At 41.9% G+C, this 72,089-nt stretch overlaps 2 protein-coding genes across 2 annotated transcripts; both read right to left on the bottom strand.

Moving 5' to 3' along the window:
• Positions 1 to 10,927: 10,927 nt before the first annotated feature.
• LOC115400865 (interferon-induced very large GTPase 1-like) lies at positions 10,928 to 19,531 on the bottom strand. Its single transcript, XM_030108919.1, has 4 exons — positions 19,388 to 19,531; positions 17,766 to 17,901; positions 11,772 to 16,740; positions 10,928 to 11,648 (listed from the first exon to the last, which is right to left on the bottom strand). Exons 2-4 carry the CDS (start codon positions 17,806 to 17,808, stop codon positions 11,531 to 11,533), a joined length of 5,130 nt encoding a protein of 1,709 aa, XP_029964779.1. The 5' UTR covers positions 17,809 to 17,901; positions 19,388 to 19,531; the 3' UTR covers positions 10,928 to 11,530.
• A 13,875-nt stretch (positions 19,532 to 33,406) lies between these two features.
• On the bottom strand, positions 33,407 to 70,627 carry LOC115400203 (Down syndrome cell adhesion molecule-like protein 1 homolog). The gene is given in 33 exon segments (XM_030107925.1): positions 33,407 to 33,623; positions 33,625 to 33,710; positions 34,110 to 34,418; positions 34,540 to 34,734; positions 34,958 to 35,110; positions 35,214 to 35,332; positions 35,444 to 35,474; positions 35,640 to 35,795; positions 35,895 to 36,053; positions 36,207 to 36,335; positions 36,925 to 37,113; positions 38,559 to 38,657; positions 39,179 to 39,342; positions 39,605 to 39,722; positions 41,907 to 42,060; positions 45,592 to 45,731; positions 47,523 to 47,678; positions 47,786 to 47,932; positions 52,225 to 52,465; positions 53,156 to 53,226; positions 53,466 to 53,633; positions 54,029 to 54,157; positions 54,334 to 54,430; positions 55,263 to 55,468; positions 56,895 to 57,074; positions 57,210 to 57,338; positions 59,574 to 59,852; positions 61,555 to 61,684; positions 62,800 to 62,942; positions 68,250 to 68,549; positions 68,881 to 69,156; positions 70,140 to 70,418; positions 70,501 to 70,627. Coding segments are annotated over 33 exon segments (5,334 nt in total). The 5' UTR covers positions 70,505 to 70,627; the 3' UTR covers positions 33,407 to 33,425.
• Between the last annotated feature and the right edge of the window lie 1,462 nt (positions 70,628 to 72,089).

Raw genomic sequence — 72,089 nt, 5'->3', positions numbered from 1 at the left:
TGTTTTATGCTAATAAGCATGTATTTTTCTTACGACATCTTTTCAGAAGAGACAAATCACGAATCTACTGTGTGGAAGATGGAGTTGTGCTGCATTTTACCACACAAAGGAAATAATTACTGTGAATCTGCACATTTTGTGTCACCAGTGCTCCTGCTGCATGGCTGTTGACTGACGCCCTATACAAGACCAACATGTCAATGTTCTCACTGCCAGACCTCCTTCAGAGCTGCAAGTCTTTATTTAGATTAATTCTATATCATAATTTATAATTACCACTTTCTCACTGAGATGCAATATGACTCTGTCCAGCCTGTGTGTGGAAGCAGATTTCCACTATATTTAAAAGGGATTATCCAGAAGCATTGTTCGGATGCAGGAGGTGATGGCTAACAAAACTTCACATTTGAAAGTATGACAATTTCACTAATTGTTCTTTTCAATTATGAGCAATTATATTGTGGCACAAGCACTGAGGTAAACTGAGGCAGTGGGATTGCTTGTGTCTTTTCCTCCAGAAGTGCATCTCTATAAATGTCACTGTATGCATGGATTAAAGGACAGCAGAAGGATGAGAGCATCTTACCTGAGCAATCTGACAATCCACAGAAGATCCAGAGAAAATGACTCAGGTTCTTATTCACTTCTGCAAAATGAACTTCTGTTTCTTCTTCTCGTCTCTGTCGCCTCTTGTCTTCACCTCATGTGATTTCAGTTACAGATGATAGATCTTCAAGTCTCCAGTGATGTTCTGCAAACTGCATAGAATCCAGACAGGAGTGAGGAGTCAGGCAGGGAGATGGTGTTTCTCATCCAGCTCCCAATGAGAGAGAGAGAGAGAGAGAGAGAGAGAGAGAGAGAGAGAGAGAGAGAGAGAGAGAGAGAGAGAGAGAGAGAGAGAAAGAGGGAGAGAGAGAGAGGACCCACATAACCTAGCTGCCTCAAAATCTTCACAAACTGTGCCCTCCCACTTATTTTTCTTTATTTTGTCTGCATCCGCACACCTCACACGCACACAGGCGCTGTTGACTTGTATAGCCAACCTGTTATTTGGCCTCCGGTGAGAGGACAGAGACAATTTCTTGATTTGCTGTATGAAAGCAGTTGATTGCCTGCAGATAGTCACACACCTGAGAGGGAATTAGGTAAAAAAAAAAAAACTGAGCAATGGTATGAGAAGGACAAAATAATGATTTTGGTCCCAGTGTTGGAAATAAATGCAGCACAAAAGGTGCACAGAAAGAACAACCAAAACAGACAGGTAATATGGAAATCTAAAACATCTTAAAATCGAAGTTAGATTTATGCCTTGAATATGAAAGGGACAGGTGAATCTATGGGCAGAGCATGTATTGTCGTGCACTGTGCCTCCTCGACCAATTTGTGTGCAGTCTGTACTTTAAAGCGGTCTGACAAACCCCTGCTGAAACATCGACAGCATCAAATGTGACATTCAGAGTGTTTTTCTATTCTCACCCACACCCTCCATGCCCTCTCTGCTCCTTCACCCAACACCTCCCTCCTTCACTCTCAGGTGAAGGGGAGCCCCTTATCAATATTGCAGATCGAGTGAAGATCTGACTCTGTAGGTCAGAAATCTTCTCCGCAGGCTCTTCCTGACCATTTCCCAGCTGAGCGGGCCGATTCAGAACAGGACAGACCATTCAACAGAACAAACTGTCTGTCTGGCAAATCCCAGAGAGCTTTGGGGGAGAAAAAGAAAGCCTGAAAAGAGACAGAGAGGACGGAGCAGAGCAATAGATATGGATTGCTGTACTTCAGAGGATTGTTGCTGCCGATCTTTTCGTTGGCGCCTTTTGAGAAAACTGAAAGTTTGATTTGGGTTAGTGCAGCGAAAGGCTTGAGGAAGAAATGGCAGAGATTGAAAAGAAAGATTCTCAGCTGCTACTCAGAACAGTATTCCATAAACACACACACACTCTCTCTCACACACACACACACACACACACACACACACACACACACACACACACATACAAATGAACAACTTTGTCAAGCAAGTTGTTCTTAAACCACTTAAAATTTCTGACTTTTAGAGTCCCAAAAAATGAAATGTGTTATTTGTTTTCGTGGGTTATGTTTAAAGTGATGTTTTTTCTCTTTTTGAGATTGGCTAATAATTATAGTTGCTTTTGGTCTCCACTGATATATGAATAAGCTTTTAGCATTCAAGCCTTGGCATTTATTTTGCCTCGTTATCAGTGTGTCACAGCTGTCAATGTAATTGAGTACTCAGCTCTGTGAAATGGAAAGAGTCTTTTTTCAGCTCTCTATTGACGTGTCATTTTGCATGCGCACATGCAGCTGTGGAGTCTTCAAATAAATCTGATAATGTTCATGATGGATTATTCGAAGAGAAAAAAACTTTTCTGTGACTTCCAAGCTTGATGGGATTAAGATTTACTAGCATGCAGGGTTCATGATATCATATGTAATAAAAGTATATTATTGTATGTTATGATTAATCATACTTTCTTTCACGTTCTTTGTCTTCAGATCAATTTACTCCAAGGTCTGTCACATTTTTGTATAATTTCAGGTGAAATCCAGGACTGTTTCTTGGATTTATTAGCATTTCCATCAGGATCTTGTTCATATTTGTGAAAGAATCTGTCATTCCCTGTAGTAAGTAATTGTTTCCAACAAATTTTGAATTACTCAACTGTTTTTTGGGCCATTGTGTTTGTGAAAGAATAACTTTTTCTCCCTGTTTTGGCTCCAAGCAATCGTCCAAGAAAACTCATCCGAAAAGAGGAAAGGCGCAATCACTTTCTGAGCTGCTGAGAATCTCAAGGCGGAAATGTGACCATTATCAAGCGTAAATGTCCACTATTTTTCATCTCACAGTGTTGTGATCTCTTTATTTCAAAAGATATTTAGAAAAAAAAAAAATAGTGCAAGACTACTAAATGTTGAAGAAATCAAATAGAATTGAACCTGGTCTTTACATATATTGCAAAACTCTGGTCCTGCAAAGGTTTCTTCTTTGTAAAAGGGAGTTTTACTTTTCAGTTTCTTATGCTTACTTATATGGAACTGTAGGGTTTTTCTCTGTGAAAGTGTCTTGAAATGACTGTGTTGTACTTGGCACTACATGAATAAAGCTGAATAGAAAATCAGGTGATTTCATATACTATGTTCAAATTTTAGTTTCAGGATCAAGTGTGTCATTAAATTGCATTAAGGCTGACTTTGACAGCTGTGACGTCTGCGTGTCTTTACGCATATGAAGAAAGCTGCAGGAAGGAAGCACCAAATAGAGACATGGAAATGGAGGAGACGTAAGTGAGAGGCCATGTGAAGCACATTCCCTGCTGAGCTTAATGACACACACAAAAAAAATGGATGGTCGGCAGTCTCCAATTAATTATAACTGGAAGCTGTATTTTATGCTGCTGTTGCTAGAGTATAAACCAGATGATCACATACTTATGATTTATTAATTTGACAGTGTTTTTTTTTTAAGCAATCCCAGTTTCACGTTATGAATACCATGAATAATTTCCACATATCACCTTTCTCATACCCGATCAGCTCATACCTGGATTATAAATCCCCTCGTTCTCACTGTCAATCACTTCAGGTCCAGTTTGTTGGTGCAGTTGTACACAACTAAGTTAAAAGACCCGCTGGGAAAAACAAGTTGACTTCAGACTTGGAGTTAAAAAAACACAATAATAAGAGAGTCGGGTAGCAAACACAACAATTCCAGTAAGCAAACAAAGCCACCCTGTGTGCAGCAGCTCAATTGCCCAGGCTGAGTAGACCTTAAATTTAAGTCACGGCTTCAGTCAAGATGAAACCCTTTCATCTCTGCGGTGGTCTTCAGTTGATGTCGGCCTATATAGTCCACCCTCTGTCATCAGTTATATGTTACCAAGATTCAAGATTAGAAGAACTTAAGAAGTTTTAATTTTTTTTTTTTTTTTGAATAAGTTCGGTGTACAATGAGTAGTTTTAATACGTTATCATATTTTGAATATAAAGGAGAAAAGCATTAGTTGTAGAAAGACATTTCTCTGTTGGGCTGTGTGTAATAGTGCATCAATTAAAAAGATTTTAAAAAATCAGTTGTTTGAGACTGAGCCTGTGTTCACTGCAGTTCCATGTGAATAATGTAGTTTTGTTTTTAAATATATGATAGCATGTACGTTTTGAAGTTGCACATATGATAATTTCAGTCAAAAGAAAATAATTTTCAAGCAAGTGTCTGATATTTTTATGCAGCAGTGAACAATGCAAAGAAGACTGGACACAATGACATAACACAAAATATCATAGTAGGAGAGGATTCGGATACATGGACAGGAAACAACAAGACAAGAATGGAATGGAAACGAAGCAAATGCCACCATTGTGGAGTGTAATAATGTAGTGGAAGTCAGAGAGACATGGAACCGGCGCCTCATGTGAGAACTCTACCAATAGAAAATAACTTTGACCAGAGGAAAAGTACCAAAAATACACAAGCTGTGTGAATCATTAGCTTGATGGGTGAAAAGACTGAGACAGTTGCAGCTCTGTATGATGCCTCCAGAAAGAAGCGGCTCCAGGATGAGAGTATTCATGTGTCAGCCAGGTACAGGAAGATCTTACTGCGCTCATATATTTCTGAGCTACAGATTGTACCCAAAGATTGTCATTGCAACAAGAAGCCTTATAACATAAGTCACAGTAAAATAATCAAACCTGAAAAATGTCGAGGCTACTTCCTGTTAGCTTCTTGCAGGAATTAAGGACTGTTGACTCATACAGCTAACCAAATGTTAAAGCTAGTTAAATTGAGATGTGCATGTGTTATCATTGATAAATATCCTTGTTTGAGCCGCAGCAGCCAGAAAGAGTCAGAGGTTCTGTGCAACGCCTCCAGCAGGACCTGACAAGACAAGGCTGACCACAGGTGTGCTTGATGACCCACAGAGTACAGAGGGAAAATGTTTTGAAGAAGACAGAAAAGAGAAGAAATTGCCCTTGACTGGTAAGACTGACCGTCACACACAGCATGTGTGTTGGCTGAACCACAGGTGGACAACATCTGTGCGTTTGCTTAAAAAAACACATTCACACTTCTACCCGTGTTTGTCGTCATTACACTGGAAGCTGCTGGACAAACCAGCACACGCCTGTGACAATATTATGCTTTTGATACTAAGACAGTAAAGCTTTGAAAAGGAAAATTCAAAAAATCTAGTGGCAGACAGATTAATTTTTGTGTCGTCTGTGGGCACTGTAAAATTAAGGAATCAAGTTTTATTTAGATTTATTTAGTTCACACATAAGCATAATTTCAAACAGAACCAAAACTGAAAAGACATCACACTTAGAAACACTGCCAATACCAATATATTGAATTTAACGTCCTGTATTGGAGATATGTATCACATTATATTCTTCAAAGTGCTGTTGACAGTTTCCCAAGAATGATATTTTTGTGTGATTATCTTCGCGGGGGGGGGGGGGGGGGGGGGGGGGTTCCACCGTTCTTTCAATCTGGTACTTGTGTCTTTTGTTCTGGTTGATGGATGCGGAGTTGAAATCAGTTAGGCTGAATCCCATTTCACCCCTTCGCCCTCCCCCTTGGCCCTACCCCTTGTTTTGCGCTTTCACGTGTATGGGTAGGAGTGTCCCAATTGTCATTATGGCGTAGGGGTAGGGCCAAGAAGGAGGGCCAGTCACCCCTCCAAAAGGAGATTCTCCCGAGGCACACTTCAAACGGAGGGGTATGATCCAGTGGCGGCTGGTGGGGAGGGGCGCTTGTTTCGTCAGCCTACACCGTCAGTGGCGGGTGGGGTTAGTTCACTTCCGCATTGGCGGGAGCGATCGTTTCCACACCCGCGCATTCCAGGCGCATTCCAAACACAACAGATAGACGACTATTTTCCAATAAACTGGTTTCTTCAACACTGCCCACCTGGAATGCACGAGTGGGAAATGATCTCCCCCGTCAATGCAGAAGTGAACTAACCCCGCCCGCCACTGACGGTGTAGGTAGTCAAAACAAGCGCCCCTCGCCACCGGCCGCCACAGATTTCCCAGAAAGCCTTCCAAGATCGGCAAGATGGCAGCCTCTGCAACGAAAGAAGTTCATAAATGTAAGTATTTTTTCAATTCATAAAGTTTTAAAATGTAAGAAAAACATTCTTCTTCGGCTAACAATTGTCGCATCTGCCTCCATCATCGGCAGCGGCGACTACTGATGGCGTACACGATTGTCGAAGGGGTGTTCCAATTCGGAGGGGTTTACTTTCGGCCCTACCCCTTGGCACTCCGTTTCAAAGGGGTAGGGCCAAGGTGGAGGGCTAGAAAGAGAAATGGGACTGGGCCTTAGTCTGTTCATTCCCATTTACCCATCTGAAAGGCTTGTATCACAGACACTGGCAGTTGTAAAGGAGCGATTTAAGGAGGTCTCTCAAAAGGACCTGTGCCTGGTATTGATGTCTCTTCTGAACCAATTTAAGGTGCCATAGTGTCAGACTACAGTACTTCAGAGCTGTGGCTCAAACAATTTTGAAAAGTGGCTGGAAAGAGGGAGTAAATCACAGGCAGAGTGAGGGACGAGGAACTGACAGCCACACTACTTTAACGTGTAAAAAAATATTTAGAGCTGCAGGTTTGGCCCATTGCCAGACTGCCGCCATTTAATGTTTTGTTCTCCCTTCATAAATCATGAATGCAAGTGACATTTGCTTGAAAATGTCTTTTTGTCGGCCCTGTGCAGTGATTTACAGCTCTCAGTGCACTTCCCTGCAGACGAACAAATTACAGATTAGATTGAAATATAAAGATAAGCTGCTACGAAAACCAAAGTGTAACTACAGCGTCATCTGCATTATCTGCATCTACCTCTCTGTGTGTGCGTGTGTGTGTGTGTGTGTGTGTGTGTTTGTGTGTGCAGCTGCACAACATGGAGACACAGACAATGTGATGGAAAACAGAATCACCAGTTGTGCATATATATTAGTATTTATAGATAATCTGGAGAGGCATAGCAGTGGGTCTCGGTAATGTCTGTCTTTTTTCTATCCAGGCTCAACCTGCTCTGGAGATGTGAGATTGAAATGTATTCCTCAAGTGACAAACTATGTTTTCATACTGCATTATTCTTGGACTTGAGGCTTGCAGAAGCTTCCAGCTGTTTACCTGGTCAGAACAGATTTCATTCAATAATCAGCCTCTGCAGTAACCCAAGAATTTTCTCAATCTCTGTGTGGATTATAGTTTGCATGCAATCCCAAAATAAAGAAAACAATTACTTTAACAATCTCTATGTAGCATGGAGTGTTTATATGTAGACCAGATGAGTGCATCACTCAAGTCGATGACCATGAATTGCAGCAGTCATGGTTCCCAAAAGACAAATCAACATTGCTATGGTAAGCTCCAGACTTTCCCCGTAAGGTCACCAGCAGCATTTTAATTTATCCTGTGAGCCAGCTCAGCGAAGATGCTTTAAAGACGTTCAGGTGATGAATTGTCTCCCCACCTCACAACGGTGAGTCACACATGCATTCACAGTCAGCCTGTGATGCAAACATTGATGAACTCCTGAATGTCTATTGAGACCTTTCTTAATGCCAGTCTTACTGTTTGCTTTCCAATTGGCTAATAAACCCAGGAACATGTTGGATCATCGCTCCAGTCTGCACAGCTGCGCCAAAAATGCCAGCCTGACTTGATACGCCAGTTAATAAAAACAACGAAGCACCGTGGAGACTTGTTATCTATTTGCTTTGTTGTTGAGCATCATGCTCTCAATATGATCCGAACATCTAAAAGCTGCACAGATGTTGAGTCAAGATGTGTGCAAAAGTTGATATAGTATTTGTTTAATTTCAGTATGTGTAACATCCTAAATGAAGACAATCCAGCTGCCTACCCCCTGCGGTTTGTAAATGACTTTATTAAAATTCAAATGATAATCTGCAAATGTAATATCAGTCAGAAAAGATTTACTTCTGCCTAAACAACTTCTGTGCCCGGTCGAAGCTACAAGTTATTAGTTGCTTAATTATAGATTTAGGCGAATATGCATAACTAACTGTTCAATTGTATATGTGGGTCTTCTATTAGATGAATTGTCAAAAAATAAAGAAATAAATAAAAAACAGCCAAAGGGGAAACATTATTATTAGAGGTTTACACTATATTTATATTCCTAGTGAGGTATCTACCTCACAAAAATGGTTTGCACTTTCACAACAGGGTGAAGATAATTTATACTCTAAGATGAGGTGTTTAGTTACTGTCTGTCAGGGTCATTTTCAGGAGGGCTGGAAAAATACGGGTTCAGATTGGCCACAGTATTGGCCAAGCAGCAGCAGTAACGTGGTTGCTATGAAAAGCTGTTTACAGGTCTGTCTTCCCTCATCTGTAGTCATGAGTTTTGGTTCGTAGTCCAAAGAATAGAACCACTGAAACAAGTAAAATGGTGAGCAGCGGGGGTGAAGGCCTAGTTAAGGTGGCACAGGTATGAGATTACTTTGACTCCTGGTTGCCTTTTACTGAAGGTATAACAGACAAGAACAACTGCATGGAGAGTTTGAGGATGATTCATGGCCTGATGGAGAGATTGTATTATTTAGAAGGCTGAAAACACATGAGCACTAGAAAAAAAAAATGCACGTAAGACAAATGAATCAGTATTTCTTCTAACATGGCAGAAGCAGCCCGATGCAGGTTAAAAAGAAAAGATGCCGGAGGAATGGATTGACTAAATATGTTGGACACAGAGGAACAAACACCCACAATGGGAATCAGTCCTTCAAAGAACCCACACAGAAGAAAAGAAGACCATGCAAACACAGGAACTCTCTACCTGGAGGGAAACCATGCTTCTGCTGTGAGGCAAGAGTGCACAGCTGCAGTTTTTAAAACAACTGTGTATATTTATTTCAATTAAAAATCCATGAAAATGCACACTTGCTGTTTTGAACAGCGTGAACCTGTTGCTATTCATGTTCACGAATTTCATTATACTTGACGCTTTTCGTTGGAATATTGGTCCTCCTCCCGTTTTAATCACATGGAACCAGATAAAACATGTCTTTTTAATACAGAAATAATTCTCTGGAGGATTTGCTGACCACAAACAAAGATGATGTTCTTCTAATTGATCGTCCAGGTAGATTTGCAGCCACACGCTGGTCTGTAACTTTGCTGCTTGTGGTACATGCTGTGTTTCCATCTCATTTTCTCTACGTGGCTACAAGTGGGAACATACTGTGATTCGTCCATGAAAGAAATGTCAGTGGAGGAAGCCAAGAAAAAATACACCTGCTAGAAGTTTGAGAATTTGAAAAACAAAAAACAAGTTGAAATCTGGATGAAATCAATTATTGGATGCGAACAAACAAAATTACACTCCATATTGACAACAAATCTGATGCATCTGTGCTTTTGTTTGATGTAGTCAGTGGCAAAAAGAGTGAAACAGTGTCAGCATGGACGATACAAAGGTTTGTTAATTGGCAATCTGAGAAAAGAACAATTAAAAAAAAGGTAAATATACAGACATGGGGTGCATTTACACTGTCAGTATTGGTTTCTGCAGGGAAAAAATAATGTCAGTGAATGTTAAGATTTATGATGCTAAACGTACTATTTAATTTTTCTTCTTGTGTCTCTAGGTTGTTTCCAATGTAAGAACTGTTTGGTTTTTGGAGTGAGTGGGAGTAAAGTAAGATAATCAGCGATTTTGAACTATGTTATTTTATGAAAATACAGATTATAAGCATCCATTTTTTTTTCAAAATATTGAATGCTGTGAATTGCCCTCTCAAGGATTCCATAGCTTGACTTTTTCCTCTTAATGGCTTTACACTTATCTGATATTTGTTCACGTTGGGACCCTCAGCCATGTCTGATGGTTGTGTTTCTGCTCCCTGACATGTGGGTGTGTTGTTTGAGACAGACAGACACCATTTGTTTTGAAGTAGCCCGACATTCAGCTTGAGATTCACGTAAGAACATTTCTGGCTGGTTCACAATGTTCAGGGAGGCATTGGGAAGTTGTGTTCATTGTCACATTTGGTTGAGGAGATGAAAACTCCAACATGCCTCACACCACCACTGCTGTTGAAGAACTCAGAAATACAAAAATCACCCGTTAAAGGGAAGCGAAGCTCGCAAGAAGCACAAAAAGGCAGAGACACAGAATACAGAGGAACACAGAAGTACAGACAGACTGACAAAACAGGGCAGACAAGAACAACCCTTCATATAACCAAGATGCCAGGTGACAGCAATCACACATCCAGACACAGGTGAAAGACATCAGAGCAGGAGTGGGAGCTAAGGAGCCTGAAGGAAGAGACACGACTGAAGTTTCACAACAAACACTGGTAAATGGTAAATGGTAAATGGTCTACACTTATATAGCGTATACTGGAGACACTCATGTGAATTTAGTTTTTGTCTCAAGATTAACAGCAGCTGTTTGAAGTTGAGTTATTTGAAGTCTCTTTAAATATGGGAAAAATTTGGAGTCATAAAATGTATTACACCCAGATAATGCACACTCACACACGCACACACACACACACACACACACACTGACGGACCAATGAGAATCAACACACTTTTTTTCAGCATCAAAAATGTGAAAAATGAAAGAAATGAACAAACATAATTTTGTGCAAATTGAATTGTGTCAAATATTGAAAAGTGTTTTCAATGTGATTCTTAAGTTAAATACAAAACCCCGAGTTAATCAGATATATTCAAAATCACACTCCACCACTAGTGGAACGCTATTGTTGGATTCACATTGAATTACTGGCTGAACATGCTCACACAAAGTGAGGCGCTGCTGTCACACCAAGAGAATCAAGACAAGCTTGTGAAAGCAACTTTATGAAACTGTGAGATGCATCACAAACTGTGAATCTATTACATTTACCTTCTTCTGTGAGAATCCATGATGTGAGGTTGGGGTAATCTCGCTAGTACTGGAGATTAAACAATGATTTAAATACAAAAAAAAAACAATGGAAAAGAAAAACCTTCAGCACAAGCACTTCACAAATTTAAACTAAAATATTTACATTTTTCTTAGGCATTTTTGACATTTTGACAAATTAAATTAATAGAATATCAGAGATAAAACAAGTTAAAATCTCACATTATCAGCACAAATGGATCAGCTGTTTTACTCTAAATGTGAATAGACAATTTATTAAAATACAGTTTTAATTTGATAAGAGGTTACTTTACGTTCTCGCTGGTCAAGATTAGTTGGTTTGAAAATGGATAGAAATTACGCTCTTAGACATTTAGATGAAAAAGCATTAACTATGACATTAACAGATTAACATTCACATTTTTAACAGTTGAGAAACGAATACTATTATTCTTATCCCTTTTAAATAAAATGTAATCAGTCCAACTCAAGAAAAGGTGTGCTTAATTTTTTTTTTTTGATGGGGGCTTGATCAAAATACTCAGGGACAGCGACAACAGTCTTCATGCTGCAGCAAGAGTGGGTCAGTCATTAAGAATCCAGCAGAAAATGTCACTTCAGACAGTCCAAGGCATCCTCCTGAGTGAGTTTCATCCAGTCCTCCGGTATCTTTGCTGGTTCCTGCCCAAATTCTTCAGCAAACCTCTCATTAAACCTTGCCAACACATACCTGCAAATTAAACAGTTTATTTGTTCAGGAGCAGATATGGACAAAAAAAAACAAAAAAAAAAAAACGTCTATTTTATATTTGAACAAAATAAATTGATTAGTAAAATAGAAAACACACATTACCTCCAGTAATCATTTGTCTTCTGGGTGTTTTGGCCCTCAGTGGAAGAGGCCCAGTTTGCATAGAAAGAATTGAGGTTGTTGCATGTCATGGATGCATCCTGGTGGTTCCTGTCGTGGTCTGAGTTTCCATCAGTCATGCTTACAGGACCCGTGATAAAGGACAGAGACGTTGGGTCATACGGCAGCATGCCTATGGGCAGGTGGAGTGAAGCCTTGTGCACCTCGTGCCCTTTGTCTTCATCACAGGGGGCTTTGCAGAAGGGGCATTGCTTATCACAGCCTCGAACCTTTTCAAACAGATGGTCTTGGGGCTGAAGTGAAAGGGAGTCAAGAAGCTGGGTGACGTCCACACTTTGGGAAAACTCCTGGACAAGATTTAATCGCATCGTAGCCAAAAACTCCATCAGATATTTAACGAAACGGTCCCATTCTGTGGTAAAACTAAAGAGGGGCCCATTTAGCAGGGTCTTGTTGACAACAACATCCCCATCTCCCTCTAAAGTCAGACACACCATCTCTAGCAGTGGCTTTGCATCAGTCAGCACCCCACTGCCTCCCTCGGTTGTTTGGCTGACTGCAGCTGCGATCTTTCCGACAACTTCTCCAAGTCGCTGTTGTCTCCATATACCTATGTTTGTTGATTCAGAGATGTGGGCCTCCACCGCCTTCTGGATCTTCCTCCGCCTACAGTTGTCAAAGGAATTCAAATACTCCAAGAAGCTTTCAAAGCTGTCTTCTTTAATCAGCTCCTCCAGTAAGCTTTTGTGGATTGCTTGTGGGGACTGATACTCTTGGGCTTTACCGAGTATCTCTTCCACAATATTTGCTCCCAGTGGCCTGTTTACAAAATCCAAAACTGTTGGTTTAAAGACCATTGACGTGAATGTTTGGGCCAACCTGTGGCATTGGTCTCTCTTCCTGAAGTTATAGATAAACTCTGCTGAGTGCATGCTCTTGGTTGCATTGATGAATGTCAATAGTTCTCTGTCCTTAGCAAAGCGGTCATGTAGTTCTTGAAAGTCATGGCTTGCAGCGTTGCAGAGATAAACTTTCAGATCCACTTCAAAAACAGATCGGATTTCCAAAGAGTTTTCCGTCAAAGCTTTTTCAACATTTTCCAGCAGTTCTGTAATGTAGCTGTCAGAGAAGTCTGCTAGTAAGCTGTGTTTATTTTCGACAAACTGATGGTATTCCTCTATGATGCTGCCCGCCAGCTGCTGAGCTTTCAATCTCTGCAGTCGGTTGTTGTCTTCAAACATGTGTTTCAATCTGCTTCGGTATCCAAAGTGTTCATCATAAACTTGGAAGCCATTGGTCTGATTTTCCCCAATGGTATCAAGCTTTTTTATGTGTTTCTGCAGCCCTCGGCTGTTTAGATTCTCTCTCAGAATATCTATCACCCTTGCAGTAATGTCATCAGTCTCTGAGGGCCTGAAGTCAAATATGGACAGTGCTTTACTCCACACAGCCTCAAATTCCTCTTCCAGCTCTGTATCTTCAAAAATGACTTTTGTTGACCTGCTTTTCTCTACCAGTGCATGTAGCACAGACTCTTGTTCTTTCTCCAATAAGGCCTGAAAGTTTTCCAACTGTGTGGAAGAACAGTGACTCTCACTGATTGTTTCTAATTTTTGTATCATCTGCTCTGTAACTCTGTCTTGGAGGTTACACATGTTGGTGAAAAAGATTGGTCTGAATGTTTCAGCATTTGCTTTGAGAGATTCATTTTCCATCAGATAGGCTTCGACTTCTGATTTCATTTTGCCCACCTCTGTTTTAACTTCCTCTGTGGCTTCACCTTTCAGTTTGCTCAAGAGCTCGTTCTGGACTGTAGCATCCAGAGCTTTCACTTTTGTGGCAACGATTTTCTGAGTTGCCCCCATGAGCCAAAACTCCATGTTATCCAGGAAGCCAGTGTTCCACTTTGAAAGCTTTGTGCACAATAAAGAAAATGCTAAAGCAATGTCAGTGTTTTGGAGACCAATGGAGAATGATTCTCCTTTTATCATATCCCAAACATCGTACAATCGTTTTATAAGGTCAGGCAAACTGGGGGCTTCAGACTTAGTAGCAGACTTCTTCAATGCTTTGAAAATATTTTCCTTAAGCTCTAGAACTGCCTCACTGTAGTGTGGATCAAGTGGTTCAGAAAGTGTCACATTTAACCAAGGCCCACTGATACATGTAGTACCACTTGGGTCCAGTGCAGCTTTGCCGATTCCAATACCATCACTCTCTGGCTGCAGCATCTCAGAAACGCGTCCTAACTGTGATGCTTGGAGGATGCTATTTATGCCAACATCCTGGACCAGTAGTTCACAAATCGGCATGGACCCACACTCTTTATTGCGGAGAAGAGCACTGACAATAACCGCAATATTTGTTTCCAGCTCGTATTCACTGTGAGAGGCAATGTTATGCAAGAGAACATCACTCAATCCGATTGCAAATGTGGCCATTGCATTGTCGTGGACCAACACATTTTCATTGTCCTGTGGGACTGAGCAGAGACCTTCGACATCAAGCAACAAAAGAAAGTCACACTCCATGTCCTCTCTGAGATTGTGAGGAAGACCAAGGAGAAGCATGTACATCCCTCTACTTGCTCTTTTCTTCCCTTCATGGAATTTCACCCCAAACAAAGCAGAAAGAGTCTCAGCATTCCTTGCGTGATGCACACCGAGGTTGGTCAACACTCGGGTTCTGCACTGATCTTTAGGCAAACGGCGTTTGAGCTCTGCAAAAACACAGCTTAGCCAGCAAGCTGGAATACTGGAAGCGTCTCCATCCATGAGTTCAAGAGGAACTCCATAGAGAAGGAGATCAGCAGCCAGGCTAGGGAGTCGCAGCACATTGTGACTGCCACTGCCAGGATTGACGTGTGTTAACTCAAAAATCAGACCCATTTCACGCAGGAAGTGCTCGAGCCCTAATGAGGATGGATCCAGTTCGAAGGGCTGTAGCTGATATTCAGAGGAAGTCTCAAGAGACGCTTGCTGTTCAAAAGTAGAATCTGCTTCTGGCATTGCTAATGTCACTTCTGGTTCATCTGGCTGTTTCCTGTCGCAGCTCACAGCATCATTTTCTTCAGACTGACAGACTTGGGTTTCTGAGCCTTGTGGATGAATTTGTTCATCACAAACTGAAGTGGTTTCCAAGATTTTTTCATTTGATGCTGCATCTAGTTCTTGCATTATGACAGGAGTGTGAATTGACTGAAGTTCTTCTTTTTCTTGTGTCTTGTCAGCAGTCGGAAGAATGTGTGGGGACTTTTTCCCTTTTTCACACTCTTCTTCAGAAACTTGGAATTCATTGCCTCCAGGTGATACATCCATTTCCTCTTCAAATGTTGAATCTGTGCAGAAACTATCAGTGTCGTCTGTGTTCCCACTGACACCATTTTTTTGTGGATTCAAATGTTCAGGTGTGTCTTCACTCCTTTCTACATGCAGATATGCAAAATGCTCCTGTGGATCATTATGTTTTGCTGTTTGCATGAGGTGAAGCTTCATCTTGAGCCAATTCAGAAAATAAGTTCTTTCGACTTTATCTGCTGTGAAAAGTGAATCGGTGAAAATCTTCATGGATGGAGTCATTTTGTAGCTCCTCAACTCAGCCAAGATATCTTTCTTTTCCTTTAGCATTTGGGAATCGATTTCCTGACCTTCCTTTTTCTGCTTACTCTCCTCTTTTTCTATTTGAGACAATCTGATCCACAAAGGTCCCTGCAATGGAAGTTGTTTCATCTTAAATTCAGACGATCCCCCATCTAAACCTTTCAAAACTTCGTCCACTGTGGTCATTGCCTTTTTACAGACTGAGCCTTCATCCACGTTAAAACCTACCTCTGCTGCTAACTGTGCTGCAGCCTCAAGGGTGACAAGTCTCACTTGATCTGGCAGCAGATTCTTCAGGCTGTTACATAGCTTATTGGCCAGCTCGTTCTCATCCAGAGATTTTCCTGAAATCACAGACCCTTCAGGCAGGCCCATGTGCTCTTCAAGATTGTGACCAACAAATCCAACAACTCGGTTTTCATTCATCTCAGAGTCTGACAGGTCAATCAGTATGAGCTTGCATGCCATATGTTTGCAGGATAAAAGAAGCTGTCTCTCCTTCTCCCTAAGATCTCCACAGAAAGCTACAACAACTGAAGATGCTTGACACAGAAGGCTGAAGCATTTCTCATGAGCACTGGCGTCACCACGTAGATTAGAGATTACCATAGGTATAGGGAGATTATCTTTGTTGATGTCTCCACTAGGCAAATACCATCCAAGTTCAACCAGGCCATTGGATAGTCTTCGGGGCAGCTGCCCTCCATCCAACCCCTTGTGGAGAAACGTTTCCCTATCAGACCTGGGCCCACTCATGATATGGTTTAGTACCTGTGACTTGGAGATCCCACAATGACCAAGCTTTATGCATGAAACCATTGGCATGCAGGTGCTTGCCAAGTCTCCCTCATGGACTTTCTTGTTGTCACCCACAGAGTGAGACAACCACTGGCTGACAACACTTCTCAAAGGCCAAAGGAGGAAGTTACTGGGTTCATCTGGATCTATGTTGGGAAGGATCAGAGGTATAGCAAACTGGCATTGTGCCATGCGCATAGTGATCTCCTGATGTAGGAAAGTGTTGGAAGACATAAACACAGCTGTCACCAGATCAAGGGGGTGGACAACAGGCTGGATTTCCTCTTCGGAACCATTGCAGTTTTCCTGAGGTGACTTATCGTCGCCGTCAACATTTTGTGGAGTTTTGCATGAAGTACTCCGAGCATCTTTGCGAAGCGCCCAAAGGCGTTGAAGGAAAGATTTTGGCAGGTCCTGAGGAGTAAGAGCAGTTTGGCTCTTCAAAGTCCAGGTACTGATGTCTAATATAGATGCAGGGTCCAGAGGTGTAGTCCAGTAGGTCTCCAGACCAAGCTTATGAAAGATCTCTGTCTGAGCATTCACCTTTAGAAGTTCTAGTTTGGGGGGAAAAAATACAAAAAAAATCTTAGTCCTGCATGTTAATACAGTTTAAGTTCCTTTAAAAATATACATGCATTGCTTTCAAGTCATCTGTATGTCTGTTATGTCATGTGATTGGACAGAGGAAATGAAAACCATTTGAAAAAGCGCCTATTTATATGTGAAAAAAACCCCTGTCTGTTGTTCTGAACGCTACATAAAACAGGACAATACTGTGTTATCTTTAAAAAAAAAATCACTTTTCTCTGCTGATAGCTAGTCATTACTTTTGAGCAAAGAGGCGCAGCAACACCTGGAAATCAAACATTATTGTTTTGCAAGCAAACCATCTCCTGCTGCCTAAACATCAGAATCGACTGTTGTTGCCACCACCCCAACTGTCACAAGAAAATACACTATGAAATTCAGCAATGCTGTGCTTCTGTGCTTCAATCCACTCGCTGTAGCTCTCAAAATTCATTTAATTTCGCTTCCAAAGCAGGAAGAGTCACAGGAGGCCACTGAAGTGATCAGCCCAATTTATTTCTGGTGTCCTTAGATAAAACTCAACTTGTTGTCAAATGTTTTCCTTGTAATATTTGTTATAAATCATGTTTACTTTAGTAGCTGAGATTTTGGGAAAACAGTTTTTAATACTGGAGAGTCGCCTGTGCTTGCAGCCCTGTGTTTTAAAGTACAGTATCCCAATTTAACAGAATAAGTGTTAAAGCTGCTTAAACCTAACATTTATGCCTACCTCTGAGCCTAAAATAATATTTACATCAATTGTTTTGGAGCTAAGAAAACATTTCTCCATTTTACAATAAGGGAGATGTAACTGAACACAAAATTCTTCACACAAAGTGCAAGATTTCAAACTTTGTTCCGTGTAGGTAACTGAGTACCAGGCAACAGTTTGATATATACTATCTATTGAGGTGAAGTTAAAATATCTAATTCAAAGTCAAATACATTTCAGAGGCATCACAGCATCTGCAGGAAAACTAAAGAAGAAAAAAATAATGGCAAATGCACATACTTTTCTTCTTGCTGCTCGGCCTCTTGGAGAGTTTCAGTGACATGATAAATCCTTCTGTGTACGCCGACTGCAGCTGAAATGAGTTCCTCTACTGTGGTCAGCCACATGAGTGAAATATCAAGTGTTGACTGGAACCCTGTGATTAAATATAAACAGCATTATTGGCATTTCATCCATCACAGCAGCCAAAAGCCTCCTCAACCTTAAACCACCAACACCACATTCTGTCTGCAGACGAGAAAATCCCCTTCACTTACAATGGATGTGTTGTCTCAAAGGAAAGTACGGTGGTGCCAGCTCTGTATGTTATCTTTCTGTAAAGCAAGTCTCCACACCCTGTTCTTTTGCTTTTCACTCTAACAATAAAATCTGATCTATTACAAAGTAAAGATGATCTGCTCGTATAATGCCTTTCCACAGACGGATCAGCAACCTGCCAGAAGGATAAAATGCACCATTTATAGTTTGATGCTGCTTTGGAGGAGCACAGTTCTGCCGATTTCCAATGCCCTCCTACAGAAAGACAGCTGAATGTCGTAAATTTGTTGTCGTAATGCTCTATTTAATTCCTAATTACAAGCTGCTCATGACAATCTGATGCAAGACGGGACTTACTGACTGCACTGCTCATGGTTCACTTTCAGCTTTCACATATTTTTTGATTAACTTTGGGATCAAGTGGCATTAAACCTTACAATTAATATCATTGAAAAGCTAGACTATTTAAAACCAACGAATACTCAGCAGGTAAAAGTAAAGAACAAGTTATTTTGCAATTTGGTTGCAAAGGTTACCACCAAATTTTCATTTCAGGCTTCATTGATCGACAGTTGAGAAGCAGTGAAACAAAGCAATGGGCAAAATAAAATTAACAGCAGTAGTATGAAGGCTTACACTTACTGAAGTAAAACTTACATAATTTGCAAAGACTTGTATCAGTTCCAAAATGCCTCTGAATGCATCCCTCCATTATTTTGACTTAATGGTATTTCATCCATTTTTTCCTCCAATCATTCCCATTTAATTCAGATTTTCTTGGCATTACCTTTTTATTACTTTCCAATTTGTTCCTTTAAACTTTTAAAGCCAAAAAGACACCATTTCTTTCCCAAATAAAAACAAAAGAAACAGAAAACAAGTTCTACCATTCTCTGGAATAAAGATGTAATCTCCTTTTTCTGTTGTACTGCTGTGTAACCCTGGACCTGGTTAACAGGGCTGACCTACTGTAAAATGCAGATTTTGGATATTTTTAAACGCTTCACTGAAAAAAAACATTCTTATCATACAGAATACCACCTAGGTGTATATTCTGAACAAAAAACTAAAGACTATCGTAAAAATCCTTTCAGAAAAAAAAATGTGGTTAAAAAAAGTCTAATATTCAACAGCATGTTTTTTAAATGTTACTAAACAATGTAGACTAATTATCAATCAATTAATCAAATTTTATTTTTGGAGCCCTTTACAAAAACCAAAAGGTACCCAAAGTGCAATTATAATGAAATAATTGGCTGTAGACTCTTTTTTGATGATACTGAAGCAGTCTTCATCAGTTATGTTGATGTGCAGATATTTAAAATAAATACATGACACTTATAATAATATCATAGTGTTCTTACCTGTTTGTTCTCATGTGTTTGCTCTGGAGAACAAGTCCTTCAAATCGCCTGAGTTTCCGGACCTTGAGAGCTCTTATACAGGTCTGCTTCGAGATAAAACACATTCCTGCTCTTCTATCTAATCCCCCAACCACAGAATGGCCATCAGTCATCCGCACACAGGCGACCAGCACAGGTGGAGACACGTAGACACGAGGGAAGAAGTGACATAAGTGTGATTGTGTAGAAATTCTTAACATGACAGATCGGACACTTTCATCTTGATAACGTTGGCGAGTGTCAGAACGCTGGCCGTGCAGCCAGGTGAGATGTTTTCACAGGCACATGCCCAAAGGATTATCTCTGGTGTGCAGGGGTCAGAGGCGAGGCTTCAGACAATGACGCACAAAAACCCTGACTCATGTGTGCTCTCCAAGATATGGGTCTATCTGATTATACTGAAGAAATAGCTGGTATGGCCTACTGATGCCGTCTATTATGCCACAATCTCATTTTGTTCAGCATTTCGAGTCATCTATACAAAAACCCCTTGACATTTTTAATTCAGTCATCTCTACTATTTTGTTTTCTACTAAAACCGGTTCAACAATTTATATTATGAAATCCATCTCCCACACTGTTACAATAGCCATTCTATTCACTTAAGCATTACTGCATCCAACAATTTGTTTTAGTTACGGATATGTTGACAAATTTGAAAATATCTGTCCATTTTTAAAATTGCTTTCTTTCTTTTCTGCAGTATTTTTTTTAATGATAAATGTACAGCATGCACATTTGGTTGTGCAATTTTGTGCATCTATTATAATTTTCAATTGTAAAAAAATTATCATCCAGCCAGACATTGACGTCTATGACGCAGGCTCTTTCTTTCTTTTAAATGCTAATTTGATTGGGTGACGCCAATTTCCACATTGTAGCATCAGTTAAACACTTAAAATTGGAAACATGTATGCATGAGAAATAAATAACACTACAAAATCAACAGGATAAATACCAAGAACCGATAATTTGATCATTCCTGACTCAGATTCATAGAGGCTGTTTAAAGCGTAAGGGCGGCCTATTAACTGTAATTAAACCACATACCTTCAACATGACATAAATACATTTCTTTGAGAGTTATTGAGAGTTTGGGGAATCCAGATGGCACAACAGCACTCTGCGATTGTTTTCCTGAACAACATCAGCATCACAAGCTGTGCGTGTGTAATCAACATGCAAGACAGTTTAACTGGAACAGACCGGGGCATTTGCATAGCAAATTATCAATACAATATTCATGGGATGTCTTCGCTTCTTTAATCCCGTGCGTCTCAATGACAACAAATGCCCCATAACTGCTGGAAAGGTGATGGCACACCTGAGGGATAAGTGTTGGGCAGAGGAAAAGATTACTGCTTCTCTATTTCTGTCGCGTAAAGCTCTTTAGCAGCCTTACCCTCGTGTGTCAGGGACTGTGAGAATAAAGTGTGCATGTGCGTTTGGACCTGATAGACTTGTGTTCGTGGACATACTCACTGCTGTGCAGGCCAAGAGCGGCCCTCGCTGTATTTAATCGCTGACCGGTTGGAGCCTTTCCTTTGTGGATTTTAAGCATCCTTCAGCAGGACTGAAGAAAGTGATCGAAAACCAAGAGGAAGATTAAGGATTAATAGAGTCACTGAAGAAATAGTGGTCAAGATGTTGATCACCATGCTAACAGCCATGTACATGATGGTCAAAGTCGTAGAATCGGTAAGATCACGTTGAGAGTTAATTCATTGATCAGCTATAAGAATTGAGCTTTTGGACATTATCAGATATCCTGTTTGTACTCCATGTGTCTTTAAGATGCATAGCATTTTAGTCTTCAGTGTGGTTTTCTCAGCATGCACCACTGTAAGTGATAAATCAACTCTTCATTCTACAAAAGTCAAATTAATATGATAAATCTAAACCATACCGACAGCTCTGCATGTGAATACTGTTCCATTCAATCATGTTTTACACTCAGCTTTCACCTTGTCTCATGCTCTCTGCTTGCTGATGTTGATATTCGTAAAGAGCATGTTTACCTTTGTAAAAAGCAGCATCAGCATAGGCCAAAGGATGGATCACTGCACTCTGACCTCTCCGGAGTACCTGAATAGTGAAATACAGTTCTAGTCACTTCTAAAAGGCACAGAGTGATATCACAGACCCGTCAGATGCTACATGACAATGAAGGCATTTTTGTGTTTTTAAAGAAAAAGAATAGAGGGCCTATGTCTATAACTGCGTTCAACAATATATGTGTTCAGTGTGTGTTAGTCAATACGTGATCTGTTTGTTCTGTTTTTCAATCATCCTCACGCCTTCATACTTGTACATTGACAGTAAAGAGATTTTATTCTCTTAACACGAACAGACCTCAAAGACACGCAGGGCCCTGAGGCCCAGGGTGAAACGATAATGCCACTGCTTTCACTCTTGGACTCACGCAGACTCCCTTCTGTCAACCTGCTCTTTTCACTTGCAGATAAGCGTGCGATTTGCACGGGAAGAGGAGCCTTTGCCTTATGTGGTCTCTCAGCCTTTGCCTTGGCAGGTTCACTCTGTGTCACACAGCCGGAGGAGCAGCAAAGCGGAAGAGGTTAGTTATCTCAACAAGTGTATCAGAATGTAGTTGTGGTCATTTACACAAATGATGCCGATGCACCAAGGCAATGCAAGTACAGCTATTTACAGTACAGCTGCAATCCAAAACCTAAATCTCTTCTCTTTAAACTTTTCAGACATTTCGAAACGTGAGAGATGTCCTGTGCCAGGAATATTTTACTCATAAATCAGCTTTTCTAATCCTCGCTGATCTAATGGCTAGACAGCGTGTTGGAAAGTTCAGCAGTCAATCTTGACTCAGCGTGTGAGCGTCTAAGCTGATCACATGTTCCATGATGGCTTGAGGTGTCTCGGGAGGACAGAGTACAAAGACAAACAAATGTGATTTGTAAGCCCAGATAATACTTTTGGTGCCTGTGCACTCAAGTACTAACAACAAGATAATGCAGTGAATATAAAATTCATTAAAGCCGAGTTTCATATTGGCGCCAGTTAAAGAATGACCTGAAAGCTCTTTGTGAATCGATATCAGCGACTCACTAAATCGTTCTGCAGAGATCAAGGCTGTCCATCACTTCATAGAAATGTGGGCTTCCCTAAAGGGTTTTGTTGTGCACTTCTGAATATAAATGGCACATTCTAGTCCGCTCTGATATGCACACTGTGCTTCTCAAAAAAATATTTTAGGTTTTGTCAGTTGTTTTTGAATTCACAATATGTAAACTAAGAAGCTCCCACCGAAAAAGTTATTTAAATTCTGACAGTTATAAATGTCATCTTGGTAAAAAAACAAAAAACAAACCAAGATATTCAGTGATATACTGAAAGTTTGGCTTTCATGGTTTGTGACCTAAATGATCCAGACTTAAACAAAACAATATTTTCACAGATTGAATGATATTATTCACCACAGTCTCAGTATTCTACTTTCTGAAGATGGACCTGTAGTTTCAGGAATCCAATATGAAGATTTGACCTGTGGAACTTTGTAAAGGTGAAGCTTGCAAACAAGCAGACAAAGAGCTGAACCACAGGCCAAAGAAAACTCTTGGTATTCGTCTGCGTGCACAGCGGTGAGAAGGTGACCAAACACCGTCTCACCAAACAAACAAAAAAAGTATGGGAATAGAGTTTTGTTTTTTTTTTTCGACTGGCCACATTTTAATTTTACCTTAAGGTCTTGAGAGCAGACCTCACAGACAAGGTCGCAGAGCTGGTGTGTGGGACTGAGAGCAGGCAAACAGCCAAAACTGGCGGGTAAGCATGCTAAGCTGGTCCAGACTTCAGCCACGGGCTTCCCTGCCGCTGCTCTGCTTGAGCTGTAATCCCAATCAAGGGGATTTGTGTCTGAGGTCGTTATTCTGACTGTAGATAGAAAGGACTCGCACACAGGTGCAGCCACACATGCATGTTTGTTCTTTCAGTGCAGCAGATTTTATGCAACACGCTTGCAGGAATGCCATGGAACATGTGCGACTGCCTGCATTGCGTGCCTCTGATTTTTGTCTTGTCAGAGGAATGTGAACACTTGTCTCATCTGAGTCCCAGATGAGAATGCATCGCTGATAAATAGTCACACCAGTATCTGATATGGTGTGTGCGTATTTGCGTGCTTTGCCTTTCTTCATGTCTGCACTCTTGTTTATCAGATTTCAAGTAGCTTCAGAGACACGGTATCTGTTTCCATTACAGTTTGAAGGCCTCCGGAGGAACAGCATAGGCGTGTATCGAAAGAGTAAGTAATACTGTAGCGGTTATTCATATAAGTGCTGGCTATTTTTCTGCTGGGATGACTGGACCTGCAAACTTTACACACGAGCTTCATTTGATCAACCAAATCTGATTTAATATGACTTCAATCAGAAAAATAGCCTGCTGACATAATGAAACATGTTTTTAACTCAATCGTTACCACAGAGTTTGTCTCCATGGCTATTGCCTCTACCTCTCTGGCTATCCCCTGTGTCCTGTCGTGCTCAGACTCCAACGCCAGCAATGGGACATGTCCCGTGCCCGTTGCTCCTCCACTCAGCCCCATCGAGGTTGAGAAGGCCGCCTCCACCATCCAGACCCATTTCAGGAAGTTTCAACAGAAGAAACAGAAGAACGGAAAGTAGACGGACAAGAGGGGATGGGGGCTCTGCTGCATGCAGTCTGGGAGGCAAAAGAAAGCAGGACGGGTGTTTGTTGTCTTACCAAAGGCTGGATGAACTCTGATGCCACACACAAATATGTGCACACATATACAAATGTACATACATTCAAACTTAGAACAGCTTCCCAGATTAGAAAAGAGAATAATCAGTAACATGCAGAACACATTTCAAACACTGCTTTTAATACTCCCTTTAAATGTCTGTTGTAAATGATAAATGTGACTTTGCTGTATATCTGAATGATCTCACCACTTCTGATGTGTTGTGTTGACTGTGAGTGGGGGTGAGCACGGTGTAATTTCCATATGACCACAGTTTTGAGGATGTAAATGTGTACAAACAACTATAATATGCCATCATTGTACTTTTAAAAAATGTTGACATTTGATCAATCTGATTCAATAAAGTCAAATATCACTTTGTGCCGTTTCACTGCAGCATGGTGCCCTCTAGTGTTTCCATCACCTTCTGAATTATACTAGGTCACTTCTTCATTCATAATGTGACAGAAAACCCCCATTAAGGTGAAAAGATTAGAGGGACTGTGTGTAGAAACTGAGTGTTGAAAAGTGAAGAAGGTAACCAACCGCATGTACACTTATGCTAATTAATTGCACAATTAACAGAAAAACTATCCATAAACTCATCTCAGATGTGCAGCCAGATTAACAACACTGACACATTTGTGTTGATCGACAGAGACAGCTGCATCACAGCCTCCCAAAAAACTCTAAGTTAAAATGTGCTCATACATTTCACAATAATATAAGTTCATCCAGTGTTCGAAACTCTGGACAATTATCTTATAGCCAGTAGTTTTAACTTGACAAATAGATTTTAAACACAAATCCAATCTTACGTCAAGCCCCCAAAGAGGCTCATAACATTATTGTAACAAACATTGTTTTAACCTAATTTTTTATTGAATCAATGGCAAACCAAATGAAGGTTGTTTGTAATGTTGACTCTTTTTAGGAAAGGGAAATGTTTTGATTGCCGTGCACTGAGCCTGGAAATAACATCAAGGGAAATATTACTTGAATAAAATTTCTCATAACTGTTTAGGTTGTTGCTCTTACAACAAAAAAGGTGTTTGTGCACATCAGATATGTGCAGTGTTGTTCAAACCACTGTGAGGAGTTTATGGAGGAATGAATGCACACATGTATCCCCGTTCTCTAATTGTTTTACCCTTCAAACAGTCACACCACAAGGTCCTTATCAGGATTATGCTATATTCCCTTCAGACATGTTAAATACATTCAGAGAGTGCTTATCTTTAAGTGTCCTTTCACAGAGACTGTTAGCTGATTGAGGGACACCACATATAAATGTGGGTGAGAAATTAATCTTGGCTCAATGAAAATCCACTGAGAGATACATTCTCCTCTAATATGTTTGTAGATAAAAAATGTGTTTGCAGTTATTACTCAAATAATTTTGATATAAGCCTGCAACCTCATATTCTAAGTGGTAATTTAGTATTGAGTTAAAAAGAAAGCTTGTTTCATGTCAGTTTCTACATATGAAAAGCTCCTATTCCAGTACAAAATAGAGTTATGTTTCACCATGTGAAGGCCACATAGCAGGAGCAGGAGTGGTGCACTACATATTATCAAGGGTGTCATTTGGTGGAAGCCAAAGGGCAGACTGCAATATCTTTAACTTGGATATTGCTTTTATACACAAGCTCTCTTTATTGGTTTGCAGGGGGACAATGATACAATAGCTAACTTGTTTGTTTCTATAACCATTCTTTCCCCTGATAGCACAAGTTTTGCCATCACAAAAATGCAAATCAACTTATACTAAACAAAACAAAGCTTTTCAAGAAATGTTTGTTTCCTTTGTGCAAAAAAAAAAAAAAAGTCACATGGACAGAAATACAGTACCAATGCCTTGGACTTGACTAAAATAAGAAATAATCCCACATATTTTTGGTTAAGAGCATCAACATTAATTATTCATACACCACCATTGCTGTGGGCCACTCAAAAATACTATCATCAGCGTGGAGAGGATGGTTCTATAAAGATGCGGACTAATTTACTCTTATACACTTCTAAAATGATGCTCCCAAAAGGAACACACTATATCTTAAAAAGCACAACAGCTGTATGAATACTTTCGGTCTGAAAAGTTAGTTCATACATGTGAGATTGGTCTCAAAATCAGAAAAACTGTTACTGTGTCAAGGAAAATTCTTCTGGAACATAGTAAAATTGGGATAGTTCTATAATTTCCAAAAAAAAAAAAAAAAAAAAAAAAACTTCAGCATATTGAAATGAAAATCACATGTTAATCATGCCATAGTAGTGCAATTAATCTAGAAATTAAAAAAAGGACAGCATCTGAGCGAAAGTGTCAAAGTATGAACGTAAACATGGGAGGTGAGCTCAGTGCTTTCAGGTGACCTGTCTGTGTGGGTTCCATAAAGAGGTGAGGAGTGCATCAAAATGGGGTGTGCTCTTTTTTAAATTCCACATTCATCAAATTGCTGAGGTTCTAAATTCTGTTTAGTTCTCACAGGCATTTCCTGTCATCCCATCATCTCAGTGCTTTTCAGTGTGTGCATGTATTATTTATCATTCATATTGCACATAACTAATTCAGTCCAGGAAGTGCTCTGGCCTGCTCTGGCCCAATGGCTCAACGATAGTGGGGAAATTGGGCCTCATTACAGAATGTGCTGAGGAACCACCCACTCCGCAGCTATTTTTTAGCCTTTCTCTTTCCCTCCATTTTTACCGTAAGTGTGTCTATCATGCAAAAATCAAAACTCTGAAAGTATTAATAGATGTGGTTTATGCAAGTGGTATATGAATGATAACGTTTTCGTTTGTGGCACGTCTCTATCAGATTGTTTGGTCATACTTAAAGGTCGTTTATCATGATATAATTTTAAAGCAGAGTCCTCCCATACTGTCAGCAGCAGTTTGGTAGGTCGGTGTTGTGGGATTCCTTTTTTTATAAGTCGCAACACAATAGCAAAAAGCCATGGAGGACAGGCTTTGTTTTCTTGGGACTTTATTTTCTAAAGGAACCAAACCGGAACCAAATGATGGACAGTAGAGAACACATACATAATGTTATAACAATTTTAACACGGTCACTAACATTGCTGATTTCTGAAATCACAGTGATCACATTGATCACAGTCAATCAAAAGAGTCTACCTTTGTTTCTGGGGGGACAATATTTTCTGACGGACTTTGATTCCGTCAAGAAACATTGTCCCCTGGAGCCGAGGTCTGTTTTCTGAGGCTTTTTGCTGTTGTCTTGTGGCCTTTTTGTTGTTGCTTTGTGCCATTGGGACCTCAAATAGTTTGGAAATACTTTAAAGAGATAAATCAATGCCTGAAGTGAGAATACAAGACTCGAAGTGTCAGCTGTGTGAAAAAAGTTCGAAGTGTAGGGTGTAGTTTGTCTACATTTCAGAGAACTCGCTTCTGTTTTTAGGATTTGTGGCCAAGTCGAAAACAGTCCAAATACACATCAAGGAAATACAGTGTTCTCACAGGATTTTCTTTTTCAACGCTGTCCGTGTTTATGCCTGTCACAACTTTGGCGCTCATGTCAGATAGAATATTTGAGATGCAGAGAAAAGACAGTCACTTTAATATAAATTATGTGAACCTGATGAAACAAAACAAATTAAATGCAGAAAGCTTTCATTCAATGATCCACTCTTTGCAGTCAAAACACTGTTGCTTACCTCCTCTGTCCAGTGGTACCCAGGTGTCCTTCATCAGGCTGCAGCCAGACTTAAGGGCAACGACAACTAAACAATTACTGAATTCTTCCTCTTCTACAGTTTCTGACCTTTTTAAAAGCTGATTAGTGCAGCCTTTTTTTTTTTTTACACTATTTTGAACAGTGCGACCTCTAGTGTGTAAGGTAGAAATAGCAGTTACTTTTCTTTGTATTTTTTTACATTGGGCAAAGACACGTTTGACACCCCTGGACTGGTGTAGCTTCGAGCTATAAAATGACGTAATGCAGTCAGGAACTGATAGTAAAACTGAGCTGAATCCAGCTTTTCTTGTAAATCTAATTTCTGATCCATAAGAATTGTCTTTGTATTTAGTTCACAACTTCCATGAACATCTTCACAATGTCTGCTGCGCTCTGCAATTCAGATATGGGATGTTGTAAGTTTTTTTGCTTGTTTTCATTCTTATTTGTTTTTTCCAGAAACAGTTTGCATAAGACGAAATGCATCATGTAGGCCCTGTAGCTTTAATTTGAAATGCTACACATATTCTGAAAGAACAGACAATGTTGTCACAGTTTATAAAAAGATAGCTTTATTGCACAAGGTGTTGAATACTCTTTTTTCTGTTTTTTGTTTGTTTTCATAGAAAAGAAAATGTAGAGTTAAACACAAGCAATTGCAAATTGAAGCAACGTTTCCCCATAAAAGTTTCAAGGAACAACCTCTGATTTTAAAATGTTTTAATTAACCCCCTTTTTAATCTTTCAATTCACCATTTCCCTTTTTTTCTTTTATAACCAGCAAAATTTTCAGAACATGCAATGCTGCTGTCCCTCCCCGCAAACCGTGGAGTATTCAAATAAAACAAGTCTAAATTAAGCAACCTGTGACAAAGAAAAACAAAAAATCAAATAATATTTTAAAAAGGAGGAGACACTTTCCTGGTTAAAAAAAGAAAAGAAAAAAGAAACCTATATTGTTAACTATGCATGGTCCACTCTGACATGTTTTAACCTGTCCATAAATCAAGATAAAGCATTGTCTGTATAATTCTATAATTTTTCATTAAGTCCTCTTCTGTTTCATTACAATAACTTCAGTTCAAAGTTTACATTGTGCCCTGGTTTTTAGTGAAGATGTCGAAAATAGTACTCATTTATACAAAACACTTTCCTATGTACACAAGTCTTATATTATGGAGTAGAAATTAGGTTGTATAAGGTGGGGCCAAAAAGGTACAGTGAGGGGGGTGGGGGGCCGGGTGAAGGGAGGGGGAGGGGGTCAGATTGGTTGGCTGATGTGGTAAAGGTTGGGAAAGTAGAACATGTGAAGTTAGCCTTGCAAACACAGAGCAAGTCAGTTTGAAAACATGTTGTTTTAAGGAAAAATCCTCCAAGATCATTTGAAACTGTTTAGATATCTGAGCATTTTGGAAGCAGCACAATTACTGTTTAAAAGGCAACTGAACTTGTTTTGTTTGAAATGTCTTCAATAATTTAAGCAAGATCGAATGCCCTCAAGACAAGACTTGGACATATCAATACCTGCATGAATGAAATCTTCACATACAGTACATAATAAATCCAGTTCATGGCAGAGCTCAGTTAGAATAAATGTACTTGCGCTGATGGGACTCTGGTGCCGACCTCAATAAACAAATAAAAAAGAAACAAAATTGGCTGTTTTCTCCAATCTGCCCACTTTGAATTTTGTAACAGTTGTTTATATAAAGTGATCCCAACAAAACACGTTACAAAGGAACAACTTCATTCACTAAACTGTGAGCAATCAACCCTGTTAATCAAATTGTATCTAATTCAGCTTGCATGAGCTCTGTGGATTATGAGCTTCAGAAATTATGAACAGACAGTAAGATTTGAATAGTTAAAGTAAATAAATAAATATATACAATAAGAAAACCTTTATCTACTCTTCTTAAATCAACTTTTTGAGCCAACTGTATTTAAAACAAAGTGTCATGACTTGAGAAAAGGAGTCAAATCTCTCAAACATTAAAGCCAATCAAGACGACTTTCTGGTAAATGACGATTGTTCTCAAAGAATACATTTATCATGTTATTTCCTCCACTGATGTGGGGAAATGGCCTGCATTTGTATCAAATGATCAGTGGTGGGACTTCTCTTTAAAGACACACTAATTACTTAGTGCAAACTGGCGGGGAATCAACTTCACTGAAGAACTGGGGAAAGCAGGTTGGACAGAAACAATTTCATCACTTCACCCTATATCCATACTACTGAGGGAAGTCAGGTCCTGTTTTCACTTCTGAAAACAGGCCTCCCAATTCATGTCCATTTTTTTGATGACATATATTTGCATAACTTGAAACATAAAGGTCAAAATGAAAGGCATCATAACTATTATCGGAAAGCAAAATACAAGTTTCCTGTGGAGTTTTAAAATGAAGTTATCAGACACATGTATCTGCAGTTGTATTTTTTACTGTGATAATCCAAGAGTTTAGGAAGGACTTACTATGACACAGATAAACAGAAATACCTGTTGGTCTATTTGTCTTCGTTTGTAAGTAGTTAGGTAATGGCATTGACTCGTGAACACACCTTTGGAAGGTACAATACAACATAGTACAAGAGGCTCACTTACTGTATAGGCTTTGCTTGTTTTACTCTTTTCTTTTTCAACACACTTTCTGCACTGAGCCATAGACCACAGTTAACCAGCAACACAATCTCACACTATAATTCAACTTTACTGTGCTTCTCCCTCCAGCTGCGGCCGGCTGCGCAGCCGCTGCGGCTGGAACATTTACAATATCACAAGGAGGGTCATGTCATTCGGCAAACCTCAGCTTCACCAGTTAACTTTCTTTCACACTGCTTCCTTTCCTCTCCCAGATCTTCCATCCATGGTTGTGCTACCCGTTTTAAACCTCCCCTCTTCTTTTTCTTCTTTCCTTCTTGCAATTTTTCCACTCTGAGCGATTGTCTTGTGATCTTTTATATATATATTCAATTAGAACGGCTTTTATAGTTCTCTGCTTTTTTCAATATTCATATATTTGCTATATATTTGAATAGAAATATATATGTACATACTTTTGAAAACAAACATATATCATATCCTCTTTCTATTGCGAGAGCCCTGATGTTACGTTTGACCATTGCAAAACATTTGGAGCAACTCTTCTTTCTTTTTTGTTTTTTGGAACGATCTTTGTTATGGGATTAAGCTTTGGGAGAAGAAATGAAAGAAGAAGCAACAGATACAATACCATGCATAAAGCTAAAATCAATTTCAGTGAGGTTGAGGGACTTGAAAAAAACTTCTTTCAGTATTTAAAAGACCACTGATATTTGTATGTCTCTGCTTTTTAACTTGTTCTTTTAACGATTCATCTCTCTGGGTAAAATCTCAGTAAAGTACAGTCCAGGGGTTTTCAAAGTGTGGGAGTGATGTGGTTCACAGAGCTTCACAGAGTGACTGTTAGTTTTGTACTGAAGCTCATTTTATGAAATTAAATTGTTACCATTACACATACAAAAATTCTGAAATATGCATTTTACTAGAATAAAACCTAATTTTGCCCTTTTTTTTTTTTTTTTTTACAATTTCTCCACCAAAAAAATGAATGAAAAGATCATGTCCCTTGACCCCCCCCCCCAAAATGAAATGCCCTCCACACTTTGAAAACCACAAGTATAATCGTAAATTCAAAATGGCAAAAAAGATTTTTTTTTTTCCCTTTATACATCTCTATAGATTTGCAACTTGTCTCAAGTTGTCATTGAACCGCAGTTCTGCCAGTCTGTGCATATCAGACCAGTTCTCTCGTCTATCGTTTCGACGAGCCACGACGGCAGCAGTAGGTCACAGTGACAGTGTATGGATATGAGGAGGGACACGGACGGGAGAGGAGAAGGTGGGGAAGATGGACGGGGATAAAATGGACGACAGGTAAATGCCTTAAAGGAAAATAATGTTATTGTGGCACCATCATGAATCGTAAAAGGCTCTCTTCCTTCTTTGTTCTCGAGGAAATGAAACAAAGCAAAAAAAAAGAACTAATTTCTTTTCATCTGTATTTGTTTTTGAACTCACCTCTTTTTCAGGTTTTTTCTTTTCTCCAGTTCCTAACCATGTAGTCAGTCGCAGTAAATAACACAAAGTTCAAAATGCTGGCCCAGATTAGGATCATAGTGTTACATCGTCAGCATCGTCATCACTGTTCCACATCCCCTGTTACAGGTACAAATGAACAGAGGGGGGCGGGGTTCAGTTTGACACAGACGTCTGCCCGAGAGGTCAGCATACAGATTGATTTTAAAAAGGTCCATTGTTGGTGTGTGCCTGCCACATGTATACATATATATTTACACATATACACACCCGCACACACACGCGCACACTCACGCAGGCTTGTGAAGTTTTGTGTTACTTGGATCCATTCTAACATTTTCTTAGTGCACAAGAGATTATATTTCCATCATCTGAAAAATAAATGAAAAACCGATGACAAAAATGTTTTGTATTCATCTCTCACTTGATGTGGCTGAACTTTTTTTTTTTCTCTTTGCTGCTTTGAGTCCGTTTATAAAAGCATCAATTAAGACCACTACGCTCTGTCATCCGTTGCATGTATTAGAAAATTCCCCCGTCATATTGTGACGACAGTCCTTCCACCGTCTCTAATGTATGAATCCACAATGGAGTAACCTCTCAGAGCCAGTGTAACACAAAGATTGGTGGTTTATGCATACAGTAAGAGCATCCTGCTATTGCACAATGCTGTGATATGAGCTCCTTTCCCATCAGAGGCCAGAAAAGTAGGCTGACATATTTATAAACCTAAAAACCTTAACGCACGTCTGTGTGAAACTCAAGCAACCTGGTTCATTCTACAGCTGTCTTGATCCAGAAAACAAGACAGTGCACGTGGAAAGCATTTTGTGCATAAGTACTGTGTTCTTGCCCTAAAAATGGAATTATGAAGCAAACAAATCATTTATGTTTTGGCAAGTGATTTCCAGAGTGATGAATTGAGAGAAAAATGACACAATAATAACAGAAAGCAATCAGGCAGAAAGAAAGGCAACCCCCTGTGCTGTGGAGACCCAACTCTGACCCCTAATAGTGTCAATGGGAACCCAACCAGCCCCCTGCAGCCTGGCACAGCACAGGCACTGACGGGTAAGCTGTGCATGTGTATACTTCTCACCCCAATTTTCCATAGAGGTGCCGGGCAGGCGCTGGCTTGACCAGCTTTCTATGAAGAGTTACAGTGACAGGCCGCAGTGATGGCAGGCTACACCAGCGTGTAGGACTTTGAGTAGGCTCCTGCCCCTGCTCCTCCATCCCCCCGCTTCTGAAGTCTACCGAGGCCCGAGGAGCTGCTCTCCAGGAGAGAGTCTCTGGATCCTCCCATCTTGGAGGAAGATGAGGAGGCACCTCCAGGGGTCCCTCCCGTGGCTCCTGCTGCTCCACCGGAGGATGACGCCCCCCGCGGCGGCCGCCGTGGCAGCGGCGGCGGCCGCAGCGCTCTGGGCCACTGCGGCAGAAGAGCCGGGCATGGTCAGAGTTCTCTGGGGAAGTGTGGAGCTGCTGGAGCTAGCAGACACCCCCTCCGCTCCCACCACCTCCACCTCCGCTCGCCCCTCCAGAGGAAGCCCCAGAGGAGGTGAGGTTGGACAGGCCAGCGTGGCCCATTGTTAGAGCCTGCTGCTTCGCAGAGTCCATAGTCACATGACGGCCCTGGGTGTGGTATGCCCTCTGAGCCAGGCCACGAATAGAGGCTTCACGTGGCGGAAACCACTGGACATGGATCATGATGCTCTGACTGCTTTCGGAAAAAAGGGTCTGACTTCATGTAGAGGGGTAGGTTGCAATAGTCACCTGAAGGGGAGAGGTACAGTTTAATTCAACTACATCATTCTCCTAACAATTCTGCCTGACATTCGTAAACCTCTTACTGCACCTAGATTCATCTCATCAGCTGTAACAAACCCTGGGATTCTTGGTAGTGATGAACTAAAAGACGAACTGCCAAAACTGATCGAAACTGAAATAACCTGAGTTGAAGACCGGACACTAATTTGGCTTACTACTGCATCAAAAGTGACAGAACTTATATTATCCATCGAGCAATGTTCGACTGTGAAATTGACAGCATAATGTCAGGCAAGAAGTGGTAATATTAAAATGACTTATAGCACATTTCTAGCATTTGACCTAACTAAATGTACATGTACTGTATGTCAAAGGAGAATTCCAGTGAAAAAACCAGTTACTCACTCTTGGCGCGGTGTGGAATGGGCACAGCTACATTCTTGCCACGGTCGTAGTCTTGGGGTTTGGGTGGCGAGGCAGTGAAGCGACAGATACCAGGCTCTGACGGTGTGCTCATTGACGTCATGCTGTCTGCATTGTCATTGGTACCTGTGGTCATCTGATCAGATGAGCTGTCTGAGATAAAGCACTCTGTAATCTCAAATTTGGCGTGTTGCAGGTGTTCCTCCAGCTTGGCGTGCTCGTACGCTCTTGCCAGCTCTTCGTAGGTGGAGGAGGCACTCTCTGTGGACACCATGCTATTGCGCCCCTTATCTACGGGAGATGAAGAGGAGAAAAATGAAGGCGAGCGAATTAATCTCACACAGGAAAGATATGCTCAGCAGATCAAAAAAGGTGGATGATAGTGTCTGCGCCGTTTGGCCTGTTTACCCACCTGTGTCCTGGGAGAGGCTGGCGCTGTAGCTGTCGCTCTCTGTGACAGTGATGCCGTGCTGGGAGCCGACCGTGCGCCAGTCTGAGGTGAGGGTCCTGGCTGGCGTGGAAGCCTGGCACTTGGTTAGAGTCCATTGACTGGAGTACCGATTCCTGATGCTGTGTGCTGATTTCACGCTCTTCCTCGACACTGGGTCTGGTGGTAAACACATGAAGTTTAGACTTTTGGAATATGCACAGTTGTCATTTACAGTTAAAATTCAAGCTGTGTCCAGGTAACAAGCAGGGTACCTAAAAACAAGAATATATTTACAGGAAATCAGAGTATTGCTTAGGGAGAAACGCAAAAGTTTTATCCGTTTGAAGCTCACACCAATTTGTAATTCTGTTGAAGTGAACAGTGAGGAAAGAAGACATACTAGTTCCCGGCCTGATGTCAGACATGTCAATCAAAGGACCGGTGTTCTGGATGAGGGCGGGGTGATGGACAGACACACCGGTGCAGAAGCTCTGAGGGTTTCCAGTCTGGTTGAACTCTGTGTCAGTCACAGGGATCGTGGCCTTGTCCTCACCTGCGAGAGGCAGGATGATGGCAGGTCAACAAACTCACCCATATTCCAAAGCCTCGGCTCAGACACAACAGCCTTCTCTCTGTTTCTCTCTGGTTCTTCTCACCGATTTGCTTGATGCCCTCTTTGTCCTCAATAAGCAGCTGCACTCGGGGAATGTCGATGTGTAACCGTGGGCCCTGCGGAGGTCCTTTAACGGGGGTGTCAAAGCTGCGGTTGTTTTTACTAATCAAGAGATAAAAGACAACCCAACGCATGTTCATCATTTGGGAGTTGGAAAAAAAAGCAAATCACAGTGTGAATCCACTTGTATTACAAATTGACTTTCAGCTTTACCTGATGAGCATCTCTGCCAAGCTTTTGGCATCTTGAGAAAACAGAAGAAGTTATAAATTATTTAAAAGGAATATTTGTTTACAAAAAAGAACTCCATAAAGTCTGCTTTCGCTTCTGGTATCTCCCCTGATTACTAATTAACAATTCTTGCCAAATTATTTCCTACAATTCTCTACTTTCCTCCTCCTCCTCTTACCTCTGAGTCTCTTCAGCCTCTTTTCTTTGCGCTTCTTGCGAATTATGAAGAGCAGCGCCACACCCAGGGTGACCAAGATGACAGGGCAGCCAATTGAAAACAGCTTTTTGACGTCGTCATTCTTCTCCAGCGGGGATTTAATTGGGGGAATTGTGCCTGTACGCAGCCAGGATGAGAGGAAGTCAGGAACCACTCTTTGTTTAATATATCATTCCGTATGATTGTTTGTCCAAATGGGACGTCAAACAAACTCACTGCCATCATAGTCCAGTGTTGCAAACTGGGAGCTCTGGTTTCCGCAGCCAGCACTGTTACACGCCTTCATTTTCAGCTCATACCAGGTTGCTTCACGCAGCTCTGCCAGGAACACGTCTGTGGTGGCGTTGGTGCGCACGGTCTGCCACGTCCAGGTACCTGGACCACAACAAGGCCTCACGTTCAGGCTGCTTTACTTCTCGTTTTCATCCAAGAAAATAAGCCTTTTCTACATTTCCTTTGAAATCTTCCTCTGGCTTTGTTGTAGAGCAACAATGTCAACATGTGACGATTACATAAAGAGGCGCTCACCCTTTGGTCTGAACTCCAGCGTGACTGCACTGATTGGACAGCCTCCACTGGCCCAGCCCTGCAGGTTGAGGCGGGCGTGGCTGGAGTTGATGTGCGTGAAGACGGGCTGGTCTTTGTTGAACTGCGGCTCTATGGAAATATCAAAACCATGATGGGTTAGACCACATCTGTTCAGTTTACTAGAATATGACATTTTCTGTGACATTTTAGGGTCGACTGAAATCATAGGTGGATATGCAGGAGAGTCTCAATAATCAGAAGACAGTGGAACACCTCACCATAGCTTTAATTCAAACTCTTAACTTTTCCAAATAATCTAGATTTCTTATACATACCGTGAAATATTTTATACTTTACTTTAGTCATTTAAATTAAATCTAAGATTAAATGTTCTTACCAGTATTTTAAATGGCAGCCTTAATTATGATGATTAATATTTGAAAAACGTTTTGGTCCACATGTTATGAGTGCAGAAACAGCTGATACAATAATGAAGTGTTACTGATATTGAACCTTTCAGAGTTGTATCTGTGTACACAGACCCACAAACAGTAATGAAACTGTTCTGCTTGCTAACTGAAAATGTGCTCAATATAACTATTGATTCATGATACATATTTAATAAATATCATTTGGTAATATCTCTGAAAAATGTACACCTGACAAATGGTTTACTATTGCAACCCCCCCCCCCCCACTTATCGCTCCACCTTCTCACCTCGCCCGTGAGTTTTTGCCTCAATGATCTCGCTGATGCGTCCCGCTCCGACGCTGTTCTTCGCAGCCAGCTTGACTTTATACCAGGTGCCACAGCGCAAGTTGTCCAGTTTGAAGGAGCGTTCGCTGGAACTGATGAAAACGTCTTTCCATTCTTCTGTGTTGTCAACAGAGTACTGAAGCACAAAGCCTGCAGACAGACAAACACACAATAAACAAAAAAACAATATAAACTGTATGGGGGGGATTTCCACTCATAGTCCAAAAATATACACTTGACAATAATGGAGAGCTTTAAATTTTTCCTTAGATGTGAAGGAGTGTGTTTGGTCGTTTGTGACCTGGGTGTGTCCTGCCTTAGTCTGTGCTCAGGGGATGAAGTGGTGTAGAAGATGGAGAGATGAACTTCATAGGAGATAAACTTGTATTGTCCACTAGATGGTGGTGTAAGATAACACTTCCCTCTGCGGCTGGGCCTCCGTTGGAGGACGAGTCTAGCTGTTCTCTGTCTATGCCGCCATTAGTTACCTACAAACCCCAAGACTGGGATGGCGCTGACTGAGCATCTATGCAAATGAGGATATGCAATATGGTGACTGTTTTTATAATCAGCTGCCTTGCAGTGCCAGCTCCCTCCTGCTTGGAGACACTTTCCATCTAATCCTCTGCCTTGTGTGTCCTTCTGGCTGTATGTGTGCATATAGGAATGTCTCCCTGTCTGCAATTCTGCAATCCGCCGTACTGTTTGTACCACCTCTTTTCGATTTTTTCCTGCCTCAGTCTCTCTCGAACAGATGGTGTGATGGAGTCCAAAATACTAGAAGGGTTAATATGTGCAGATCGAGGAGTGTTAGTAAGTTTCATAGGCACCATGTGTCGGGACAGGACACAAAAGAGCATAATACAACAGAGCACCACACAAGAACCAGCTATTATAAAACAAATTACAGCATAACATCAATTCTTGGAGCAGGATTACCCAGCCGACAGGATTTATTCATTTGTTCATCATCTTACTTGTATCTTTTCACTAAAGAAAGCCCACTAAGATGGTTTATCCGACAGAGAAAAGTCTACAGATGCCACTGCAACAGCAATGCGAAATAGATGCTTGATGCGGGAGCCACTGCTGACGGTGTGCAGATGGACTGACAGACAGGGCATCATTCTGGAATAATACAAGATCGACACATTGATCTCAAAGATATATATGATACACACAGGCAGCAGATGTTGGTGCATCGTTATTTGAATATGGTGCTGCAGAGCAAACATGTATCTGCAACAAAATGCATGTGACCTCTTAGTCATTGCAAATTTTATTTATTTATTTATTTATTTGGTGGTGAATAAATAGTTTCTGAATATTAACAAATGATTCAAGTATTTTTGAATAATAACTGTAGGTCAATATTAATAACCCTGTCAGCGAAAAGAACAACTAAAATACTGATTACATGCATGCTTCATTTGTGTAAAGAAGATGTAAAGAAAAACAAAAAAAGGAACCTATTCAATGATCTAATAGATCACTGTCTATATTTCCCCAAAATATGTAATGCTGCAGACACTGAAAGCATGACTCAAATAAACAGGAACAAAGCCAGAGGGGCCAGCGTTGTTTAGGCCGCATACCTCGGATGGAGCTGCCGCCGTTGTCTCCTGGTATCCAGGCCAGAGTAATGGAGGAAGTGGAGGTTGTGGAGACGGTGAGTCGAGGCTGGTCCGGAGGAACTGAGGAAAACGTATAAATTGTGAAGTCTTAACCTTTTATCAGGCAGGCAACATCTTCTCTGCTACTGCTGTCCCTCATTCTGCCCTTTCTTTTTTTTAAGAAGGGTCATCGTTGCCCAGCAATTTTTAAAATATGTCCTCACATTCATTGATCAAAAAAAGCATGTTTCTATGTGTGTGTCTAAAAAAGTCATAGCCAGGTACTATTTTCCAAGCAAGATATTGCTAGATGTGCTGTATTGAATTAGTGATGATAACCCACATTGAAGTCCAGCGAGAAATGGATCCCACTGATATTTAAAACTGATATATTGTGAAACTGGTGGGGGCTCAGTCCTTTTCGCTCTTAAAAACTGATTTCAAAGTATAAATTAAAGCAGAAAAGAAAAACTTAAACATCCTTAAAAAAATGCCCAAGGGTTGAAACTTTACAATTTAATATCACTTTAAAGGGTTAATAACAACTGTAAAAAAACCCAAAAACTATAAATATGCTCGTGTGTTTATCCATGTTTTCCTACCTTGTATCAAAAGATTCACGATAATCGTGTCAAAGCCCAGCGTGTTGGTGGCCGTGCAGGTGTAGTAACCCGAATCTTCTGCTTTGACAGAACGCAGCACCAGAGTCCCGTTGGCCATAATGAGCCGCTGTCCATCCAGAGACACTGGGATCGCCGTGTCCTCGCTGAGGAGGAAGGAGGACAGAAAATCAAGAGAGGACCTCACACAACGCGTTCGACGGGGTGTCGGTAATTGTTTAATCTGTGGGTTTCTCTGCAGGAGGCTATAAAAATGCACACATGAGTGCCATTAAGAGGGATATGTTGTGTCATTAATATGCAAGTCAGTGATTTGTGTTGGAGACGTGTACTGCTAAACCAGCCAAGCCAGTCTTTGAAGAATCACAGCAGCATCTTTATTCTCACATTTCTGGGATGGATTCTTACCTGTCTTTAGTCCATTTTATAGTGGGCGAAGGTTCTCCTACTGAGCTGCACGGCAGACGCACCTCCTTCATCCAAGGAGTGGTGACAGTGCCCCCGAACGACAGGATTTTAGCAGGCGCTGAAAGAAGACGAGAGGAGGAGTGACAATATTGGAAATAGATAGCCAGATATGTAGGAACAATTGAATAAACACTGAAATAGGGAAAAAAAAAAAAGAAAACTGCAATAGTCAAATTAATTTATGCTAATCAGATAATCACTCTGTGGTCATGAAAACATTGTGGAACCTCTCAAACAATCAGAAAGTTTTAATCAGCAAATTGTGAAGGACAATATGGCATTGATGAACGTGCATATGCATAAACTGTGTTCGACTTGGAGTTCTATCAATAGTAATGGCAGGGAAACGTATTCGGTGCAGTGCATACAGCACAACATGCAGCAGTGTGCAATTTTTTATTTTAAGGCTGGCGAGGGGTGGGTGATCTCAAATATATGTCTTAATAGTTAATTTTGCATCAATTCATGCAAGACGCAAAATAAATTAGCCTGATTTTGGCTTCAAAGCAGCATCAGCAAACTGACACACAATCTTTGAAGAAACATGCATGGAAGGTGTTTGATGAATAAGAACATATCTTCTGCTGAGGTTTCTGGTTTAGATCCGTCTGTTTATACGTTGAAACTCACACAGAGTAGATGTTAAGATCAGAATTCCGTCAAGGTTACACCATTACTTCCTGTTCTTTATGCTGAAAGTAGTCGTTAATAAACACTGGCGATATGATTGGGGTTGTTTCCCTCTGCTGCAGAATAAATTTGGAGCCAATGAATTCCCTTCCTGGTGGTATTATATGACGGACAAGTAGCTTTACAGTATCTTAACAGAAAACTTCACCACAGTAATGTAGGGGAAAAAAATCCTTGTTGAGCTATAATATCATTCTGCCCATCATGTAAGAAGGAAATGTGTATTGTACTTCCTGTAATTGACATTTGAAAAGAAGTCTGCTGAATGTGACATTGTCCAGCAAAGAATAGATGCAGAATCTAAGCAAGGCCAACAATATGAGAGAGGGTATGAAGAGAAATATTCATCCATTCAGGCTCACAGCCCTCTCATTCTGTCACTCCTCTGCATGCTCTGTGTCCCTCTTTTTTTCCTCAAGCTTGGCGTCTTAATGCTACCGCTCTAGTGCACTTATGTTAAGGTTGAATGAAGTATTGAGTGGGCAAGCCTGGAGGACATTGCCTTTCACAGCTGCAGATCAGCTGACACACACCCACAAGAGCGCACACTAACAAACCTTTTGCACCCAGAAGTCAAAGGAGCAGATAAAGAAACGGAGAACACGGCAGCAGTGCTCTCCATTCACACGTCCTCTCTTATTGTTCCTGTCTTTTAATCCAGAGCCTATTGATTGAACTGCCATCTTCATTTTCTTAAATACTCTGCCTCTGTATTGTCTTACTGATCAGTTACTTCTGCTCCTGTCATGTCATTCTCTCGTCTTTTTCCCCCTCCTCCACCTGCTGTTCTCCCTTGTGTCCCAACTATTATCATTTCCCTGGTTGAGGGCAGTTTATCTGGTGCCCCCTGAACTCAGAAATCAATAGCACTCCTCTGTAATGTCAAAACAGGCAGTCACACAGAAACAGGAGGGGAATGTTGAAAAAAGGAGGTGGAAGAGAGAAAAAGTATATATTGTACAGCAAATGGGAGAAGAGGGATATGAAGTGAAATATCCCTTCAAAATGTTTTTTTTTTATTCATGACAATGTGAAAAGAGGAGGTTAGAAAAGCCACTTGTTGTCCAATGCACAAGAAACTGTGATACACTGTGTATTCTGACACTTTTGTATCAGTAACAGAATTCATTTCTGCAGCAATCATAAGTGCAGAAGCTTATCGGGTGGATTGGACCACACAGGCCAGACTGTTCTCTCTATGTGCATCTACTGCTTGAGCCCTGTCATCAAAAACTTTCAACAAAAGCTCAAATTTTAGAGATCCAAGTCATTAAGCCACTGCAATTTAGATATTTTAAAACTCATTAAAATCTATATGTTTTCCAATTACTCAATGGATCAATTAGGCCTTAATATTATGGCTAATTACTGTATGTCCGCAGCAGCTATGCAGTAATCAGAGATTTAATGTACAATAAACTCACAATAAAAGCGTAAGTCAGTGTGAGAGAATCAGCATCAGACTGAGTTAACAGTCTCATCAGATGATTTCTCCATTATTTGTGTCTAGTAAGAAAACAAAACTCTCTACCTGAAACCTTCAGGGCCTTACCTTTGGCTGCTGGCTCCACTGTGACCTTGTCGCTGAAGTTGCCCCGGCCGGCAGTGGTGACGGCTGCAGCCCAGATCAGGTACTGCTGCCGGTGGTTGAGATGAGTGATCCGGTAAAACAGCAGCTCCGGGTTGGCTTCATATTCACTTGGCAGCTGGAATGAAAGAAACGGGTGAATTAAAGGTTTTATTCTGGAAGGATAAATCTTATAGTGCCCAGTGGAAACAATCCTAATAAAGAATAAGTCACAGTAATGCATCATAAAACAAACTGTTTTGTGGCTGGAAACAGGTGGAAATGTACACCTGTCTCTTTGATAAAGAAAGAATAATCAAGATTTCTCATTTTTGCTTTCGGCACGTGTAAGTGTCAGAATCTGCTCTGCTTGATGTGACTGCCCTGACTCAGTTACGAGCTCCAGGGTGAACGCTGCCTCACCCCAAAGTCAGCCAGGGTCCGTACCAGGCCCTGTAACCTAAGCTGGGTTCGCCTGAACTCAGTATGGAAGATGGACAGATGGATGTGGAGAAATGTGCTGCATGAAGTCAAATCTTAAAAGAATCAAAGACAAAATCTCTTTGACTCTTATCTGTAAGGGCAGATCGTGAAGGACTGAGCGAACATTGCTGTAATGTGAATCAACCCCTATGGTTTCGTCTCCATCAAGCGGTGGAATGTACACGGGATCTGACGTATTTTAGACAGATAATGTAAAACTGCACGGAGAGATGAACTGGGAGGGCGAGTTGAAAGAAATGCCAGTTATGCTGGGGAGAGAGAGAACGACAAAAAGGTTTGGATTGGAGGAAGGAAAGCTCACTCCCTCTCCTGTTCTGCTCTCCTCTGGGAGGGCAAAAGGAAATATGGGAGACAAATGAGTGAGTCAGAAATATCATGAAGAGTCACACACTAATGAGGCCTATCTACTGCAGGAATCAGGGCCGGCAGAGAAGAGAGGGAAGGAGAGGAGAGCGGAGCGGAGCAGAGGAGAGTCGCATAAACAGACAAAGAGGGATGGTCGCACACAAGCAAGTGCAAATACACGCCAATACACATGCATGAATACACTGACACACACAGATACTGGCATACATGACCCGGAGGTGGATGTGTAATTGCAGTGTGTTTAACCCAGCCATGTGTCTGCTGTCTAGACATGTATGCATCATTGTCCCCTCAAAACACACACAGACACACAGACACACACACCACACGCTTTATTTTTTATCTTTGTATCATTGTCAAAAAGCATGTAATGTGTTGCTGTTTCTGTCCACCTTTTCCAAAATCTCACCAAATTCCAAAGCCTGACACTTGTTCAAAATTCCCTCATGTTTTTGATTGGACTTATTAAAAATGTCTGACAAGTTAAAGAATTTCTTTTCAGTTTTCCAGAAGACAGAAATGGTCTGGTTAGGATAAACCTGGATATTAAATCCTGCCAGCTACAATATAGCTGGAGTACCAGCATAAACCTTCACATCTCCTTTAATCAAAATGCAACATTAGCCCCAACGCCTCATCTTTAAAACTAAATACATCCAAAATATTGCAGCTCCCTGCATATAAGTACTATATGCGTGCACACACACACACACACACAGACATTGACATATACTCATTTGCTGCGGATTTATTCTAAAGTAAGAACTAATTACTTAATCCTGTTTCCCTAAAATGTTACTTCAGCTAAAAAAGTGAAGCTTTCCTGAATTGGGCCTCCATTCATGTCTCCAGGGTGTATCCAGTCCCCGTCGGCAGTGTGTCTTCACCAGCGTGAACGATGATTGTAGTGCTTTTTCTTTCCTAACCACCAAAATCATCAAGGGCAAAACAAATTTTTATCTCAAATGTAACTTCAGCCCTAAAACGCACCTTAACCATCAATTACATGTCAAACACTGCGGGGCTTTGCATCTTCAACAAGGCAAGGACACTTGCGAGGATGCATGGAGAAATACACACACACACGCACACATCTGAGTTGTCAGGTAGCACCGACCATTCGCTCAGTCTTCTGAATCATGTTTTTACCGCACCCCGGCAGTCTCACAACAGTTTCCATTTCTGACTGACAGGCACAAGTAAAATGTAGACGGCAATACAAGTGTCAAGCGGGCTGAAGAGTCAGTAAACGTGCCAGACCAGTAAAACCTGCGAAGACACTGCAGTGTTACTGAGCTCTGCTCTCGCCTGCTGAGTTGTTGTCTGCACAACGGTTTATTCTGGGCAAATAGATTCCAGTATTCATGTTGTTTTTCACATTTATGAGCAGGTCGTCATGGAGGAATCCACTGGGCTTTTTATTACTTCACTGTGTTCCCTGTTCATCATCCGTTCCCCTCGTCTCCAGCTTTTCTCTCCAACTATTCTTTACCCCCACTGCACCATCCTTCCCTTCTCCCTCCTGCCATCTCTGTGTCATCCATCTCTTCATTTCCCCGTCTCCGTGTTTGCCTGTCATCCGTGGGCCCACACCTTGCTTTTCTCTGCGTATATCCACCAACACCCCCTTCTGTTTTACATTGGCCCCACAAACACCCCCCCCCCCTTCGACTGTCACCTATATCAATGTCTTCTTCTGCACATTTGTCTCTATACGCTACACAGCAAGCAGAGGCCAGGATGGAGAGATGAGCAGATGAATGGAGGGATGGATGTATGGGCGGTAGATGTTGGGAGGAAGGGCGGGAGGAGTAACAGAGTGTGTGTTGCTGTAACGGATATTAAAATATTCCTCCGGCGTGGAGATAGCGGTGATCCGGGGAACGATAGAGCGAGATAATGAAAAGAGGAACAAAAGTACTCCCCGCGCTGTGTGTCTGACCCCCCCCCATCTCTCCTTCCTTCTCTCCAGTCGCACTCATTTACATAGTAATCATCCCGAACTCTGCATGGGGGCTTCAGAGAGAGAGAGAAAGAGAGAGAGAGCGATAGATAGATAGATAGGTAGGGAGACAGTGAGAAAGAGTGATTTGTGAATGAGGGAGACTAAGGGGAAGATGCATGTACATTTTTTTAGAGGTACATTTATGTGGCGCATGTGTGTGTGTGCGTGTGTGCACACGCATGTGTGATAGAGAGTGTGAGTGTGTATGTACATGCATGCAAATATGGGAGCAGGATATATTTTTTGAACTCACACTGTCATAAAATCTTGAGTTGCATATATGCATCTACCTCTCTATGGCTTATGTGATGCATTAAGGAGCATATTTATATTTGCGTGTGTGTGTGTGCGTGTGTGTGTTTCCTCTTGGCTTGTTTTCTGCCCTCACTGATGAACAGATGAGGTTGTCTTGGCAACGTGATGAGACGCAGATATGTAAATGAGGCTGGAGGGTGAGTTTGCACGCACACACACTGCAGTATGAGGAGAGCTCATTTCAAACACACTTCTCGATGAGACTGCAGTACCAGACACATACAGGGACACACAAGCAGACTCACACATAAAGACACGCAAAATGCTCAAGTGCACCGTGCTTTGTAGACATTACTCGCATATTACACAAAAATGTATGACAGAGGATGTTTTATGATCTTCATCCCTTCACCATGAAGGTAGTTTTGCGATCAGGTTTTTCTCCTTTTGTTCACTCATTCACTTGTCAATCATGAACCCCCAAATACAAACACACACACACACACACACACACAGACACACACCCCTCCAGCAACTCACCGGTTGGCCTGACCCGGGGCTGGAGCAGTAGATGGTGTACTTGCGGATGATTCCATTTGGCTTGTGAGGAGGCAGCCACGACACCACCACACTGCTGGCAGAGGAGGGCACAGCTTTGATGCCAGCTGGGGGCCCGGGGTCTGCATCAGAAAGAGGAGGAAGTCAAAAAAATGAAGGGGAAGAGAGAAATGGGAATCTTTTTTTTTTTTTTTTACAATAGAAATGCAGTCTCTCTGGGTATTGAGAATTGATTGGAGAGTTAAAACTAAGGATTTGAAGAACCTGATCTGGGTTGAACATCCCCAGAGTGAGGAAGCCTGTGGCGACACTTCAACTTCTCTTCAATGGCTTCCTCTCGACAAATGTACTGTTCACCGAGCTGTGCTTATTCAACCCCAAAATATCCACGTATGAAAACATCTCATTCTCATTGCTGACCATAATTTGTTGACTTGTGTTAACCTGTACTGTCAGTGTGCTTCCTCATGGCCACGACTATGACCTTTCTGTGAGCTGATGAAAAGTGTGGAGCTGAAACAGGCCGGCACACGTTGCATTGTGCAGGCTTGCATTCAATAATTAATCTCTTGGTTTTACTAAATAATAAGATATTTAGCAGAACTGTTGCATGACTGTTAGAATAAACTGATAAATAAGCAAATTAGCTACGTATGCTGCAGCAACAAAAAACAAAAGGCACACAGTCAGAAGAACTGAATGCTGTCGTCCCTTTGTTGTGTGGAACCTTAGCAAAAAAGCAAGGAAAAGACGTCTTCATCACTGTAACGGTTTACTGTTGACTGTGTTTGTGCATCTAAAAGGCAGACAACAGTAGAGGCTGAGAATTGGCTGTTTGCACAATTTCACTGCAAACACTTTTCCATGTGCTGAAGAGAGAGCTGAGGGCAAAAGGAAGGGAAGAGAGGGAGATGGAGAACATTGAACGTTTGTGAAGAGGTTGCCCCTGGACACAGTGTCAACTCGCATCAGGGGAGGGAGACACACTCAGCTTGCCCCCTTTTCTTAACAAACACACACACACACACACACACACGCACGCACGCACACTCAAAGGCTAGCATAATACACATATTTGAAGAGCTTTTGCAGTGAGTCCAGCTCATAAAATGGAGATAGTGATGAGAAAAGGACGGAATAAAAGCCTTTTCTGAAATGACACTTCTTAGAGTCTCCGCTCCCCCTCTCCCTCATTTTCTCCATCTCCAGACGCCTGCCTCCTCCTCTGCCTGGCTCCAGGGAGCGAGAGGAGAGGCGGATACGGATGTAATCCACGGCCCGCCAGTGTAAGCACAAAATTAATTCTCTCTAAGCCACAAAGAATTAATCCCTTTTCTTGTGCTGGGTGCTGAGTTAGATTTGCACGCAGACAATAGCACATGTGCACAAAAAACACACGCACACACAGACACACAGACACACAGACACACACACACACACACACACACACACACACACACACACACACACACACACACACACACACACACACACGCATGAACAAATGCAAACACACACTTAACTCTACCTTCTCACACTTTCACATATTCACAGGCAAAGATTCACACCCTAAGGGTCCTTACACACACACACACACACACACACACACACACACACACACACACACACACACACACACACACGCGCACACACACACACTTTTTGGCGTCTTAATTCTCATTAGCACTGGTAATGGCACATCAGAGCACAAAGAGGTTTTAATCAGCAACCTCAGCCTTACAAAGACCCTCCTCTGCCCCCGCTGGCTCTCTGCCCCCCACACCGACTGAATCAAGAAGAAAAACCCTTAAACCTGCTTGAAGAATTTGATCAAAGCCAACAACATACGATTGTAGGTTACTTCATGACTTGGTCTGCCTGTGTAGACTGAGCGAGGAAGAGTCCAGACTTACAGTCTTCTCGGGTTTGGATATAGAGGACGTTGCTCCGGACGCCATCGCCAGCCTGTGTGTAGGCCAGCACCTGAATGCTGTAGTTGGTGAACTTCTCCAGGCCTCTGAGCTCCACCTGCTCCTTAATGGTGGTGATATTTTGCATTTCACCCCACTCTGAAGAACACGGGTCGGAAAACAGAAAGTCAGAATGAGGATTAAGCAATCTGCACACTGTTACGGTCTTTAGTCAGAGGTTGGGACGTCAGACATACTCAACACACCTCCATCGGGGAAGACGGCCCAAAACACAACGCGGTATCCCTTCAGCACGCCGTGCAGGGTCAGCCGGGGAGGCTCAGCCCACGTGATCACCGCCTCGTCAGATGTTACTGAGATGGCCCTCACATTCTGCGGTGGCTGACTGGGAACTGAGTGCAAAGAGAGAGAGAGATAGAAAAAAATTAAATAAAACAGGTAAGTAATCCGTTTGACTTCAGTTCTCTAAACATGTATTTTGTATTGAATTTAAGAAGAAATATTTGTTCAGGGTGAAAGACAGCCATCATTTCTTTTTCCTTTTCATTGGATGACTGAAATAAATACATGGAGAAATCCGAGAAAAATCAAAGAAATGCCAAGGTTAGAAAGATGTTTAAAGTTCATATAAAAAAAGGAATGCAATGACTTGTAACTTTCTGAAATGCAAAGTTCTTTCACAACATATCTTATACAACCTATAGGATGTTGTAATTCAGATCTTTTATGAATTCAAGTTAATTTTCATAGCTTCAACCTTGTCTTGAAGATGTACAAGTGAGGTCCTCAAATTGAGGACTGTATTTCTGAAAGTATTGAATGAATATATTCTGGCAGTCTTTTGCGTAATTTTACACACAGTTGAGTGAAAATACATTATTTGTTGAACCTTCGTCAGTTTCGGAAATTGAGCGATCAGGTTGGAGTCTTTATCCAGCAGCTTCTTTTAGCATGAACTCCTTTCCGCTCGAGGTCGATAAAATGACTGCTGAACAGAAGACAAAGCCCATATTTATGTTTTCAAGAACTCTCATCTTTCGCTGGATTGTTTCGTCCGTATTGTGCAGCATGAAAGTAAACGTCAACTTTCTTTATGAGACAGAAGACATTATAAGACATTCTTGCAAGATTAACATATATGAAACACCAGCTGTGCAGCATTTTGGTTTCTCCTCCTGATCGAGACCCTGGGAGTCACAGGTTTAAGATATCTGACAGAAATATAAAGCGATAAACCTTCTGAAAGCCTGAAAGGCATTTCCATATCAAACCTTAAGAGAGTACACAGCCTAGTGATAGATGAAAAAGAGCATGACATGAGTAGAGAATGATGTATAGAAGCGTCTCTCGTCCTCTGCACAAGCCTCCCTCTGTCCCTGACAGTCCAGGTGTCTCTTCTGTTGGCCGCCACTGACCACCACTCATTCAGGCTTTGAATAACGCCCACTGTTGGACACGAACAGAAGTCAACTTGTGAGAAAAGGAAGGGCAGGAAGAGAGGAAGAGCGCCGACTAAAAGACAGGGAGCAATGAAAGAGAAAGATTGGGCCAAGTCCGCCAGGGAATTTCTGTGCAGCTGGTGAAGAGAAGGGGAGGCGGGGAGGAGGACGGAGGAAGAGACAGAAAGGAGAACGGAGGATTAGAAAACTAAAACAGGGCTTCGCATGACTAAACCTTGGGTTTTAGGAATAAATTATGAGAATGCAACTAAACACATCCCCTTTAACAAAAACACAATTAGATACAGGCAGAGGGGCATGTGGGTTCAGCTGCCCTCAGATTATCAGTATCAGGGCTTATAGTCGGATAAGCAGATATATTTAAAAGGTTCAGAGAATAACTTCTCAAAGATTTGGAGAGACAAACAATAATAGGACAATAAAAGATAGTTTTAGACTATATCTATAGGGAGGAGGGACCCGGAGTGAGGGCCAGAAGAATGAGGGAGGAAGAGAGGAAGAGAGTTAAAAGCAAGGGGAGCAAGGGAAGGACAGAAAAAGATGAAAAGAGGGAGCAGAGAGACAATGCGCTCAGCTGTGGATAATTACAGCAGGAAGCTAGCAGAGGGAGAGAGAGAGAGACAGACAGAGAGACAAGCTAATTATAATTATTTTTAGTATGCTTGTTGTTATCACTATTATCATAATGGCCATCAATATCACTGTCGCCACGGTGACAGCCTCAGGAAAGAACTGGAGGGCTCCGTCTCCTCTGGACCAATGGGGCTCAGCCAACTGCCTACTGGGTGGACGTGTGTGTGTGTGTGTGTGTGTGTGTGTGTGTGTGTGTGTCTGTGTGTGTGTGTGTGTGTGTGTGTGTGTGTGTGCATGCGTGCACATGCTTTAGTCTGTTTGTCAAGTCTAAAACCTGAGAATCACGTTTGGGACCAGCATGCTGGCCTCACAATGTTTTACATAGTTTAAAGTGTTGAATCGTGGTTGTGTGTTGAGAGTTTAGGTTTTGTGTTACACATTTAGTTGTGCTGATTGAGTTTTTAGCATTTTCACCGCACAACAAAAATACCCCCCATTAGGCAGAGGTTGCCTTCAGAGCTTTGGATGATTTCTGTTATCGTGATGTCTGTGGGTTTCTAAAGATTCCTACTGCAGATCGAAGATATATATGTTTAGCTGGTTGGCAATATTTAATTGATGGGGAAATTTCTGTGTGCACGTGTGTTTGTTGTGTTTTACTGGCTAAAGCAAGTTTTTAAGTTGGAGTGCAATAAGAAGGCTCCTTAAACCAGATCTCGTCTCTGTGTGGATTGTGTGTTTATTTCTTTAAATTTGTGGGGACGTTAAACTGAGCAGTGACCAATAAATTTCCAGATTGTTTTTCGGTGTGGACTTATGTCAAGCTGAAGGATAAAAATTTAGACATGTCAGAGTTACAGGTTCATTTGATTTAATGTTAAAGTAATGTTTAAATGTATACATTAAAGTATCTGAGGACCATGAAAACACACGTGTTGGTGTGTGTGACATTAGTTCTGATAAACATGTTACTATTGCCTTGACAACTCAAGTGATTCCTACTGACAATCACTTCATGGCAGTTTTTTTGTTGTTGTTGTTTTCAATCTGTCGTTACTCATTGGTTCTGAATGCTGGTTGGCACGGGGACAGTGAGGCTTCCTGTCCATCGATAAACCCACCCGAGGAGGAGGGCGTGGCAAGGAGACGATGATTTACAGTCAATGAGACAGGCACTCAAATGAGTGAACCTCAAGAGCGTGAAAATGATGCTGCTGAGATCTGACATTTGAGCATTTCATGAAGATACACAACACTGCAGTGGCTGCGTGGGAAAAGAAAGTAAATACCATGTAACCATTTATATCCTGGGAGAGCGCCAAGTGAAAGAAAAACTATAAAGGACACATTGCTGTTTAAAACACAATAAAATTCACATCCAGTATTCATGAATACATTTTTTTTGTGTGTGAATTTGGAATGTAGCGATGCAACAACAGAGGAATTAATCAAAATAAAACACTTTAATTGTTGCCTAATGCTATTTTTCGAGAGAGAACAACACCAGCTGTGAGTAATATGCAATAATGAAATGGAGATTTGACATGGATGGAAAAGTACTAGTTTTCGTGGAGCATCCAGATTACTTGGTCCACACTAAAAATGAAAGAGTATTAACGTATTCCAATCACAATTCTTTTAATCTTTTGGGTTTTCTTGAGTGTTTAACAGTAAATGAAAGCCTTGTGATCAGAAAATATAACTTCAAGATAAAAAATAAAATGAAAAACCTCATGATTTGTTTGATCCACAACCTCAATTTAATCTAGGCAGTTCATTGTGGCACTGCTTCAAACCAGAGCTTCCAATGACTTTAACCCAACATACAGCTGGTTTACAGAATGATAAGTTGTAAATAAAATATTCTCATTTTTCCAGTCAGGAGACACGAATAAAGCAGGAATTCTAAGAAGCTTTTTATTAAGTAAGAACATTAATATGTTTTTGATTTAGCTCTAAAAGAATAAGCAGATCAAGTTTCAAGCTTATAGCTTAACTTTTGTAATGAATCACTGATATATAGATATAAATGAATCTAACAAAGTTGTACATTTTTTGCATGTTTGCAGAAATATTTCACTTTAAAAAAATGGCAAACAGACACTTAATGTCTCATTATGCATATTTTCGAGCAGAAATTCTCTCATGGCAGATGCCTTAAGTGAAAAAAACGAAAAAGATGTGCAGCACAGTGTAGGTGAAGAAGAATTTTCACTCTGAAAGAGCTTTTAGTCTCTCAATTCTCTCAGCGCTGCTGAATGGGCACTGTGTCTATGAGACTATGTGTGTCCTTGGTACTTGGTAAGAAGCATTTGAATTCCAGCAGCCAGCCTTCATTCTTGTTGAAAGAGGAGAAAGAATGTAGTAATTTTAGGTTGCAAAGCATGGCCTGATTTGACAGAGAGATCAGACGGTGAGAAAACAAAAAGAACAATGGCAGGAGAAAAGTGCAGTAGCTGCGGATCAGAGCGAGAGCAGACAGAGGGTGAGATTTGACGGGACTGACAGCTTCCTCTTCCACTGCACGTAATGCTCCGTGCTGTTCTGCTCGCTCCCTCATCGCTGCTGGTCACACACTTACACCACACCGAAACTGGTATACTCATTGAGAGACCGTTAACTCTCTTTCCACAGTTTGCTGTGATCCTCACCGTCTTCCAGGGTTGTAGCGTTGATCTCCGAGCTGGAAGGCCCGGTGCCGGCTCTATTGAAGGCCTGGACAACCACGCCGTACTGGGCAAACTTTTTCAGATTGTCCAGAGTGTAGACTTCGCTGTCTCCAGTCGCTTTCATCTCCACAATGCTGTACTGGCCGTTGCTGCCCGGGCCGTTTTCTCTGTATCCGATCTGGTAACCTCGGATTACGCCATTCTGCAGCTCCTTCCTGGGTGCCTGCCGAGTCAAAGACAAGAGAAGGAGATGGACGACTCGAGTTTGAACCATACCATGGAGTGATTTTGGCCTGAATTGTGGATAAAAAACATGAATTTTGGATTTCGATGCTCTCAAATTAAAATATTTGGAATGTGTTCCTATATGTATTCTGTTACTGTAATAACAGTAACACGTGGTTTTGCAATACGACTAATTTTAATTTTATCTCATCTTCATTACCCTTGAAAGAAGCTTCAAAACAAATATAAGGTCAGCTCACAAATCTTTGATCCATTAAAACACACCCATGACTGGTATATAAATGTGTTTTTCATCCTGTTCTGACATTATATTCAATAAATTAAAGGGTGCGAAAGGATTGTGTCACTCCGGCTGTACCGAGTCTACTCTTTGCAGGTTTTTACTGTGTTTGTATGTGATTAGACTGACTTTTAAAGATCGGTGAGTTTTTGGAATAGACTTTCTTTCACGATAATTGTCTTTATTGTATCATGATTTCATAACAAATTTAAAGAAAAAAGCAACGCTAAATCAAAGCATCGCCAGACGGCTGCAAGTTCCTCCTTGAAGCTTTCTAAAGAATTCCCATACCGCCCTTTGAAAAACTGAAGCTTTACAGAGAGAATTATAAATCAGGCCAACAAAATGGTTCTCAAAAGCATCTTTAAAGAAGTTCATGTCTGTCACCTTCCAGGTGACTCTGATACTCTGAGAGGTCACCGGCTGCAGGATCACATCCATCGGAGGACCATCAGGCTCTACAGAGGACAGCAAAGACATTTCACCGATGTCAGATGAACATTTTCTGGCTTTCATATTACATATGAAAATATTCCGCCTTTTTTTCCTCCCAGGTTTGCAAAGACAGCCATTCAATACAAAATGCTCAAGGACAGATGCCAGTGTAATCAGCACAGACTCTAATTACGAATACTCAAATAAGGTAAAATGTTCCCCTGCATTCATGAGTGAAAAGCAGTCTTGTCAGGAGACTTACGCGCTTCCTCCGTGCTGATGGTGAGCTCCTTGCTGGCCTCGCTCTTGCCTATGGCGTTGTAGGAGTACATGCGGATGCTGTAGACGGACGCTGGGTGGAGGTCCACGATGTTGGCCTGATTGTTGGTGGGAGAGATGTTTCGAGTGGCGTGCTTCAGCTCCCAGGAATCTGTCAAGGAAGAAAACAGGGACACAGTCACAGTGACAAAAATATGAGCCTTATGTTTTTTCAGGTACATTATTTCAGTCATTCATATGTACAATTTACAAAAACTAATGGAATGGTGCGGAATTTAAAATTACTACTGAGCATGCACATATTATACATTATCATTGAAAGCTTTTGGTCTGCAAATATTATATACACTTCACTATCATGGTGTAATTTTATGCAACATTATGAGAAATATATACTTAATACAGGCAGATTAAATCAAATGACTGCTACTGAGGATGCAACTGAATGCTGAATTGAAAAAAAGACTTTTTATAGCAACAGTACTACTTGTAACTGAGTAATCCGACTGTAGTCGTGGAACTTCGACACCATACCAACAGACCTACCCGTCTTGTTTTTGTATTCAATATCGTAGGAGGTAATGACGCTGTTTCCATCAAATCTTTGCGTCCATCTGAGATTCATGCTTCGATCTTTCACTTCTCGCACCTCCAACTCCGGAGGGTCTGGAGGCTCTGCAGGTTTAAAAGACACACGGTTCACAAAGAGGCAACAAAAACGAGGTGACAGAAACAGCAAAAGAGAGATACGCTTGGATGTAAAGAGCGAAGACTGGAGGTTTTTTTTTCCTGCATTTTATCAATTTTAAGAGGAGATAGTACAGTGCAGGCATTTGCACATGAATGGTTACCTTGCACGGTGAGCTGGATGAGGCCTCGTCCTTCTCCGTAAGAGTTGATGGCATGACAGGAGAAAAAGACTGAATCCTCACGCTCTGCTGGCTTCAACTAAAGAGCGAAAGGTAAAAAGAGAAATGTCAAAGAGACAAACAACTCTATCTTTGCGCGGGGAAATTGTGTAAAGCGCACAGCTTTGTGATGGAGAAGTGCCTCCTGGAGAATATTTTTCCTACACACTATCTGAGTTGTTCTGACATCTCGGCGTTACATGGAGCTGTATAAGTAAGCAAACGCCACCATTCAGGTGATACGCCATACGCCCAGCAGCCTATGCACTTCCTCAACAAATATTCAGCGCATTTCATGAGACATTTGACTTATCCTTGAGGACATGGAGTAATTTACACGACTCCTATCCTACATTTTTAATTATTCATTTTTTTAAAGTCAGTATAAATGAGTGACATTGGAATTATCGGAGAAATTTCCATCTAGACTTAAACAGATGTCAGAGTGGTGAGTTATAAATGAGACAATGACAGGACATCCTCAGCACTCACTTCGCTGCATTACAAATGCTCATTTTTATCCTCTCAAAAATGCTGCTCCACACGGCTGTGTGCAACATTTCTATCTATGGTTGTCATTTAATCGAATCTTTTTTTTTTCCAGCGTGAGTCAGTGTCAGTATGAGGGCGCCACACAGGTGTCAAACAATTAGCTAAACTGATTGGCCTTGATTGGTGCCTGCCCTTGAACAACCTTTAGCTTGTGTTTCATACAAGATTGAAAGTCCAAACAGAAAAAAAAAGGAAAAGAAAAGTAAAGAGAAACCCAAAGAAAGAAAATAAAGAACAATTTATCGCCTGAGAAAGAGTCACAAACTCACTGCTGTCTGATTTCATCAACAACATAATCTGAAACACGTGAGTGTTCTTACCTTGAGTGTAGACAACACCTCGTCCGTCTTTTCGTTGGGACTCGTGGTAATTGAGTAGCGGGGGTTGCGGTCAGGGTCAATGACTGTGTCGCCTCTTTCCCAGCGGATGATGATAGGCCATTCTCCCCTGGCCGTGCAGTTCAGCTCCTTCACATGACCCTTCTTAGCCATGGTGGTGTTTGGGTGGCTGGTGATCATTGCAGGGACTGGAAGGAGAAGGGAAATGGAGTGTGAGATGAAGAAAAGGTGAGAACAAATAGAGTGGAGCAGGGAGAAATAGTAACGGTAAACAGATTGATGAGAGGGATGTGAGACGACAGAGGTGGGTGAAAGAAGGGGAGAAGCAGGAAAATGAACTGTAAGATGATACTAAATAGAGTTAAAGCAAAAAAAAAAAAGAAAGAAAGAAAAGAAAAGTCAAAGTGTGAAGAGGAGGGTAGGATAATGGGAACTTAAAAAGCTGGAGTTTCAAATAGCCAAGTTCCATTGCAGTGGAGTAATGAAGAGCTGTGGTCAATGAGGTAAAGTCAATAAAGCTCTTTTCTCATTCTCCAATAGTTAACATTGGGGTCTAGGTGAATGAAGAGGCAAAAACGATACACTCCACCTTTCGTGTTCACTCTATACACAAAATCCCTCGCACGCTCAATCTTCTTTGTCCAGGACACACAAATGCACGGGCTTGCGAGCACGCACACACAATATCGATCCGAGGAGGGTTCTGCTGTTTTGTTTTCATCACTTATTCATCTCACCCTCCCTCTCTTCCTCTTTTCCTCCCTCTCCGCTGAGCGAAACAGACAGAATTGAGGGAGGCAGAGGAGAGGAACGGTTCAATCAATAACACTAACACTAGAAGGAAAGAGAGAGCGCGCAAGAGCGGGGCGGCCCTTTGATAGCGAAACACGGTGAAACTAGTGGATTTGTGTACGGCTTGTTTTACGGGTCCGTGTCTACAAGTGTCAAAAAGATTTCAGGTTATGTGATTAAAGGCGGTTTGTTGGGTCAATGTACTGCATGCTGCAGAAATATCCCAACCTCAAATAACTGCTGCTGTGTGTGTGTGTGTGTGTCTGTGCGTATTGCTCAGTGCATGCATACACATTTTCACATTGCATTAGACAGAGTCTTGCTGACAACAAGGGCGGTGTGGAGCAATTGATTGCAGATAATGATTAAGCTCAAAGTCTTTTTGATTGTCTGTGGACAGATCCCAGGTGTCAAAAGATCAATTGTTGGCCGGTTTGCTTTCTCACAACCCATCACACACACGCACGCACGCGCACACACACACACACACACACACACACACACACACACACACACACACACACACACACACACACACACACACACACACACACACCCTTCCCTTCCTCCTGCTGTTTCACTTTCAGGTCCATGGTCACCTTTCACAGTGCACGTGTGTGTGTGTGTGCGTGTGTGTGTGTTCACGCCAGCAGGGAGAGCACTGCGAGCTGGCTCGTTGGTTTGACACAGCCAGTAAGTATGTGTGCATGAAGACTGATAAGCAGGGGCAGCAGAGCGGCGTAGATGGGCCTCGCTGCAGTCTTACACGCAGCGAAAAACTCCGACCCTGCAGCATCAGTCTCTCCTGGTCGGCGTACTCACTCTTCACTGTGAGGACCATGCTCTTGCTGATGTCCGAGCCGACCCCGTTGGAGGCCTGGCAGAGGTAGAAGCCGCGATCCTCTTCCAGAACATGTCTGATAAGTAGAGAGCCGTTACCCATAATCTGAATTCGGCCGGTGAGAGGCACAGGGTGGTACTGCTGAGGGTTTCCGATGCCCGCTGGACAGAAAGAGAGAGCCGAAAAAGACTGGTTAAACTTTGCGCTGTGTGGACGTGTGGATGCAACAATGGGCAGAAACAAGTTGACAAACACATCATAGGTGTAAGATAAAAGATGACAGGTTGGTCATGTACCTAGTGCACCTTTGGCGTGCTTCCACATGACCTTAGGAGGAGGGTATCCATCTACAGAACAATTCAGGATCCCTGCCTTCCCATAGATCCCATCCTGGTTGTTGGGCTGAACCACAAACCGAGGAGGCACTGCAGACAGGAGAGAGGGAGGCTTCAACACAGCAGAATTCAACCATATCGAGGCAAGAAGCGTCAACAGAAGAGTTACTGTAGATATTTATTGTGACTTCACATAGTGTAGATTACTATTGATAACATTTGAGTGAGACCATGAAGTTCAGGTTAGAAAGAAATCGTGCAACTCAGTGATACACAGTGTAGATAAATTAGTGGATTTTGTGGATAGTAAAGGCCCGTCCATGCTTCACATGTCCGCGTGGGTGCGCGTTGCGCGTAGGTCCGCGTGACGTAAAAATCGTCATGAATTCCTGTCCGCTAGGGTCCGCGCGGACCGGTCCGCGGACGTCCGCGCAGCAGCCAGAATTTGAGACCGCGTTGCGCATTGCGCGCAGGTCGCGGAAGTGTACGCATGCGCCAGAGCGCCATAGCAAACAAAACATGAAAGTAGACGGAGCTCCAGCCTAATGGCTCCACTTAAAGACACGGAAAGAGTGAAAAACTCGTGGAAAGAGAGAGAGACTGTCTGGAGGGAGGAGAAGGTCTGCAGACAGAAGTGAAAAAGTAACTAATCGCTCCGGCGCAGCCCCGCGATTCAGAAACAGAGAAAAAAGGCTAAATAAACTTTAATACTTAAAGATAATGTACTGACAATGTATGTGCTTAATTTTCTCTAAATAATCCGTAATAAAGGAGCAGATAAACAGTCTGTAGAGCCGGAAAAGCTTGTCGAGGCTGCGTGGATCACCGCGCCTGCACGAGACGCGTACAGCTGAGCTCAAAATGTAGCATGGGAGAAAGCGCGTCCGCATCGGTGGTGCGCGGACCTTCCAAAGCGGACGCGGAAACGCGTACATGTGAAGCATGGACGGGCCTTTAGAGCATAAAGTTTAGTATTGATCACTTTACCCAGGTTATGAGTTGGGTATATGGAGTTCATTTTAGCTGAACTGCATTTGTTGATATTATTATTACTATTATCACATTTTCAACAGTGCTTTGAGCAAACTGTGAAGAAAATTCAAACTTACAAATAATGCAAACGAACTTCATAACCGTAACAAGAAACTTTAACAACATGTGCAGAGTTAAATAACAGCTACTTTAAGCTGAACTGAAGTAATTATACTTTATTAATCCCCTTGGGGAAATTCTGTTTCCACAATGACCAATCTTATTTCCAGGGCGTGGAGGTGCTGACACATCACGGCGCTCCAGGGAACTGATGGGGGTCAAAGGTCTTTTCCAGGGAGCCACAGTGGTGACACATGAGCTGTAGGATTTAAATCACAAGTCCACTTCTCTAACCTCTCGGCCACCACATCCCATAAGAAAGATTCATCTGTGCTTAACTTTGAGACTTCATATGGCCTTTTAACAATAAATTAAAATAGTGTTTTCTTCTGAGTGAGGTTTCTCATTAGTCCAGACAAAAGAGGTGTCTGAGGGAAATGACAACTCTGTCTTGAAAAAAATTCAAATCTAAAACAGATTAGTATACTTATTTCAACTGGCCATCAGTAACAATAACATTTACAGTAAAAAATAAATAAATAAATAAATAACGAAGGTGCATCTCGATACAGGTGCTAAAATGAAATGATATGAGGGCTCTTGTGCAAAATATAAACAGATCATTGCAGATGGTCCCTGACCTTTCTCCTGGAGTTCCTGGTTCTGTTGGCTGTGTTACATCTAGAGTCTCTATTTGCCATTCAAATTCTGCCATAGCAGATTAGTTGATGAATTTAGACTTCAAAGCAATACAATAAACATTACTGCATGGTTTGTTTCACAATCCCAAGTTAGCATCAACAAGGAAGCTGACCACTCATTTTGGGAAAACAATTTATCTGTAATAGCATTCCTCCAATGAACAGTTTGTTCTTTTTTTGTCTATTCTGTCTAGTTTTTAGATATATCACAGCCATACGGAGGTTAAATTGATGGGCTCATGTTTTTGTGATCAACATTTCGTTCCCCCATTCCCAGGTTGTTTTGCTGAAAACAAGATAACGTGAAAACATATATGATTGTTGACTTATTCTTAGTTCCAATTTATCATTTAACAGAACTGAATTTCACTATGGAATGCATTCTAAACTTTGTGTGCCAAACTGCTGAACAAAACTGTAAACTTCTGTCCAATCTTCTCCATGGAAAAGAATCTTTTAACTGATTGCCGGACCATTCTCCACAGACCACTTTGACCTCTGAGTCGTCCTGGCTCTTCTCTTCTCGTCTCACCTGTGACTGTGAGCTGCCTCTCTGTGCTGACAGTGGCAGCGTCGTTGCTGGCGATGCAGGTGTAGTTGCCGTTGTGTTTGAGGGACACCTTGGATATCTGGAGGGAGCTCATGAACTCTTTTGTGTCGATGGTGATGCCCGAGGAAGGCACAATCTCCTGGCCATCCTTACGCCATGTGATACGGATGGGCATGTCTCCGGACGACACCACGCAGGCGATGTACATCAATTTACCGATGGACGTCGGCGGAAAGTCGAATGGCTGGATCAGTGGGGGAACTGAGAGAGGTGGAGGAAGACATGAAGGAGGCGTGAGAGTTAGGCAGCATAAGACGTACAGAGAAGGAGTTAATTGAGCAGTTTTAGGGATAAAGCAAAAGGAAAATAGTGAAATATTAAAATGTAAGTGAAAGAGACAGAAGAGGCAGATCAGGTTTGAGAAAATAAATGATGAGGATGTGAGTGGGAGGGAGAAAAGGCAAGGACAGAGAAAAAGGCAAGGACAGGCAACGGGGTGAAACAAAGGCCAGATAGATAGAAGTGAAAGAGGGAATGGAAATAAAGAAAAAAAGCAATGAATGAAAACAGTTTGAGGGATGTTTAAATGAGTGGGGTGAGCAAGAGGTGAGGAAAAAGGTTTGAGGTGGATATGAATAAATGAAGGAGAAAGAAAAGAAAGCAAGTCAGATGAGAAGACAGGCATAAATATGAGGAGATGTATGGTTTTGAAGATTCGGGGGCATTGAGAGGACACGGGGTGGGAAAATGAGTGACGAAGGAAAGGAGGAGAAACACTGTTAAATTTCTGTATGGAGGGCAAACTTGACAGTTTCACCTGACAGTCTGATTGGTGGGATCACGGTTCTTTTTTTGTATTTGACTTCAAGGGGATCAGAACGATGACATGTTGGGCCTGGACTCACAAAGCTCCCTCACCGCTGCAGCCTGCCCTACTAGCCCACTACCCACTCTGCAGCCGTCTGCGCCCGGAACCAAACCCTCCACCCCACCCTGCCCTGCTAAAGCCAGCCCATAATAGCTGCTCTAATTAGAGCCCCATCCATAGGGGAAAGAACAGTGTTGCCATGGATACCGGCAGAGGTGATGGGGGTGGTTTGGAGTGGGGGCTGAGGGGAGGTTGGTGCTGGTGCTGGTGGTGGAGGGGTTACTGCTGAGACATCTGGGGGATTTAATCTGGGCCTCGTTAAAATTCATCTAATTAAATCAGAGACATGACGAGCGCACATCCATACAAGCACATACCGACACCCCGCACGCAGCAAATGAACACGCATGTGCACATGCACGCACAAATACTTGTACAGTCACGCGTGTGTGAGCGAGTGCGCGCGCGCAACACACATGACGAGCGCAGCAGATTTCACACATCATGCAAACGTCAGGCCCAGATACACACACTCCTCACACTCGACATCTTCCTAAAACAAACATGTCATAGCACCGCCGCCGAGAACAGAGCGGAATACACAAGGTGACATGCAGAATACACACAACACACACGGTTTGTCATTCACACATACACACACGCACACATATATGCATGAGTAAGGCATGCACACACAATAATCTTATACAATAGCACTCTCCTACTCTGTGTAATTGCTGAGTGGTTGAAAGCTCGCACCAGGCCTCTCCGCCCCTTAATCAGGGGTTATTAGAGGCAATGCATACAGCTTTGTTCTTTCTTCTCCCTCTGTTACACTCACACCATTTTGCTCGAACTAGTATTACTCACTTCTCATCGCTTTTACAACCACTCTATTTGGCATTCATAATTTTTGGATTGTGACATGATGAAACACAGCGAGAGTCATTTAATTTGTGGTTACTCAACATCATTTGACGTTAGTTTTATAGTAATTTATTGCACAGGCCCCACGGAGACAGGAGAGATTTTCATCTCTCTCTTGTTTTTGATAAATAAAACCCAGCCGTGAGTGAAAAACTGTGCGCGACTGACCTTTGACAGTGACATAAACAGTCTGTGTGATGAATAGCTGTGGTTGGATCAGCACACTGCACACATAGGCCCCTTCGTCCATCCCCTTCTGGACGTCGCTGAGTTTTAACGTCCCATTTTCGTACACGACCTAGGCAGACATCAAGGCCGTTAGAAGCAGGTGTGATTCTGGCTCTCAGTCATCACTTTGATTTAAATAAGACGATTAAATGAGATAAGATCAAAACACGGTGGACATCCAAGTAAAAAAGAAAGTCTTCTGATCTGCTTTGAGTCTTAAATTGTTTCGATTTTGGAAGATTTCAGATTTAATCCAACAGAAGTCTTCTGTGGGCTTTAGTAGCAAGTGGAATTAGGGATTTAAGGCCTTTTTTTCATGGAGTCATCATGGGTGATGGGGACAGTCGGTGGCTTTCATTTTACCCACAAAAACTCTTGTCTGGTTCAGGGATTCGAATCAAAAACTTTCAGTCACAAGTTTGCTTGACTAATCTTTAGACCAACACCATTCAAGTCACTGGTTCTCATCACAATGACGGCATATTGCTTCTCATATGTTGACTATGAGTCATAAAAAATTAATGTATTTGAAGATATCGCATGTACAATGTATCAGTGATTTTGACGAACAACCATTTCATTATTACGATATCAGTGTGTGCTGGTAATTCTTTTTAAAAAGAACTGTAAACACTATTCATGCTTTGAATATTCAAATGTTTTGACATGTATTTTAAAAATAGTCACAGATAAAAGCATCCAAAACTGCTCAAAGACCCCATAATTGATGTCAGCTATCAGCTACAAACTTGCCAAAGTAAAAGAGAAGGAAACATCAACACATTTTTATGTTATGAGGAATTTTAAGATCATCTCTGATAAGCAAGTTCATCTAAAGTTACAAAACAATGCAAAGGATTTTTTTTTTCACAATTTGATTAAAAACTGCATTCCACCTTTATTTTACATGGACTTACATATCCTTTCATGACTGATAATCTCATATAGTTAATAAAAATCAGAGGCTATAAAGTTTAACAAATGCTTCAAATCTTTTAGTTCATGTATTATAGGCATAGAAAAAAACAAGGAAACAATTAACCTCTGATGGAATAATAACTTCATCTAATTTGTCGAGGTTTATCTGAATGGTGAGAATAGGGATTGTCGAAACATAACGTGCCCGATATGAGATTGAAACACAAACAAACAAACAAACGAAGAAAAAAAAAGATCAAGTTCCACCTGGCGATGATTGTCAGGCAGCAGAAGTCCCTCCTTGTACCAGTTGATTGAGTAATACGGGTAACCAATCACACGGCAGTTTATGAAGGTGTTTCTTCCTGCCACAGCTGTGATGTTTTTCATCGGCCGAATCCTTGGAGGACCTGATGGGAGAGAGAGAGAGAGAGAGAGAGAGAGAGAGAGAGAGAGAGAGAGAGAGAGAGAGAGAGAGAGAGAGAGAGGGAGACGGGGAGGAGATTCAGAGAAAAAAAGAGAAATGGGTTGATCAGAGGAAAAGAGAGAGGAGGAAAAAGAAGATCATTAGTTCATGGTGCCAGAAGTAGGTCGTGGAATTTTAGGAATAAAGAGGAAGGGGTGATCGGGGAGGGGTTTGGGGGGAAGGAGTGGATAGAGGAGGAAAGAAGCATGTGAGGGTGGAAAAAGAGAGAGTTTAGAAAATCCTGCCTCAGTGGTGAAATAAATTGGGCTCGGTATTCGATTTACTTCGACAAGAGAGTTTTATAGCTAGTCACCAGGACTGAACATCCCACTTCTGGCATTGTCTTTCATAACTGTTTGACCACACAGGTGTATTTTTTTTAATGGACTACTAAGTGACATACACAACCACTTAACTATTTCATAAGCTTTCCTTATGATGTATGAACCTGAAAATAAGTCTTAAAAGTTTCCAGTTTAAATAACGCTGAAATGGTACAGATCACACCTTCAGTTCTGTTTTCTCTGGCAACAAAACACACTAGTTGAAAGACTGTGGAGCCAGAGGCGGCAGCCCAGCAGGGTTATTACTGACTGGTCACCCAGGACTAAACATGTCCATTTTATTCAATGCTACAGTTTATCTATTTGTTTAAAATCATTTGAAGGTTTACAGTTGATCAGAAGGACTCATGGTTGTATGGATCAACAAGTGTCTTCATATTGCAAACCAAAGCTCATCTTCTTTAACACTTTAATCATGGACAATTTGTAACTGTGTGTTTGCAATGCCCTTGGATTCACTGAGGGGAATATGAATTGCCTTTTCCAAGACGACAGAGTAGCAGACATATTGCCTGCAGTGCAACAACTGCACACGTCTGTCTTACCTGTCTACGGAAAAACTAAGGAGATACAAGAGCTGCAGCTAAATAGAGCAACAGTGACCACAGATGACCAAGAACTACAAAAATATGATAAAAAATATTATGTAAACCTGACGTGGGTCAATATGAACAGATTTCGTGCCACCAGAAAGAGAATTTGAATTCCACCAACTAATATATGGATGGGAGTTCTCTGGTGACATTCTACTGTTCAAAACCATGCATTTGGGTTTGATTGGTGACTGTTAGATTTCCTGCTGGTGTTATTGTGAATGAGTGTGACTGTCTGTTTCTCTGTACTGATGGGTGGGTGAGTTGTCCAGGGTGTTCCCTGCCTTTGCTTACGGTCAGCTTTATTCTCATTCTGCGTAACCTTAAGGTGGATACATTTTTTTTTTTTAAATGGATAGATGTATATCATATTTTCACCGTGACCCACACATGCTCTTAAGGAACATGCAAACTCCACACAGAACGGCCCACAAGATAAACAGTGGAGATTCTTAGAGCGCTAACCACTACACTATGATGCAGCCCCAAAGTTCCTTATTCAAACTTCTACATCAGGCTTTCAAATTAAAAGAATCATATTTAAGACAGCATTTCATCCTTCTAGAAATTTCTGTTCAAATCCAATTTTAGTTTTTGACCTTCAGTTTTAAAGCATCTAATGTCCATGTCACCATAAATAATTGTGAGCTGATCAAAAAAAGAAAATAAATAAAACACTGATGTGACGTTCAATGTCATTTACTTTTTTCCCCCTCATCCAACATCCACCCACCTCCTGCTTTAACTAAGCTCTGGTTGAGGAGGAGCAAATCCCCCTTAAACATGTGGAAAGGCAGGGTGCACTCTGCACAGACCACCAGGTGCCACAGAGCAGAGAGACAGACACACACTCACCTTCATGTCTGCAGGCAGTTTCAAAGTGACTAATTAACCTTGAATGTATATTTTTGGACTGTGGGAGGAGACCAGAGTACCTGTAAAAAAAAAACCCTCACACTTCTACACAACACAGAAAGGGCAAGCCAGGACTCACACTGAAAATATACCTGCTGTGAGGAGAGAGTATTGTGTGCCTCTTATAAGACCATATCATTACTTTTTCTTCATTTTACCCTAAAAGCCATCGCAATGTATGCTTTTAGAACTCATTCATATTAACTTCCAGTTCAGAGAAAGACTCTTGGCACATAACACCTAATTTCCTTCAAATTGCAAAAAAAAAAAACAAAAAAAAAAAAAACATTCTTCAGATGTTACTCTGCCATAATTTTAACATCTCTGCAAAGTAAAAAGAAAAAGAAAAAGAGGATGACCTGAACTCAAAGAAACTGAACTAAAATCATGAGTTATATCAGGTTTTACTGCAGCAAAATTCTAAATCAAGCTGGAAAATTTAATTTGACACTAAGAGAATCTGAATGCGTACATGAATGCAACAAATGATGCATGTCAAATTCAGTCTTCAGAATCCAGATTCAGTTTCTGGTGGCACAACGTTCACAGTCATCTGTCACCTTTAAAACACGGAGTCTGAAATCTACACAGCCCGGCAGACAAACAACCAAACGGACACAAAATGTGTTTATGTGTTTAGCATTATTGCGAGACACTGGAAGCTCTCGCTCAATCCTCCGTCACTTCTTATGTGACCTTCTCACCATTGTTCATCTGGAACCTTTGTTTTTGTCTCTCCTTCCAGCCCTCCTACCCCCACTTCACTCCGTCTCTTTCCCTCTCCTCCCTTTCGCAGCATGTGCTGAGCTTTGAAGTCGCGGCTTTGACGAGTCAAAGATGTATTATTCAGTAGCACTGTCTCAGGCATACGCGCACACACACACACACACACACTCACACACACACACGCAGACAGATGCAGATACAGGGACAGTATACACGTGCGGATTACTATGTCTACGTAAACTCATGCATTCACTGCTGGTCTCCCATTGAATAAATTAGTTGAGTGGATCACATTTCAGTCAGTGACTGTTTTTTCCAAGTGTGGATCTGAATGTTTTGTGCGTCTGTTGAGCGCAGTTGCCTCAGTTTGTGCTGCATGTTGGGTTGAAACTCCCTGGCAGAGGGGTTCATTCTCACGCCGCCGATCGCTCTGGCATGTCCGCCCAGAGCAGACTCGCATGTCACAACTACACAGCTCATCAAAGGACGGAGCAAAGAGAGACAGAGAGGGGAGGAGAGACAGGGAGACGTACAGGCAGCGATACGGGCCTGTCCGTCGATGTCGCTCCACATCTGTCATCGCACATGACAGCAACATCACCAGTCTCTTCACCATCGCTCCCTAACGGACAGTCCTGTCCATCCTTCTTCTCTCATTTCATCTCGTCGGCCTCCCCTCTTCACTCATGCCATCTGCGTCACTCTCCCACTCCCGTCTTGCAGTACATTAAGCTGCAGTCTATTTAGTTGAATGTTTTGTTTGTTTGCAGCGTGTGTAGGATCGTTGTCTACAGGTAGGCCGAGCAGGCAAAGAAGTGTGTGCGTGTTCATGTCGACAAAACACTTACACAGTGCTACTGTGTAAATGGAACAAAATCACACTATTTGTTGCGAGTTTTGTTTGTAAATCACACCGTGTTGCAATTGTTTTTTTATATAATGGTTAAGAATAAAAGTCTGTGATACACCAGCTTTGAGTTCATTATTGCATTCTGCACGCAACAAAAGAGATTAATTACAGAAAGTCATTCATTAATCACGGTTAAGAGCTTTAATCATGGCCCAGCACTACTCAAAAACTGACACAGTTACAGTTACTAAAGTTTCAGTTTGTTGTTGCCTGTTCTTCAAGTCTTTAATAGAAACAAGTGTTTCCATTTTCTTCTTTCTTTTTCATTTTTGCTCGCTGAGCTGATTCTTAGCCTGAGCATGAGCAGGAGCCGTCGTCTCGATGACCTCTGTTTACTGAAGGAAGAGGGCCTCATTATTCCTGAACTAAGTCCTCCTGACAGCAACATTAAAGATTTAGATATCAACAGTGGCTGTGATGCATTCCCAGCTCTAATTAAACATGATCTTAGCTTTAACAGAGCTGTGTACCGCTGTCTGCATGTTGCTAGTCACCTCAGTTATTTTGTTGTGGTTTCTTCTGGTCATCGTTCATACATAGATCTGTTTCTTTCAGGTAACATGAGATCCCAGATGAGTGTGACCAACTGGAAGCTGTAGTTTTTAAGGAAGGCATTAAGATGTGACCTGTCATATTATTAGATTTATATCCTAGTTGATTTCATAGTGTTTAATTTGTCCCCATCCAAAAGACTGCTACCCTTCAAAACATTCCGTTTCATGATTTCTCCTTCAAAAGCCCATAGAAAAAGAAACTTAAAATTATGAGTCCGTTTCTCCAGTAACTTTCTCTTTTCTTTCCAGAATACAAAATCCCTTCAGAGATTGTGTCTTGACCAGTAAATTATTTCAAGATGAGATCTTCTTCTATGAATGATCAGTTGACCGTAATGTGAGTTGAAATAAATACACCTGGTTGATTTTAAAACTTTCTGATGTTTCATTTTTTTAAATTGCAAACGCAATGTGAGTTAAAGACCCGTATCATGCCTTTCTGAGAATGCCAAAGTCACTTACAGTCAATAATAAGCTGTTAAAGTTTCTTTTTGAGCAACAAACAAAAAATAGCAAGTAAACATACAACAAACTATGTTTCATTTAGTTTTGTAGCCTCCGTCCGCAATGTATTTTCATTCAATGAAGCTGTTTCCCGTGAAATCAAACTATTCTATATTTTGTGGATTAAATCAAAGACTATGGAGGCAGAAGTGCTGAAATTTTATAATCAGCTGGGTAAGTTTCCATGTCTCATTTGAAACAAGGCATGTTACCACAGATATCATTCTTCAAAAATCAGTACCTGCTCTCAACGTCCTTTGAGGTTTAATCTACCTTTTAATGTCAGAGAGGCTTTTTATACATGCAAAGACCACATTTTAATACTACGAGGCCTTACTTTGAAGAACTAGATTCCATTTTATATAAATCAAACTTTTAAATGTAATATATTCGCAAAAAAAAGGAAGTTTGGAGAAAAACGGTTGAGGTCAACCTGAACTGGTGGACTCTCCACCCTCTCTTTAAAGAACTACCGAGTAACTGTAAACAAGTGCTAATTTTCAAAAACTAGCAAACGTACGAAAGATAGACATACAGAACCAAATATACAAAAGGAGAAATAAATTTTTAAGAGAAAGTCAAACACAAACAGAGCGATAGATGAAGAGATATAGAAAGATACAGGAGAGGATATTGGTCGGGGTGGGGTAGGGGGCTGGCTGTAAAAAGCCTCTGTATGACTGATATTGAAAAGTAGACAGGCACCTCTTACGTTTATGCGCGCTTGGTACTCAGCACTACCGGCCGAGTTTCGTGCGGCGCACCGATACACTCCTCCATCGCGAATCTGCGGGCTGCTGACGTTGACGTGGCTCACGGTGCTGCCGTCAGAGAGGGTGTACTGGCTGGCCCGGACCCGCGACAGGTCCCGGGCCACCGGCTCGTCGTCCAGGGTCCAGGTGATGGTGGGCGGCGGCGCCCCTTTGGCGGCGCACATCAGGGAGAAGGGTTCGCCCGGGACCACCACCCTCTCGCTGAAGGAGGCGACGATACGGGGCGTGCCGTCTGAAAATCAACCACAAGTCCCGGGAGGTCAGAAACAAAAGTAACGTTTCATCAGCGAAGCGATGGAAGAAGGAATAAAATGAGAAAATAGACACGAACTTAACACCTACTAGAAACAAAAATCAGACATCAATGGAAATTTCATGCAGTAAAAATTATGATATTAAGTGGTTTAATCAAAACCTTTGCACCTCTGAATGGATTTCCTTTATGTCGTTAATCAAGAGTTCAACACACACTGAGTCATCTCAAACTATTAGATTATGATTGGAAAATTAATTGTTGTGTCACTTATTTCTACATTCATAGTTTATTCGCAAAAATAGCTCACCTTCCAGCAGTATGATGGAGAAGTCCTGGGCGGTCTGTCCCTTGCGTGTAGCAAAGCACTGGTAAGCCCCCGAGTGTCTCTTTTGTGCAGCGGAAATGAAGAGCGTCTCATTGTGAGCCCCCTGGATGGAAAAGTGCTGATCGGGCAGGACCGGTTCCGTGTTTCGGTACCAGGACACGGTAAAGTGTGGGGAACCTTGGACGGCGCAGGAGAGGATGACCGTACTGCTGATCCCCGTCTTCAGGTTCTTGGGGGACAAGGTGACCCTCAGTGGCTCTGGAGGAACGAGGACAAAGTGGAGCAGAGTTAGGAACAAAGGGAAGGAAGTCCCATAAGCAGGGTTAGTTCAAGGCGAAACGCTCGGTGAATGACAGAATTCATTTCGGCATGACACGAAATTTATCTCGGCAAAATACATTTTTGCTTGGCTACGCTGTGTTGGTCGGGCAGCAGAGACACATTTACATGTGGGGAGATTGTGAATTACTTGTCTGTTAAGTTTTCTCTCATTGATTTGTGTGTGAGCGTGCGTTTGTGTGCGTGCACGCTAACCAGTAAGAGAATGTAAGACAGGAAGACAGAAAGGGGAGAAAATGTCAGTGAGCAATAAAGCAGCTGGTGTTAAGTGCTGGGGGCTGCTGGATGTGTGCGCGTATAAGTGTCTGTGCGGCAGAGCGCGTGCGCGTGTACGATTTCCTTCATAGGCAAGAAGTGCGCGTACTGTATGTGTGCGTCCAGAGTTGTGCACGCGTGCCACCTTGCATGGCCTGTCAGTGGAGGTTTGCGGACTGTGCAGTGATGTGCCCTGTGGCTGGGCTGCCCGCCGTCCACTAACCTCACTCTTTTACTGACCATCTTCAAATTTTATGTCTCCCTCGCCACTCCTCCCCCCACATCCATGCAGTCTTCTCCGTGCGAGTCGCCTCCTCACATCCATGCAATTAACACACATAGCATTTTAACATTTTAAGATGGTCTTTCCTTCCCTCTTTAACGTCCTCTTTAAATGGACTGACAGGCCTGCACGACCACCGCTCTCCTCTGTCACTGTGAGGACGCCCCAGGTTTCAGAGCGCAGTGGGGGAGCGAGCCGTCCCCGCAGATCAAGCTCATACTCATCCCGTCGGGCGGCTGCATGGAGCTTAAACATGTTTGCGTCCTGACGCCACGTTCCTGTCTCTCCTCTGCTCTCCAGCGCTCAGTGTGGGACATCACAGGTTAGGAGAAGCAGAGGCTCTCGCTTCCGCCGATTTACACACCTATAACGTTGAGGTGACCCGTCACCTCTTTGGAGCCGAAGCTGTTGGTGACCTCGCAGATGTAGTTCCCGCTGTCCTCCAGTCTCAGGTCAGAGACGGTGAGGCCGGTGATGCGCCGTGTCCAGCGGGAGTCCGCGGGTAACGGCCGGCCATCCTTCAGCCACCGGATGGTGGGGTTCGGGTATCCGGAGGCGACGCAGGGCAGCTCCACGCTGTGCCCCACCTGCACCTCACCGGACTGGAAACTGTCCAGCACTGACGGGGTGGACTCCGTAGGGTCTGTGGACAACGAAGTTCAAACTCATGTTGTCAGTGAGGACAGTGCCAGTCAGCTGCAAGGACAAGTAACTTGTTGCTTTACCCATAACAGAGAGCCGGGCTCCATTGCTCTGGCGGGTCTCTCCACTGTACTTGTGCTTTGTGATGCAGCGGTAGGTGGACAGAGCGTCTTCCTTCTGCACTTCTGAGATATACAGGGCGCCAAATGAGGTCAGGAAGAACCGGTTACCTGCAGAGGACAACAGAAGGGGGGAAAAAAGCAACATTAGCTACCATGATGAGCATTATAAGCACCTTTCCATAGTTTAAATATCCTTCAACAGAGAGCAGCCAAATAGTCTGATCATACGGCGTTATGGACGAAACATGAGAACATATTCAGAAAAATTACAAAGAAAAAGGGACGTTTGGATTATACATGTCTTCTAAGGGCACAAGCACAGCACTTAGATGAACACATGGGAGCTTTTAAGAGACTCCATCCCATCCATCTCGTGAGATATACACAATGGAAAAGGACAGATAAGAAAAAGGAAAGAAGAGAGCAGGGAGTTATTGTAGGTGTTAATAATTAATGTGTGTGTGTGTGTGTGTGTGTGTGTGTGTGTGTGTGTGTGTGTGTGTGTGTGTGTGTTATGGTAACAGCAGATTAGCGTCATTTTCATTTCACATCAGTGACTGCTTGGGCTGCTTCTGATTTATCCACATGTCAATAGAGAGTATGTGTATGTGTGTGTGTGTGTGTGTGTGTGTGTGTGTGTGTGTGTGTGTGTGTGTGTGTGTGTGTGTGTAAGGGAGAGAGAGAGAGAAGAGGAGAGAGAGAGAAAGGAAAAAAGATGAAGAGAGTGTATTTTGGTGTTTGATTCTTTCCGCCTCTGTGAGTCTTTTTGTATTCTGTTTCCCCAAAGGGTTATTTTAGACAGTGTGCACTTCAGAGTTTGTAGTAGATTGCAGATTGTTTGGTTATGTGAATGCCAGTGTAGTGTGCCTGATTTTGTGTCAGTGCGTGTGTAAACTTCCTGAGTGTTGTTTGTTGTACACCATGTTTCGATATGTCTTTTCTATGTTGACAGGGGGTGAGTTTGAGTAAAACACAGGTGCAGTGAATAGTTGAATATTGGAAATTTGTGACACACACACCACACTCGCTCACACACACACACAATTAGGGCTCTAAGCAATAGGTCAGGCCCTTGCCAAGTCACAGCGCAGCAAATTTATTCTGAGCACTTTGGGTGCTGGCTTCTAGAGATGTGTGCAATTGTGGATGAAAAGCAGCTATTGTAGTGTGAAAACTTGAAAAACCTTCAGCTTGGGCTGATTTTCATTTTCTGCTTCAAATACACTTTAGGAGCGAGCACCGACATATAACATGGCCAGGCGCTTTTTTCTTCAGGTCTTTTTCTTAAGTTTTCATTCATAAAACGCACGTACCAAGCACACGTAGATGTTTAGAGGGGAGTGTAAGGTAGGTATCAATATCTAACTCCGTGGATGTGTGTGTTTGTGCTGACACAATGTGAGCAACAACAATCAATGCATTTTATGGCCGTGCCGCTCCATCCAAAGGAGATTTATGAAAACAGAAAGGCCTGATCTGGCTCCCTGCCACATACACACTAACAAGACGAGGAAAGGAAGGAGGAAGCAGGCCTCGCTCCTTTACTCTGT

Source organism: Salarias fasciatus, chromosome 14 (assembly GCF_902148845.1).
Source record: "Salarias fasciatus chromosome 14, fSalaFa1.1, whole genome shotgun sequence".
Lineage (NCBI taxonomy): Eukaryota > Metazoa > Chordata > Actinopteri > Blenniiformes > Blenniidae > Salarias > Salarias fasciatus.
This window is presented reverse-complemented; position numbering and strand designations above follow the sequence as displayed.

Excerpts from the sequence above, each read along its gene's own strand:
- LOC115400865 (XM_030108919.1), bottom strand. The coding sequence starts at position 17,808 with ATGTCACTGAAACTCTCCAAGAGGCCGAGCAGCAAGAAGAAAA. Across the intron at positions 16,741-17,765 it reads GCCGAGCAGCAAGAAGAAAA|AACTTCTAAAGGTGAATGCT; the intron begins GTATGTGCATTT and ends CCCCCAAACTAG. Across the intron at positions 11,649-11,771 it reads AAGACAAATGATTACTGGAG|GTATGTGTTGGCAAGGTTTA; the intron begins GTAATGTGTGTT and ends TTTAATTTGCAG.